The sequence below is a fragment of the Cervus canadensis genome, chromosome 8, assembly GCF_019320065.1.
Source record: "Cervus canadensis isolate Bull #8, Minnesota chromosome 8, ASM1932006v1, whole genome shotgun sequence".
In the NCBI taxonomy this organism is placed as follows: domain Eukaryota; kingdom Metazoa; phylum Chordata; class Mammalia; order Artiodactyla; family Cervidae; genus Cervus; species Cervus canadensis.
In genome coordinates, this window is record NC_057393.1 from 16,907,070 (window position 1) to 16,979,158 (window position 72,089).

The window sequence follows — 72,089 nt, forward strand, 5'->3', positions numbered from 1 at the left end:
GATACTGGGTGAGGATATGAGCAGTGAGTAACTAGACTCTGCAAGAAATATAAAGAACATCCAGTTAAATCATTAGGACAGCTACCACAAGGACAGAAACAATGTGCAACTTCAAAATTCAAGCCAGGGGGTAATTCGAGTATGATAAAGAGAAAACACCAAATAAAATGACCACACCAAGCCCAAGCAACCAAAGTATCAATGATTAAGTCTCAATTAAAAGAGAAAAAGAGAGATAGACCCAGGGAGAAAAATATCCAGATAGATAATATGCACAAAAGACATATATTAAACAAAATATATGGCAAGCTTGAAAATAAAAGGACTATAACATGTGCTATGCAGATAATCAAAATAAAGTTGGTCTGCTAATGATTAATAGCAGTTAAAAGAACCTAAGGTAGAAAATATTCAGATAACGGGAGATATTTTATATTGATAAAAGAAACACTCCCAGGAGAGAGAGCAGCCAGGAATCTCTAACTCACAATGACATCGCCTTGAGATGTATCAATATAAAGTAAAAACTGATTAGAAGAGAAATTCAATCTCCAAAAGGACACAGCAGCTTTAGAAACATACTAGTCAAGGGATAGAAAACAATCAGTGATAAGATGCATTTTACTACCACAGTGAACTTGATCTAGTAGGGACCAATGCAACCAACAATATTCATTTTTTCCAACACTGAGATATAACGGACTATCAAGTCTACTTCATCTACCTCCAAAAGAAACTAGTATCATACAAGCCACGTTCACTCACCACACTATACTAATCTCCACCTCAGATTTTACTTCCCTGAAAATCAGCATGCAAAACCCACAGTGGAAGATGAAGGGTTTGGTTTTAGTTGTTTTTCTTTCCGGTTGCCCCGAGGCATGTGGGATCTTAGTTCCCCAACGAGGGATCAAACTTGTTCCCCTTGCATTGGGAGCAAAAGGTCTTAATCACTGAACTACCAGGGAAATCCCTGTTTTAGTTTAAAAGTAGTAAAATATTACAAAGGAAATGATGGCAAGCCTGACTATAACAACAATTAAAAGCTTACAAAAAACAGTAAAGAGATCAGGAAATAAGTATTAACTCAAAGATGACAAATTGGATACCTTTAAAAAGTGGGATAAACAGTAAAGAAACATGGAGACACTGTGGGTGACTGGCCCAAACACCACCTTTCACCTCTGATTTGCCAGCCTGAGTTAGAGACAGCATTGGCCATCATCAGAGTTCTCCTGAGTTGAGCTTCTCAGGAAGCCCTGTCCTTTTCTGATGAATAGGGACAGATTCGGCTAGCAGCGTCTTTCACTCTTTTCTTCCAGCCACACAGACCTGAGGCCTGAAGATGAACCACCCACATCACAATGAGGAAGCAGTAAGCATAATCAAGCAGCACAACTTCAGGACTCTAGAGTAGAAAATAACCAGTCTGTTGTCCCTGGCAAAGGCTCTGACTCTAGCCCGGATCAGCCTATGCACAGACCTGCTGTGGCATCAGAAAAATAAACCTTTGGGTTTTCCCTTATTTACAGCCCAAAGGATACAGATGCCAATAAAATAAACGCGCAAGAGGCGTGAACGAAACACTTAGAGGATGAAGATTACTTGATTAACATTCGGGGGCGGCGGGGGGGGGACATTCAATCTCACATGTAACAAAAAAATCCAAATGGGAATAACTATGTATTACCTCCTACGCAGCATACATGTAATTAAAACACTCAGTGATGACAGGAATATATAAATGAATATGTTCTGTCTGGGCAATAATTTGGAGATTGATATATGCACTTTGTTCTCTTGCATATATGTGTACATATATATATGCACATATACATACATGAACATATACATAAATATATTCTTAAAAATGTCCATAGCCATGCACCAGACAAGTCTACTTCTAGAAATCATCCCACTGAAATAATTGTAAATATCAAAAAAAATACAGTATGTATAAATATCCACTTAAAATATAAAAACAAAGAAAAAATAAATTAAATAGAAAAAAGAGAAAGTTAACTGTGATGCCTCTACTATTCTAATAGGATCCTACTCTAATAGGATATTACACTCCCATTTGGAATTTTAGTTTTCAGAAACACTGGAAAATACATGTTAGAACAGCAAACAAAAAATCAGAAAAACACTGAGTTATTTAGTATAACAACTGCAAAATAAAAAAGAACAAAACTCCATGTAAAAAAGAAGACTGAAATACATTAAATTTTAAATAACAGTGGTCTGGGGTGGGTAAGTTGACAAGAAAATCTTTTTCACTATTGTTTTCATTTTCCAAATTATATTAAAGGATGAGTTAATTTTATATAAAAAAAGTATTTTAAGGGTTAAAATATCACTGCATGTTCAATTAAACCTTTTTCCTAAAGTGCGGTTAATTTTAAACCAAGTAAAAAAATCACAGTAATACTTAAACCACAAAACTAGGGTACAGACAGCTTTTCAAGACACCACCAGGACCCTCAACACACAGTCTTTAACTCCTAAAACAGCCTTCCTACCTTTCTCTTTATTCGGTAAGGCTGACAGTCCACAACGCCTTACTACCCTGTACAGTTACCTAAAGACAGTTATTTTAAGTTGGTGCTGGAACCATGTCTTACTAAAAAACTAACAACAACAAAAACCCTTCTAATTTCCTATAGCACCTACTGTGGTGTTTGGTATAAAGAGGCATTCAAAAGATACTTGTACGACAAAAACTATCTAGCATGCCCTATTGCACTGTTTTCCTGACAACTTGGACAGGACAGTTAAATTCACTGTCCGAAAATGTCATCTGACCATCCTAAATAGAGAATTACATCATAGTATGAGTTTACTGAAATTTAATAGCAATAATTCATGTCTTAACTCTTCCAAAGTCCAAAAATTAATAAATATTGACTTTAGGAAGGATAACAGAATCAGTCTTAGACCTAATGTAAAGTTTAGTCTGCTTAGTGGAAGTTGCTCAGTCGTGTCCGACTCTTTGCAACCCCATGGACTATACAGTCCATGGAATTCTCCAGGCAAGAATACTGGAGTGGGTAGCCTTTCTCTTCTCCAGGGGATCTTCCCAACCCAGGATCGAACCCAGGTCTTCCACATTGAAGCAGCAAACAAAAAGGATTTAAGCTTAAAAGAAGCTCCACCTATGGTGGAATCTTTAGGTTAGAATTTAGGTTCACTTGCCTCATCCAATTTAGGAATTTTCATTACAACCCCCAGGGCAAACAGACATCTGGACCTGTCCTATAACTAGAGGCTTCTAACATCCTTTAATTTTGGACAGCCAATTGTAATGCACGTGTCTCTTTAAAATGATTCTCTTCTCCAACTGACTACTGACTCCTGTTGCTGCCCTGTGACCCCAACCTTCCAAACATCTGAAATGGGCATCACGTCCACTTTCCTCCAGGTCCTTCACCAGCTGAGGATCGGCCAGACCTCCCACAATTTAGCACTTTCTCTAGTTCATCCACAACCCAAACACAGACAGGACTCTCCTAAAAGCACAGGATTCGAGATGTGGGCTGACAAATGGTCAACAGGAGAATTGTGCTATCCTTGACTCTGTAAACTACTTTCACCCATGCTCTAGTTTTTGGAGGAAGCAGGACTACTGTGAGCACACATACGGAGCCATCTAAAATCTTTTGGAACTCAATTTTTTTTTGTAATGTATAATTATCATACCACGCAACTGCCTTTTTTCTTCTGATTTATAAGTTCTATGAATTTTAACACATATAAAGATTTATGTAACCACCACAACTGGGATACACAACAGGCTTTTAAAGCTGAGTTTCAACATTATGAAACACTGAGAATGTGCATGTGTCTTCACTTGGCTTCATCCTGGTTCAATCACTGGGGCATAACTGAATATGGAGTCAATGGGCTCTATACCATAATGCTGTACTTCCCAACCTTGGGTTGCAAACTTCCAATACATAGAGGTATAGATATTGCTCTGCGGGTCGTAATACCTCGAGGACGGCCTAACCTCACCCAGTTTTAAAGTAAGTAGTTCCTCCATATAAAATCCACTATTTTTTTACACGCTACTGGTGATGAATAAAATGAATTTATAATCATTCTCAAATCCACAATAAATAGTTTTGTTGTTTCCTTAGCCAACACAAGAGGTTAATTAGAAAGATCCCCAAATTTCTTTAAGGATGATGTAAAAACACAGCAGTGGAATGAAAGTAACTAACTTCTGCAGTTCTATAGGCAAACATAAGGCCTTGGTTTTGTGTTGTCCTTTAGCTCTATGCTTCACGAACTGATCTCAGTAAGACTGGACATACCTTCAAGGGTAAAAACTTTCTTTTATTCCCTTAGAATCCAGCAACCCCTCCCCTATGAAGCCAGGAGCATCCCAGGATACACTACAAACGGTGACATGAGGTCTCTCCTCTCTTTTCAGGAGACCATAGCCAAGAGGTGAGAGTAAATTCACAGTGTGCTGTGCTTAATCGCTCAGTCGTTTCCGACCCTTTGCGAACCCATGGACTGCAGCCTGCCAGACTCCTCTGTCCATAGGGATTCTCCAGGCAAGAATACTGGAGTGGGTTGCCATGCCCTCCTCCAGGGGATCTTCCTAACCCAGGGATGGAAGCACTGTGGGCGGATTCTTTAAGGTCTGAGCCATGAGGGAGCTAAATACCCAAAGTGCATGCAGTAGATAACTCATTTTTCCCCTCCTCTGTTTGCTTTTGTCTTCCCGATAACCCCTTGCATTCAGAGAGAATGACTACCCAAAGGAAACATTCAACTTTTCGAGCTCTGAATCTCAACGGTTCCACAGGAACATGAGCTTTAAAGTCTGTCAGATATAAGTCTGAGCAGTTTCATCTTCCTCATTCAGTATGCTAGCTCAGGCAAATCACTTCATCTTTCTAGGATTCAGTGACTGTAAAATCTAGCCAGCAGCAGTAACTTCCTCATAACATCTAATCATGAGGATTAAACGTGAGGCTGTATGTCAACCACCTAGCACCTTGGCAGATGCCTACTAAACCCTTAAGAGGCAGCTGCTATTTTTACTTTACTTCTGTACCACTCCCACACTCAAAGACTTTCTTCCACTCATGTGGAATTAGTTTGCACACTGAAGAGCAAAATAATTTGAGAATTCAAGTAGTCCTATTTCTTTATTCCCACAGAGAAGGAAAGGAGACCTGGGAAGGTTTAGTAACTCTCCAAACCCACAAGGACCAGGGCCCTTACACAATTGAGATGAAAAAATTCAGGTCATGTTCCTAGGCCTTGCAATTGTGCATTCTATACCCGGATGGCTCAACAAGGCAACCAGAGGCATGCTCCTTAATTCCAGAGGCCAAAAAGGCAAGCACATTTATAGCAGGGCCTGAGTACCAAGAGAAGGCTGCACACCGCACACACGCTACAGACACGTGTTAAACGAACCAGGCTTGCCTCACCTATATCTAAGCAAATGCTGCAATGCACCTTCCTACCTTTTACAGGAGGTAGGAAGGGGGCAGGGGGTAAAATCTAAAAAATATTCTTTGCACTCTAGCTTTGAGTTAAATGAAAGCACTGAATCCACAAGTCAGATTCTCCTAGAAGGGGGAAGGGGTACTTGAAGGGGATGCAAGTGGAGGTTTGCACCCTGGAGAGTCATGCCTGGAAGTTATGAACTATTTTCCAAACCGGCTCCAAGTCCCCCTTACGTCCAAAGCTCAACTCTCACATCTCTCGCCCCTCCCCCCAACACGGGATCTTCCCCCACCAAAACCTCCCACCCCAGACGTGCCTTCCCCGGCCAAGCTCCCAGGACCTCTCCAAACCTTCGATACTCTCTCCACCTCCAGGCCCCTGGGACCCGCTCAACGCCCGACCTCAACGCCCGACCCCAACGTCCAGCGCCCAACGTCCGGCCCCCAACGACCGAAGCCCCGCAGCCCTCATGCAGCCCCTTTCGCTCCCCCGTGCGCATGGGAACCCTGACCTGGAAAAAGGCAAAAGGGCTGTGGATCCGATCTGCCTCTGAAGCCTCCTAGGGGTGGCGGCTTCTGCCCGTGTCAGGAGCCCTGCCTCCCAGTTGCGCACCCCGAGCTCACCTCGCTCTGGGTGCCCGGCCGGCCCTCCTGGCGCCAGCGTGGCGCCTGCGCAGTCCGCGCCCAAGTGCTTGCGCTGCGTCCACGTGCACCCTCCGCGTGCATGCGGAGGCGTGCTTCGGCCCTGGTGGTGCAGCTTTGTGAGGGCGGCTACAAAGTCTCAGGGCGATCCTCTGCGGATACATAAGGTACCTATTTTTCCAGCTTCTAGAAAGGAGTCTCTGGAAACTCCAAAGGCAAAGATGCAGACCTTGCCTCCTCAAAGGTCACTTGGGTCATATTAAGCACTTAAAGTCTTAAAAAAGGTTTTTCAAATCAATCCCTGCTTCGGTGAGCTTGCGGAAAGTAGGTACACGTGATCACAGTTTGCCCTGAGAGCACTTCATTATAGTTGATGTTGCTCAAAGAAAAACGCTTGCGAACTTGTTTTTTAAACCATGACTTTAACAAAAAATTCAGAAAAATGTTACTTGTATGTACCCATCACCTAGTTCCAATAGTATCTATTTAAGGTCTGTCTTGTCTGCATCAGTCAGTATCCCACTGATGCAACAATCTCTGGTGATTGAAGCAAATTCCTACTTGTATACTGTTCTCTTTTTAATCAGTTCAGTCAACTCAGTTCTGTCCAACTCTTTGTGACCCCATGAACTGCAGCAGGTCAGGCCTCCTTGTCCATCACCAACTCCTGGAGTCCACCCAAACCCATGTCCATCGAGTGGGTGATGCCATCCAACCATCTCATCCTCTGTTGTCCCCTTATCCTCCTGCCCTCAATCTTTCCCAGCATCAGGGTCTTTTCAAATGAGTCAGCTCTTCGCATCAGCTGGCCAAAGGATTGGAGTTTTGGCTTCAACATCAGTCCTTCCAATAAACACCCAGGACTGATCTCCTTTAGGATGGACTGGTTGGATCTCCTTACAGTCCAAGGGACTCTCAAGAGTCTTCTCCAACACCACAGTTCAAAAGCATCAATTCTTTGGCATTCAGCTTTCCTTATAGTCCAACTTTCGCATCCATACATGACCACTGGAAAAACCATAGCCTTGACTATTTGGACCTTTGCTGGAAAAGTAATGCCTTTGGTATTTAATATGCTGTCTAGGTTGGTCATAACTTTCCTTCCAAGGAGTAAGTGTCTTTTAATTTCATGGCTGCAGTCACCATCTGCAGTGATTTTGGAGCCCAGAAAAATAAAGTCAGTCACTGTTTCCACTGTTTCCCCATCTATTTGCCATGAAGTGATGGGACCAGATGCCATGATCTTACTTTTTGAATGCTGAGCTTTTAGCCAACTTTTTCACTCTCCTCTTTCACTTTCATCAAGAGGCTCTTTAGTTCTTCTCCACTTCCTGTCATAAGGGTGGTGTTATCTGCATATCTGATGTTTTTGATCTTTCTCCCAGCCATGTTGATTCCAGCTTGTGCTTCCTCCAGCCCAGCATTTCTGATGATGTAATCTGCATATAAGTTAAATAAGCAGGGTGACAATATACAGCCTTGACATACTCCTTTTCCTATTTGGAACCGGTCTATTGTTCCATGTCCAGTTCTAACTGTTGCTTCCTGACCTGCATACAGGTTTCTCAAGAGGCAGGTCAGGTGGACTGGTATTCCCATCTCTTTCAGAATTTTCCACAGTTTATTGTGTTCCACACAGTCAAAGGCTTTGGCATAGTCAATAAAGCAGAAATAGATGTTTTTCTGGAACTCTCTTGCTTTTTCGATGATCCAGCAAATGTTGGCAATTTGACCTCTGGTTCCTCTGCTTTTTCTAAAACCAGCTTGAATATCTGGAAGTTCACGGTTCATGTATTGCTGAAGCCTGGCTTGAAGAATTTTGAGCATTACTTTACTAGCGTGTGAGATGAGTGCAATTGTGCAGTAGTTTGAGCATTCTTTGGCATTGCCTTTCTTTGGGATTGGAATGAAAAGTGACCTTTTCCAGTCCTGTGGCCATTGCTGAGTTTTCCAAATTTGCTGGCATATTGAATGCAGCACTTTCACAGTGTCATCTTTCAGGATTTGAAATAGCTCAAGTGGAATTCCATCACCTCCACTAGCTTTGTTCTTAGTGATACTTCCTAAGGCCCAGTTGACTTCACATTCCAGGGTGTCTAGCTCTAGGTGAGTGATCACACCCTCGTGATTATCTGGGTTATGAAGATCTTTTTTGTACAGTTCTTCTGTGTATTCTTGCCACCTCTTCTTAATATCTTCTGCTTCTGTTAGGTCCATACCATTTCTGTCCTTTATTGAGCCCATCTTTGCATGAAATGTTCCCTTCAGTTCAGTTCAGTTCAGTTGCTCAGTCGTGTCCGACTCTTTGAGACCCCGTGAATTGCAGCACACCAGACCTCCCTGTCCGTCACCAACTCCTGGAGTTTACTCAGACTCATGCCCATCGAGTCGATGGTACCATCCAGCCATCTCTGAAATGTTCCCTTGGTATCTCTAATTTTGTTGATGAGATCTCTAGTCTTTCCCATTCTGTTGTTTTCCTCTATTTCTTTGCATTGATCGCTGAGGAAGGCTTTCTTATCTCTCCTTGCTATTCTTTGGAATTCTGCATTCAAATGGGTATATCTTTCCTTTTCTCCTTTGCTTTTCTCTTCCCTTCTTTTCACAGCTATTTGGAAAGCCTCCTCAGACAGCCATGTTGCTTTTTTGCATTCCTTTTTCATGGGGATGGTCTTGATTCCTGTCTCCTGTACAATGTCATGAACCTCCATCCATGGTTCATCAGGCACTCTATCAGTCCCTTAAATCTATCTCTTTTTAATAGATCTTTATTTTTAAAACAGTTTTAGAAGCATAAGTGGATTCAGAAGACTATGGAGAATTCCCACATAAGTTACATTGTTTCCCCTATTATTAACATACTAGTAGAATACATTTGTTACAATTAAGGATCCACTAGGACTTCCCTGGTAGCTCAGAGGGTAAAGAAACTGCCTGCAATGTGGGAGACCTGGGTTCCATCCCTGGGTTGGGAAGATCCCCTGGAGAAGGAAAGTGACAACCCATCCCAGTATTCTGCTGGAGAATCCCATGGACAGAGTAGCCTGGCCAGCTACAGTCCATGGGGTTGCAAAGAGTTTGAGGCAACTAAGCACAAGGATCCAATATTCATGCATTATTAAAGTCCATGGTTTATTGAGAATGTTTAAGTTTTTACCTATTGTCCTTTTTCGCAGCCCGGGTCCCATTCAGGATAACATATATAATTTAGTTGTCTTGTCTTCTCAAGCAGTTTTCAGTCCCTGGTTTTGATGGTCTTCATGGCCTCCAGGGGTATTGGTGAGACATTTTTGTAGGATGGCCCACTGATGGAATTTGTCTGATGTTTTCTGATAATAAGAGGGTAGTTATTAGAATGACTACAGAGGTAAAGTGTTATTTCTATAGCATCACATCAAGCATTCTTTGAACATGACAGTTGCTATTTTTTGTGATCACCTGGCTAGTATTTGTCAGGTTTCTCTACTATAAAGTTATTCTTTTTTCCCGTCCTTTATGTCCTGAACACTTTGGCAGAAGTCATTTTGTGCAGTCTACACCTAAACAAAGGGAATTATGCTCCCCTTCCTTAAAAGTAGAATACCTACAGAAATCATTTGAAATATTTTTGCATGGGAGATTTGTCTCTCCTCTTCAACTTACTAATATATTCAATCATCAGTCAGTTCAGTCACTCAGTCGTGTCCCACTCTTTGTGATTCCATGGACTGCAGCACTCCAGGCTTCCCTGTCCATCACCAACTCCCAGAGCCTACTCAAACTCATGTCCATCGAGTCAGTGATGCCATCCAACCATCTCATCCTCTGTTGTCCCCTTCTCCTCCCGCCTTCATCTTTCCCAGCATCAGGGTCTTTTTTAGTGAGTCAGTTCTTCACATCAGGTGGTCAAAGTATTGGAGTTTCAGCTTCAGCATCAGTCCTTCCAATGAATACTCAGGGTTGATTTTCTTTAGGATGGACTGGTTGGATATCCTTGCAGTCCAAGGGACTCTCAAGAGTCTTCTCCAACACCCCAGTTCAAAAGTATAAATTCTTTGGCGCTCAGCTTGCTTTATAGTCCAACTCTCACATGCATACATGACTACTGGAAAAACCATAGCTTTGACTAGACAGACCTTTGTTGGCAAAGTAATGTCTCTGCTTTTTATTATGCTGTCTAGGTTGATCATAGCTTTCCTTCCAAGGAGCAAGCATCTTTTAATTTCATGGCTGCAGTCACCATCTGCAGTGATTTGGGAGCCCCCAAAAATAAACTCTCTTACTGTTTCCCCATCTATTTGCCATGAAGTGATGGGACTGGATGCCATGATCTTAGTTTTCTGAATGTTGAGTTTTAAGCCAACTTTTCCACTCTCCTCTTTCACTTTCATCAAGAGGCTCTTTAGTTCTTCACTTTCTGCCATAAGGGTGGTGTCATCTGCATATCTAAGGTTATTGATACTTCTCCTGGCAATCTTGATTCCAGCTTGTGCTTCGTTCAGCCCGGCGTTTCTCATGATGTACTCTGCATATAAGTTAAATAAGCAGGGTGACAATGTACAGCCTTGACATACTCCTTTCCCGATTTGGAACCAGTCTGTTGTTCCATGTCCAGTTCTAACTGTTGCTTCTTGACCGGTATACAGATTTTTCAGTAAGCAGGTCAGGTGGTCTGGTATTCCCATCTCTTTAAGAATTTTCCACAGTTTGTTGTGATCCACATAGTCAAAGCCTTGGCATAGTCAATAAAGCAGAAACAGATGATTCAATCATATTCAATCATACATACATCAATAGAGACTCAGATATTCACTTTATGCTCTGGGTTATAATCCAACACTCCTTTATTTCCTTGCTCAAATTGTTCCAACTTTGGCTACTGGCAACTCTTTCAGTTATGTTTTGTTCTTCTTTGACATACCCCCATGAATGTGGGACTGTTTTTATTTTTTGAAGCATGTTCTTTCTTTCTGGTATATTGTATCTTTACATCCATGTATATTTAAGTATGTATCTTTAAAAGATTTTAACTTCTGAAAAACATCACCTAAATTTATCCCATCTTTAAAAATAATTTCATAATATCATAAAGTTAGTATTTAAAATTTCTGAGATAGTCTCGAATGACTTTTAATAGGTATGGTCAAATCAGATCCTATATTTGTATTCAGTGATGTATTTTAAAAAGAGATTTCTCTTTTAATCTTTTCATCTTCTTGCAACTTATATATTGAAGGAATGACAGTTTTCTCACAATTCTGTTGATTACATTCTCTCTGGCAAGAATACCTCCCAGGTATTGTTGTGTTCCTCTGTTGTGTTCCTCTATTGCTTCACTCCGAAGACACTTAATATCTAATCATTTCTCTTCGGGCGATATACACTCTAACGTTTCCAGCCAGCTTTCCATAGGATTCTGGATTCACTGGTGATCATTATCTAGATACATTATTTCATTGGAAGTGGAAGTATTAGTCACTCAGTGTCCCACTCTTTGTGACCCCATGGACCGTAGCCCCCCAGGCTCATCTGCCCATGCAATTTTCCAGGCAAGAACACTAGAATGGGTTGCCATTCCCATCTCCAGGGGATCTTCCTGATCCAGGGATTGAACCCAGGTCTCCTGCATTGCAGGCAGATTCTTTACCCTTTGAGTTACCAGGGAAGTGTTTCCAAAATGATGATAATCTTTTTCTCTGCATTTGTTACCTGAAAGTCCATAAAGAAGAACTTTCTCACATCAACTATTTGAGATTCAGTTTGTAACACAAAAGGCGGATGTTTGATTCTTTTATTAGTTTTCAAAATGTGATGATTTATTGGCATCCTCCAAAGGTGACCAATACCATTAAAAAAAAATCAACACACTCATTAATTTTTAAACTGGTAGATTTGTCTCATTTGCTGTTACCTTTAAATGCTAAAATTGTCTTCTCTCTATGGGGAACACCTTTAAATTGGCTCAAATTTTTTTGACACAACTCCTTTGATCTTTACTTTCTGGTACAACCAAAATATCCTAAATTTTCTTGTACATTTCTTGCCTTGTAGATTTAGCCCTTGAGTTCCAAGAGGAACCTAGGTTACTTTTAGTGGGAAATTACATTTAGAGATGAGTAGACAATAGGGGTGTCCATTGAGTTGATCATTATTCTAGGCCTTTTCAGTAGACAGGCTTTTTTTCTTTTTAACGGAAATGAAATGTATCATGAGTTCATGCCAATATTTCTAATTTCAAATTTAGTAATTCATACTGATGTTTCTAAATTCAAATATGGGATTGCAGTGTTTTTATACTTAATTTCTTTGATTTTTATATTTGTATTTCCTTTCCCCAATACTGAAAATCTTGGTTCCAAGGATTACATATGTGCTTTATACTAATATAGTTCAGAAATAACACTGTCAATATTACTGCCAATAAACATACTGAAAAAGCTTAACGTTTCTTTTATATTTTTCCCCTTGGAATAACATCTCAATAGGAATGCTTGGTGAAACACTCCAGTACTCTTGCTGGGAAATCCCATGGACAGAGAAGCCTGCTGGGCTTGGGCCTCAGTCCATGGGATCACAGAGTTGGACGCGACTGAGTGACTAAACAACAGGAATGTTTGGTAAATTTATTGCTTAAAAGTCAAGTCATTTCTTTACTGTCACACTTTAACTGCATAATGTGTTTTAGCCAGTATCTTCATTTAAGGAGGGAGGTGCCATTTCCTGTTGGAAAGAGGAATAGAGTTACACAGTGTTGAATGTTTTTCAAGTGATACTTTTTGTTTGTTTTGGGGGTTTTGTTCTTTCAGTCATGAGTTTGCAGTAAGAAGCCTTAAATCAAAGAGCAACACCAAAGTGGGCAGAGCAAGTCTGCAATACCTCCAGACTGAAACTGCTCACCTTCTCAGACGCGATTAGGCAACTGTATTCAGTACACATTTCCGCCCCAGTACACTATATATATGTATATACATACAGCTAATTATTGAGCAGCACTGGCGTGCCAAACCCACTTTGCATGCTGGGGTGATGACACTTCCCGTGCTCAAGGCTCACAGTCGGGTACTGGAGAGGAACGCACCCACAGTTTATTATTAAACAATGGCAGTAGGTGCCAAGCGGTGGGCATGAATGCGGTGTTATGGAAACCCCCACAGCCTCTCCCAGAGATGAACTGTCTGAGGGGCAGGTAGGCAGCTCCTGCGGACTCCGCCCACGTCAGGTGCAAGACTAACGCATCAGAGCTGGGAGGTCACAATTTCAAATTCTCTTCATGTCCCTGAGTAAGATGACTAGGGGACAAAGGGTGAAAAAGGATCAGCTCCAACGAGCGCGTCCTACAGGAAGCAATAACCTACCTGGGTCGGGGAGGGGCGTGAGAGGTAGAGCCGGACTAGCGAGGTAGGACCGCCGGCTAGCCAGGGTGGCCAAAGGGTGTGGAGCTCCGAAGAAGAAGCGCCCGGGCCGGACGATCGCCGAGCTGGAGACAGCGGAGCGTCGGCCCCGCCCACTGCAGGCAGGTTCCCTAGGCCCAAGGTGCGTTGCGTCACGACGCCTTCGTCTCTTTGATTGGCTCCTCCGGGGAGCCCCGCCCCCTCATCTGTAGCCGGGCCGGCTTCGGCGTCGCCGCCATCTTTGTTGATGTGTCAGCTCCGCGGCGGCTTGGGGCAGCCGCGGAGGAGGTAGTGTGCTGTTGGCCCTGTTCCCACCGCTGTCCCCACCGCCCCCGCACTTCCAGGTCTGCGGGGCCCCTCTATGAAGAAGTTGATCCTTGAGCGGTAGTTCCAGCGGCTTCTTTAGGGGTGTGGCCTGAGGCTTGGATCAGTGGGGTAAGTACCGTAAAGGGGCGCCTGGGGAGGACCGGGGAGCCACGGTGGCGGCGCGGCGGGCTTCCCACCTCCTGCGCCGTCCTGCACGTCCAGGGGCGGCTCCCCGGCCTGGCTTCTGGAGAGAGTTAGGTGAGCGCTGGAGGAAGGAGTTCCCTCCTCTCTGCCTCCCGGCCGTCAGTCCCGGGCCACCCGGGCAGGAGGCGGCGGAGGGGTCGCCGGGGGCCGCGCCGCCTGAGAGGTCCCTAGAGAGCGGCAGCACTTAGGCCGCCGACCGGGTCTCCCCGTGTGAACAGCAGCTAAGCCCCACTTGCTCGGCCACCGCTCACAGACTCAGTCGCCTCTTTCTCCTTTCCTCTCCAAGTTGACTGTGTTGGTTTTCATGTTTACTGTAGTTACTTTTTAAACCCTCTTCTAAACACTTCCATTACTGTGATTTTAAGTAATTTTAGAGACGATTCTTTGGGATCGTGGTTATGAGCGAAATCCTTCTTGGTATTTATATTGCCCCCCCCACCCCAGGACATCAAGGCATTTGATAAATCTTGGTTGCTAAGGATCAGATTTCAAATTTATGTGTCTGTCAAACCTGTAAAATGGTAAACCCCCTTCTACATGTCCCCTCGTAGCAATCTTGGGAAACAGTGCAGGTATAATTATTGATCGCCTGTTAATAATGGAAGAACTTTAGCTAATTTTTACATCTTGATTTTGTTTGGAGGAAAGAGGCCTGGATTTGAAACATCTGGATTATCTTCGACTTGATAATCTTGTTACCTCGGAGAATTATGTAGTATGGTAATACCGGGCAGCCCCAGGCATTTGGCAGTTTTCTCTGTGTGTACCTGTGTAATCTACCTTTCGTGCCTACCTTTTTAAATTTCTTCTAAAATGATAGGTTGGGAGTTTTTCTGAGGACAATATGTGGCAAATCAGTGAAAGTGTTTCAAGAGGTATGCTGGTAGTCGCTCAAAAACAAACAAAAAAACACACCAAAAAACTGTAAGTGTTTAGGTATGCTTGTTGTGGGTGTAGCCTTCCGTACTGCTAACTACACCTTCATATTTGCAGAGTGTGGGAAAGATTAAGGTGCGAGAGATGTTGATAGTAAAACCGACCATCTGCTTGTGTATCTTCTCTATTCAGCTACTTTCAAATTCTTTATCCATCATTGCACAAATAGAAAACAGTGATGATTGGCTTTTCCTTTTTCTCTTTTTTCCTTCCTTTTTGGTCCTTTCCTATTATTTTAAATTCAGTGGAAGATACTGAGTGATTCACCAACTTAGCAGTAAAAAAAATTAAAACCCCTTGTTACATTGTAATAGCCGGGCATGTTAAATCACTAAAGATTCTACCTGGAAATGCCTGGCTTGCATTTATATTGGTTTTATTCTTTTTAAGACCTTTTCTTATTCATAATACCTGCATATAAACTCAGAGGTTCCTTTTAAACAGTGGAGATTCCATAGAGTATCTTTGGTATTTCACAGTCTTGTTTATTGCTAACTGAAAAGGAGTGGTGGAACACAGTAACCGGCCTTTAACCTTTTAGTCCCTTCAACCATAAACTAAAGAGTTTTTCTTTGATGCTATTCAGTGACAGCGTAGCTAATGAGGATTGCTTAGTATATTCTCCTTAAAACCATCTATTTACAAATACATACTAACTTCCTAGAAGTCTACTCTTTAGAAGAGATGATAGGTTGATGCAGCCTTTATTTAGAGATTTAGAAAAATCATCTTTTCCTTTGAAGAATGACTAATAATCTGTACTAGTTTTTCAAATTCATCTAACAGTTTCACGTTAAAGACTCCTTAACCTGAAGTTATGTTTCTTTCACAAAGTTTAGATTTTTCTTTTACCTCTTAGCTCTAGTTTTAAATAATTAAAGCTGATTCTTGAATTTCTTACAAACATGTTACTGGGCTTACTGTGTTGGGAATATTATGTTCAGTGTCATTTCGGGGCAGCTTTGGGAGTTTCAGTTCAGTTCAGTTGCTCAGTCGTGTCCAACTCCTTGCGACCCCATGAACTGCGGCACCCCAGGCTTCCCTGTCCATCACTAACTACCGGAGCTTACTCAAACTCATGTCCATTGAGTCGGTGATGCCTTCCAACCATGTTGTCCTCTGTCGTCCCCTTCTCCCACCTTCAATCTTTCCCAGCATCAGGGTCTTTGCAAATGAGTAAGTTCTTTGCATCAGGTGGCCAAAGTATTGGAATTTCAGCTTCAGCATCCGTTCTTCCAATGAATATTCAGGACTGATTTCCTTTAGGATGGGAGCATAGATAATTTAAATTTGCAAGTAACCCTGTAATCTTATCATATTATTTCAGAAGCCACCTTTGAACTTTATTTCTCAGCTACTGAGATTTTAAAAATCTTATCTGGGCTAAGAAGTAAACAAAAGAAAAAGTACTGGCATGAAGGGGCAATAGATAGAAAGTACAAATCAGACCCAGCAAAGTATCAATTGGATTGTGAGTATAGTTGCCTGTCATTAAGAAACATGAACTATTCACATACTTCAGAGATGATCATGTCATAGCTAATGAATAATTTAATTTTTTTTATAAACTGCACTGTACCAAATTAACCAAGCGCAGGCCAAAGGTGGCTTCAAAATATAAACATTAACCAGAACTTGTTAATATAAGGCAGACTTAAAACTTATCTTTTTTTTGTTTATGATATTAGCTGGTTCCATTTTGAAAAGGAAACTGTAGGTCAATCCTGCCCTCCTGGTTTTTGGTTTGTTTTTTTTTTTAGATTTTTGTGGGGAAATTAGCTGAAAATACTTTCCATGTTTTTGTAGACTCCTTAAAGTTTGTTTAGTGAGCTCTATACAAGGAACTTCAAAATGAGATTTCTATGCTAATAACTTTTCTGATTTAAAAGTTACTGTAAGAGATATATAAAATTCCATGGATCTAAAATACCAAACTGATAATATGACATATAACTTGTAATGTGATATACGATGTGGCTACTTACCATCTTTTTCCTGAAGTCTTGATGGACCGTAATTTCTCTTGTTACCGTATCACAGGTTTTGGTACTATTTGTGGGGGTGAGTGTCCTGCTGCATCTATTGCCCTGAGTCTTTCCACCGTCTTTTTCTGTGTGTGTTACAGTATACATACTGTAAAATTCTGAATGCCCTGACCCCTGGGTGTAAAGCTAAACAAACCCCTACGGGGATAATTGACCTTGGCCTCATATGATACACTCTTTAAACTAACGGACAAAGAGCTAGTGATGTGTTTCACATAACGGAAACGCAGTGTATTCAAGTTGAATTTTACCCAAAAGCTCGTTTACAGTGTGACTACTTTACAAATAAATCTTCCTTTTGATAGAACTAGTCTAGAGTTCTTTGAAATAACCAGCTCAGGTTTTAATCTTTTAAGAGTAGTATTTGATTCGCCGTGTATAAACGACAGTGTCAGATATTTTCATTACGTGAAACGAAGTTTTTATGTCTCTTGTATGGGTTCTTTTCTGTTCATTATTCTGTGTTTTAAAACTTTATCCAGGAAAGTATTTATATTTTGTAGTTCATATCTATCAAAAGTCAGACACTTGGGGGTTGTGATCAGTTTATGTTGGACTGTGGATGATGATTTTGATTGCTTCTGATTTTAATTGCTTTATTAGAACATTATTAGAACTGATCAGAAAGAGAAGTTATCATTTTGTTTATTCTGCTTTCAAAGTGTATTTGGGGAATACAAAGACCCTTTGATGTACTTACTCTTTTTTCAAAGGACAGTAAACTATTATATTGAAAAACAGGAGTGCCATCACAAGCTCAACTTGCTTATCTTAATGGACATTACTTGAGAAGCTACAGCTGCTATTATTTGAGACTCAAATGGTACAATTTGTAAGTTTAAAATTTGTAGTTTGTTATAGATAACATTTATGCTGAACTGAGTCACATGTTTCTGTTGGAGTTAAACACTCGTATCTTATGTAGCTTCTCATGGAACACTGACTTTCCAGTTAAAATACTGTAAACAAAGAGTAAAAGATTTAACAGATTTTGTGTGTTAGTTCACTACACCAGAAGGTAAACTCCGGAAGAGATGTCTATTTTATTCACTGCTTTGTTCCCAACACATAGGACAATGCTGAACATAATATGTATTCAATACATATGTGGTGAATAAATGAGTTAACATCTAGTTTAGAAATGTATTTCTGGTTTGGCACTTTTGTATGAGGTTTGTATGTTTGATAATCTATTACCAGATGTCTGTGGATTTGAATTAGTTTGTATTTGCATTTATTGAATAAGCTTAAGTTCTTTTGTTTGTTTATACTGCTAATTAACTTTTTTTCCCTTATCAGAAAAAAGAGCTTTTAATCATCTTTAGGTGATGAATATAATATACTAAATAAATGTTACAACAATTAATGTAAAGGTATTACATTTCTTTAAGACAAACTTGATAGATTTTATGCTATCTATAAGAGAAACTTTCAAAACAAAGTGAAACAGGAATTAAAAAGCAAGTGGAATCCAGCAAATCCTTGGTGTGTATCTAAAAGCTGAAAGCAAGAACTAAGACTTGTGTGCCAGTGTTCACAACAGTGGACACTGGGTGGGAACAACCCAAGTGTCCATCAACAGATGAATGAATAAACACCATGTGGTATATAAATACAAAAGAATATTAGCCCTACTGTAAAAAGGAATGAAGTTCTGCTATATGCTACAACATGGATGGGGCTTGAATTCATTATGTTAATTGGAAGAAGCCAGACATGGAAGAACAAACACTGTGTGAGTCCATTTACATGCGTTTCCTAGAATAAACAGATTCATAGAGTCTGGAGGTAGGTTAGAGGCTGGCCAGGAGATTTGGCATTTGGTAGTGCCTTTAAGCTGGTTCCTGTGCCTCCATTATTCTTTGAAATACTTCCTTACTTTCAAGCATGACGATGTTCCAGGCTCATTTGTACTTTCCCTTTCTAAACCCTGGACATTTCTCCAAGGAGTCCTTGTTTCTTTCAGGGGAGGCTAGTATTAAATCAAGCTGTGAGTTCTAGGTGTGCTCATTGCTATAGGAGTGTTGCAGCTCCCACTGCCTTCACTGGAAGTAGGGAATCAGCCTGGCCTCTCCACAGTGGGGTCCCAATGGCTCTCGCTTGGTTGAATGTGCTAGAAAAGGGGGGACATACACCAAAGGAGCTTTTTTCTCAACTTCTCTCTATAAATGGAATAATTCTGACAAAAGCTTCCATTTGAGTCACCCCCCCACCCAGGAGAAGACTAAAACCTCCTAGATCACTGTTGGCTATTGACAATACCACTTACCTATCCTACACCCCTTAAGCTCCATCAGGGGTCTTACACTTGCCTTGCCTAAACTCTTTTCTAGTTGATGTTCACAGAGCTAAGGAACAGCAGGACCCAGGCCTCTTCCCAGAGGGAGTGGGAGGTGGGGCTATACTGCTAATTTCTGGCAAACAAGAAATAGTATTAAAAGTTGTTAAAAACAGAGTTTTTGTTTATAAGGTTCTTATATAGAAATAATTTTGTACAGTTGCTGATTCTATAAGAAATAAAATCTGTGGTGGATAATGATTGGCTTTAAGGCAAGTGAAGAGTGTTTCTTGACCAGTTGCCTACAGCTGATGAGCTCCAGTAAGAGCGAAACCACTTCTCACTCTGCTGAAACAGTTTTGAAGTGCGAATTGGTCCTGTAGTACTGTGTCAGAAACAGAAACAACCCTGGTGGGGGGAAAAAGCCCTTGAATTAAGAGGAATTTTGTGACTTGGCTAAATTTAAATATAGTGTCTTCCCCTAATGAGTAAGAATTGCTAAGAAGTCAGATAACCTGTGCTTTTTCTTACCTCAGCAATAGAGATTGTAATTAGCAATTGTAGTCACTATGTCTATATATGAGTGTGAAATTGATTTATACAAGCACTTCTTAATTAAAGCAATCTTATGTACAAATGTATAGTTTTGCATCCTACCCCTTTAATATACTCTTAGGCTACTCCATCATTGGTAGCTTTAATGATATCTGCTCCTTTACCCCCACCCCCAAGAAAAAGTTTGTACCGCAGCCAGATTGGCCTGCATCAGCATTGCCAGCTGGAGGCCCACAGGCGGACTCAGCTGACTGTTTTTTCCCCTGCTTAGTTGTGAACAGTCAAGCACATGATGGCGGCCCCTCCCTGCATCTTTCTTGTGTAGTTCCTTACTCTTGGTGATGGCTTTTTACATATAGACACACAAATCTTCTTTAATGCCTTTCCTTTTGCCCCCATCAGTATTCATTTGAACATTAAAAAACTGAGTTTGCAGACTAAGTGGTTATCAGATGCCAGTTTATATGGATACTTTTTCCAAAGATCATGGGCATATTTCTGAGAAACAATATAGAAAGTACTTGTCTTTTGACATTGAACTACGTTTGTGTTAGTCGCGTAGTCGTGTCCGACTCTTTGTGACCCCATGTATTGTAGCCTGCCGGGCTCCTCTGTCCATGGAATTCTCCAGGCAAGAATATTGGAGTGGGTTGCTATTTCCTTCTCCAGGGTATCTTCCTGACCCAGGGATTGAACCCAGGTCTCCTGCATTGCAGGCAGATTCTTGACTGTCTGAGCTACAGCCTTCTTTAATATGCAGAAGGATGATATGTAAAACAGAATCTAAGCTGAGGTATTTATAGGGACAGGTGTGTGTTTGTTCATTTATTACCTAGATGAATAACCAGCAGAATGAGACATTTTTATTGTTCTGTGCTGTCTTGCACACAGCAAGTCTTCATACAACCTGGTTTCCACCCTCTAAATGCCTTCAGCACCCCCAGCTCATTATGTAAACTCAGTTCCACCCTCACTGAGAACCATTGAACAGCGTTTGCGAGAATGACTGTAAATGTAGTAGAGAATGTATTTGTTGGATTTGTTTATCTATTTACTATTACTGTTATATTGCTTGAGATTTAAGAAGTTTGATTCAGTTCAGAGTGAGATTCCTCTTCCTTGTGAGTACAGAGATCATTTAAAAGGCTGTTGAGAAATGTCACAAGGAAGGCTATGACTGTGTACCTGATGAGTATAAATACAGTATGTTTTCATTTACATGAGAGGTTATTTTTTGTGCTTGCCATTAGGGAAAATTCGGAGGAGACATGACCTTAGAGTCTGTCCTTTAAGTATAATTAGGGTCTGGATAGGCTGAAGGGAGGCCTTGGTAGCTCAGCAATAAAAAATCTTCCTGCAATGCAGGAGAAGCGATTCAGTCCCTGGGTGGGAAAGATCCCCTGGAGAAGGAAGTAGCAACCGGCTCTAGAACTCTTGCTTGGGGAATCCCATGGACAAAGGAGCTTGGTGGGCTACAGTCCATGGGGTCACAAGAATTGGACACAACTTAGGGACTAAACTGCTGCCACTAGACTGAAGGGCAGACCAGTCTAGAAGAGAGCAAAGCCATGAAAATGTTAATGTGCACATTGTTTGGAGGAATCTAAAGTAGTCTGGGCAAGGGCTGGTAAGGTACTATAGTGAAGTACTAGGATTTTAAGATTGTGTTGAGAGAGAAGATTGGAAAAATAATACAGCTGTAACTCTGAGGTATAAACGTGAAATGCTCACATCCCCTCCACTTCCCTCTGAGGTACAGTCCTTTAATAATGTCTTGCTTTGGTGTCAAAACTCTTCTGCCACTTTTGATGACTAGAAAAAAACTTATTCCAGGAATTAAGACAGGTTTCACTTGCTTACAAAAGCAGGCAACAAAAACATGTTAATCATAAACTCTTTCTTCTCTGTGAAGAAATGTTGAAACTGTTAAGTTCCCAGCTGCTTGGATTAAAGAAGAGATGTAATTTGGCTCTAAAATTTGTCCCCTCTCCTTCTGCTTAACTAGCCCTTTTGGAGCTGGGGGAATACCAGCCAGTGGAGGCAGAGTTCGCACTATCTGAAACTTGGAAGAGGGAAGCAGTAGCTCTGCCTTTACTCTGATTCATCTGGTTGTGTTCGATGGTGATCTCTCTGGAGGTGGGGTGTGTGGTATTTTGGGGAGAAGGGGCCGTTTTGTAACTCCCTTGACCCTGTGCCATTGAGGACTCACTTTGTAGTGCAGCTCCTGTTCTCTGTGGCAGAGCCAACGTGGTGTACACTTAACGCCTTCTCTGGGTGGGATGACGCTTACCTGGTGCTGTCTCAGGTCATCCGCCCTTATATCAGCCTCCTTGCTCCTTGACTTGGAGTTTCAGGAAGGAGAACTGGAGGGAGGATGGAGTGAGACTGAGAAGCCAACAACTCAAATGTTCCAGGTAGGAAGTTATCAGGCCTGGGTTGAGTTGCAGGTAGGGGACAGTGACAGTGGAAATGAGGGTGTAACTGCAGGAAACATGAAATCAGTAAGAGAATATGAGGCTAAAGGAAAGAAAGAGTTAGACTAGGAAAAATGGTAGCAGTGACAGAAATAGAAGATTAGGGGTTCTCAATCTTGGAAGCTGCTGTTGTGATTCTAGATTTAGCCATTTTTTTAATTGACCCATTGGAAATGCCACTATTCATTTGAGATTATTATAGATATAGAGTGAAAACAAAGAGATAATTTGTTATCTATAATTCAAGAGCACAGGAACGAAAACAAAGTGGGCATCAACTATGAGTTTGTGGTTTCAGTAATCATATTGGATGAATTCTAGGAGGGAAAATAAAGTTGTGGACTGAACCCTGGGGAATGTGAAAGCTGGATAAGAAGATAACCATTGTTTGCATAATGCTTTTCTGTTGACAAAGCATGGCACGCAGACAAGAGCCATAGAGTTATCAAATGAAAGTTTCTTCTGGTCAATCTATGCTGGAGAGTCACAATGCCTTCATAGACTCATTCTCTTTTAAATAGATTCTTTATCTTTGTCCATTACATTTGGTCAGCTCTGAGTTCGACTTCAATAGATATCACATAACATTGACTAGTTGTGACTAGTTATGATGTTTGAAAGCACTTTTTAGATTGATTTCCAAATTAAGATTTCAAATTCAGCAGCAACACATTTGTAAGTTATATCTTAAAATTAATTATTTTGAGGAAGGTAGTGGCTTCCTTTCAAATGAGGAAGCCACATAATACTAATGTCCCTGTTTGAGAATTATTTTACTTTGTCCTTGATTTGTAATACACCTTACTCATAAGGCTTTTTATTAACTTACTGCATTTATTTATATTGCCTAAACCAAACCTTTATTGCTAGTGTGGACTTTGTCTTAGTTGTAACATACATGCAGCGAGATAATAATGATAATTTGTTTGGTTGTTTGGAAGTATGTTGTACAAGTAGGTAATTTATAGTGTTAAGGCTAATGTCTAATTACTTGATGCCAGGATATTTAACAGGCAGTTTCATCTTCTTTTCCTTTCTTAGAATTCTTCATTAAGATTGTTGGGATGTTCTGTATTTTTCTGTCTCAGGATAAGTTGAAGTTGACTAATTTTCAGAAAATAGCTAGCTTAGTAACCCTCATAAACAGCTTAAAAACTGTTTAAACAGCTTAAAAACTGTTAAACAGCTTAAAAACTTAAGCTAACATTGTTGAATTAGGTTTGTAAATGTTTCTTTAATGAGCGATGCAGTGCATGTGGGGTCCATTTGAGTTGTGCTGAACATTATGTGTTCTTGATGAGAATGTTTGGAAATCACTATGATACTTCTTGTATCCCAGCGTGAAACATGAATTCCTGTCAGGAATCCTTTACACCTTGACTTCTTTCAGCTCAGCTATATGTGTCTAGGCATGTAGGTAGCTGTGTTTTATTGTCTAGTTTTCCTTTTGCAGTAAATATCATTGTTAATGTACATTGTTTTATTACCTTGATTTGTAATTTCTTGCCTAGTGTTTTCATTGCTGTCTGATTTCTGCAATAGTTTGTTATGAGTTCTTTACATAGTCTTTTTTTCCCCTTGTGGAGCTGAAGGAATTCTATTAATAATTCTTGGGCACTAATCTCATTATTAGTTTCATTCTGTACCCAACATCTTATGAGGTCAAACTGCAGCTGAAGTGAAGTGATAGGATCGAAGGAGAAGAGAGTGAACCTGTGTGCTACCTGACCTGTGGTGACTCATTTGGATCAGCTGTTTTATTCTTTTTTTTTTTTCCCCTCCAAGGAAGGAATTTTTAAAGAATTAAAATGTGTAACCTTAGTTTTTCCACATCATGAAATGTATGCAACTATATATGGGGTCTTGGTTTTAAAAAACCTTTTTTAAAATGTGTGTTTTGACTTTCTTAGATGTAAAACGAAGATCAGGAACGGATTTGAAGTACACAGTGAATCGGTGCCAGTCAGCATGTCAGAGACAGAGCACATAGCCTCCATTTCCTCTGATCAAGATATTGAGAAAACATCGGAAACAAAGGAAGACTCATGCAACTCCTTTTCTGGTGATGAAAGCAGCAGCTTAGAAAATGAGTCCAAACTGTTGTCATTAAACTTTGATAAAACTTTATGTCAGCCTAATGAACACAGTAATCAAATTGAAACACAGGAAAATTATATTCCAGATCATGGTGGGGGTAAGGATTCCTGTGCTAAAACAGACACAGGCCCAGAAAATTCTGAACAAATAACTAGTTTTCCTGGTGGAGATTTTACACAGCAAGTTTTGAAAACAAGTGAAGCAGAACAAGCAGTGACACAAATATTGGCGGAATTAAGGTCATCTACATTTATAGAAGCAGGTAATCAAAAGACTTATTCAGAAAGTCCTTATGATACAGACTGCACCAAGAAACTTATTTCAAAAATAAAGAATGTTTCAACATCAGAGGATTTGTTGGAAGAAATAGAATCTGAGCTCTTATCTACTGAGTTTGCAAAAGATCACCGAGTACCAAATGGAATGAATAAGGGAGAAAATGCATTAATTATGTTTGAAAAGTGTGTGCAAGATAAGTATTTGCAACAGGAGCACACCATAAAAAAGTAAGTTTTTTATTCTTCCAGGTTATTTTTTTACATGAGGATTAAAGATTAAATTCTTTAAAGTATCATTTTATTTACTTTTATTTCCACAGTAGAGCCATGCACATAAGTAAAGTTACTGAGCAAATGTCAAGTTTGCCTAGTTAATATGTAACTTTTTTTTTAGGATGTGATATTTTCATTATTTTAGAAATAATAGGTAAATAGTGTTTTTATGAGTGTTATATATAATATACCTATGTTAAATATGTTAGCATATATAGAAATATATATATCTATAAAGGCACTGTTTTGAATATGATTCAAAATTTGTTTTACATAGAAGTCTTTATTATGTTAAGTTAAAGAAAATAAATATTTTATTAAAGTGTAAGTTCATTAAAGATCTAGAAATGTTTGTAAAGACAGCTCAAATTTTTCAGTTTTAAGAGAATGTAAAGCATTACATTGTCAGAACTAAGATAAATTCAAAAGGAATGAGATGTCATGAAATTAAAAAATTTTTCTTAAAATCCCCACTGTAAATTTATTGGTTTAAAAAATTAAAATTTAGAGAACAGAAGAATTGGTGTATTATCATTCAGTAAATAAGAATATAGTTAATTTTTGACTTTTCTTCAATTTGTGGAGTTAATTTCTATTTTAATAACTGTATTATCATTCAGTAAATAAGAATATAGTTAATTTTTGACTTCTCTTCAATTTGTGGAGTTAATTTCTATTTCTATTTTAATTAATTTCTAAATAATAATTTAATAGTTAATTTCTATTTCTATTTTAAATTTCATTTTATCTTTTCCTGGTGTTATAGCACCCCGTGTTTTTATTTTATATTTATATGTGTAAGTGGTGCGTATATTTAGATACTCTTATAACCCTTATAAAGGACAATAAAACTTGCTAGCCTTCATTAATATCGACTGATTCTCTTTTTTAAAAAGTGACACTTTAAAAGTTTTTTGGAATGGGAGGGGCATGTGTAGAGAAAGGGGAGGAGGCAATTGGTTTATCCAGTGAATTTTAATACCAGCATCCAGAGCCTTTTTTTCCTATTTTTCATTTTTAAATTGTGATAAAATACACATAACATTTGCCACCTTAACCATTTTTAAATGTGCAGTTTGGTAGTATTAAATATATTCACAGAGTATGCAACCAGCACCATAGCTTTTCATTTTACTGATTTGAAGCTCTCTATATCCATCAAACAACTCCCTATTTCCCCCGCCCTAGACCCTGGTGACCACCACTATTGTGCTTTCTGTTTCTAAGAGTTTGACTGCTCTTGATGCTTCAAGTAAATGAAATTGTACAGTATTTGCCTTTTTGTGACCGGCTTGTTTCACTTAGCGAATGTCCTCAAGGTTCATCCAAACTGTAGTATGTGATAGAGTTTCTTTCCTTTTTAGGGTTGAATAATATTCCACTGTAGGTATGTTGTTTATTGTTTATCTGTTCGTCCATCAGTGGACGTTTGGGTTGCTTCTACCTTTTGACTGTCATGAATAATGCTGCTGTGAACCTGAGTGTACAAATATCTGCTGAGACTCCAGATATCTCTTGATACTTTCTTAACACTGCCTGAAAACTAATGGCAGCTACTGCTGCTGATAACTTGACTGGAATGCTGCTGTTATGAAAAAAACTATGATTTTATGCTTGGACCTTCAGTTTTTCTGCCATTCTTGCCTTTCTGGGTAACTTCCTTATTTCCTGCTATCTATACTTTAATCTTTTAAACCTTCCCTTTGAGATTATTCCTGATACTTCTTTCTACTTTCCTTAGATTTTGAGTCTTGACCACTTTCATGTTTCTTTTGTAAATGATAAGATGTTATAGATTTGATAATAATAGCCAGAAGACTTTGTGTGCCTGGCACTTTCCATGTATTAATGCATGGAATCCTCACAAAACAACCCTATGCGGTATGAACAGTTATTATTCCCATCTTACAGATAAGGTACCTGAAGCACAGAGAAATTAAGTAACTAACTTGCTCAGGGTCACAAGTTACTAAGTGACAAAGTTAAAATCTGAACCCATTTAGTCTGGCTTAAGTGGATTTTTTTTTAATGTGCTTATCAGAAATGAACAGGTTACATGTTATTAAATTTATCTAAAAACATTGGGAATACAGTAGAAAGTTAACTTCTTTTGTGCTGTATCATGTCAGGACAGGGGCAGCGTGGTAGACTGGGGTATAATGAGAAAGTTGGAAGGTCCCCACTGCCACTTGCAGGCTTTGTTTCCTTAATTAAATCAACGTCTCTGAGACAGATTTTTCATCTGTATGAAGGGGACAATACTTACCTGATAGGATTGTTTTGAGCACATTAAAGGGTTAAAATATTATTATTTTAAATCCCAAGTTTTTATTGTGCAGGTAATATTTAAAATTTCAAGTAAAATGCTTTTAGTTAGCTCTAAAATAACTTGTCTTTTTTTCTTTCACTTTCATTCAATTTCCTGTAAAGAAAACTACCTTTTAGTTGCTTTGACTTAAATTTTCATGAATGCATCTATTTGCAAATGTCTTTGTTTAATACATCCATTCGCCCCCCTTTTTTTTCATTTCCCTGTTTTCTAACATCAGTATTATTATCCAATGTCCCAACCAGATTTTTAATTAGGAACAATTATTTGTGTATAGGATGTGCACTTGGCATATAAGAATAATAATTTCAGGGCTTGCTGTTCTTCTCTCTCCCTAAAATGTTTACTTTATAAACTATAGTCAGGATTCTCATGTTTCTAGTTGTTTCCTGCAACAAATTGAGTGTTCATCTTTATCATATAATCTGAGTTAAATCACTGTGCCATAAAAGGCTTGAAGAAGCTTGTATGCTACACAGTCTTCTGTTCCCAAACATTTTCACAATGTACCTGCTCACTGCATTCCTGTACTATCAGAGAGGTCTGTCCTGATTACCTGAAGTATAGTCATAGTTCAAGTCATTTTCCCTGTCCTCTTGTCCTTTTTTAGTTTTCTTAATAGAACTTAACCACAACTTGACATTTCATTATACATCTATTTATTGTTTAATTTCTCTCTTAGAATGTGAGCATCACGAGTTCAAAGACAGTTCACTGACGTACCCCCAACATATAGACTAGTATAGATACATAGTAGGTACTCAGTCAACATTTGTTGAGTAACTGAGGGATCTTCAAAGTAGAAGATGGCAAGGAATTAGACCTAGGTCCAAATCTAATCTTCACCCACTTACTAACTATGTGTTTAGTTGCTCAGTCGTGTCCGACTCTTTGCGAGCCTATGGACTGCAGCACTCCAGGCTTCTCTGTCCATCACCGGCTCCTGGAGCTTGCTCAAACTCATGTCCATCAACTTGATGATGCCATCCAACCATCTCATCCTCTGTTGCCCCCTTCTCCTCCTGCCCTCAGTCATTCCTAGCATCAGGGTCTTTTCCGGTGAGTTGGCTCTTCACATCAGGTGGCCAAAGTATTAGAGCTTCAACATTAGTCCTTCCAGTGAATATTCAGGGTTGATTTCCTTTAGGATTGATTGGTTTAATCTCCTTGCTCTCCAAGGGACTGTCAAGAGTCTTCTCCAGCACAGTTTGAGAGCATCAATTTTTTGGTTCTCAGCCTTCTTTATGGCCCAACTCTCACAACCATACATGACTACTGGAAAAACCATAGCTTTGAGTATATGGACCTTTGTCGGCAAAGTGATATCTTTGCTTTTTAATAGGCTGTCTAGGTTTGTCATAGCTTTTCTTCCAAGGAGCAAGTGTCTTAAATTTCTTGGCTGTAGTCACCATCTGCAGTGATTTTGGAGTCCAAGAAAAGTAGACTATATCATTACAAAAGAATTACTTGGAAATATTTGTTTATTAATCATAAGTGTCTCCACCTCAGTCTGCAAACAGATTATTTTCCACATTTTTAATTATGTTTTATTTATACTGGCCTTTTTATATTTAGGTTAATTAAAGAAAATAAGAAGCATCAGGAACTCATCTTAGACATTTGTTCAGAAAAAGACAATTTAAGAGAAGAACTTAAAAAAAGAACCGAAACAGAGAAGCAGCATATGAACACAATTAAACAGGTAAAAAGACAAAGATCTTGGAAGTCTGTTCTTAAATACATCCCTGAAAATTTGTATATAAGTTGAAGTTCTGTAAATTACATCATACTTTAAATGCATAAGATTGCTTGGTATATGAAGCATTCTCTTTTATGAAATGGGAATCCTAGCCTTATCTTTATGTTTTGTGTAAATTAATATTTTTATATGATATGTGTGGCAGTATTCTACGTATAATAGATATCTGAGAAGGAAAGACAGTTTGTTTGGCAGTCAAATAGATTGTTTGAGAAGAAGCAGTATATACCTAAACATTTGTATCTGGCTTTAGAAGGCTTTACAGCTTATGCGTACATGCGTGCTAAGTTGCTTCAGTTGTGTCCCACTCTGTGTGACTCCATATAGTATAGCCCACCAGGCTCCGCTGTCCATGGGATTCTTGAGGCAAGAATACTGGAGTGGGTTGCCATTTCCTCCTCCAGTGGATCTTCCCAACACAGAGATCGAATCTGCGTCTCTTGTATCTCCCGCATTGGCAAGCAAATTCTTTACCACTAGTGCCACCTGGGAAGCCCTTTTAAATTTATAGTTTAATGCAGTTCTGTTCTTAGTATTTTGTAAACTATACTGAAGGCTGACTCTTTTATTTCAGATTTTATCTGGTTAGCTAGTTTCTCCAAGCCTTTCCTTTCCTTTCTTTTTTAAAAATGTGCTATGATGCTTGGATCAGCAAGGTGCATATTCTAGACTGGTAGCTCAGCTGCTCTTTATCTTTTTGAGCTGCTTTTTTTTTTTTTATTTCCCTAGTAGCTCAGCTGGTAAAGAATTGTTTGCAATGAAGGAGACCCCAGTTCAATTTCTGGGTTAGGAAGATCTGTTGGGGAAGGGATAGGCCACCTACTCCAGTATTCTTGGGCTTCCCTTGTTGCTCAGCTGGTAAAGAATCTGTCTGCATTGTGGGAGACCTGGATTCAATCCCTGGGTTGGGAAGATCCTCTGGAGAAGGGAAAGGCTACAACTCCAGTACTCTGGCCAGGAGAATTCCATGGACTGTAGTCCATGGGGTTGCAAAGAGTCAGACATGACTGAGCGACTTTCACTTTCATTTTTCTTCCATGGAAAAGGTTAGAAACATGGTAGCCTTAAAAGTCTTTGTTTTTGCCTCATCTTTCACAGAAAGCTGTATAATGAAAATAAAAGTAAACAGCTGGTAATACTGCAATGAAACGTTAAACCAAGTTTCACTTACTTATACTTTGTTATACTTAATGAAATTATACTTTATCAGGAAAGTTTAATCCTGATTTGTATGTGTGTGTGTGGTCTACCACATGTAGACCAAACTTAGAATTTTAAAGTGAAGGTGCCTTAATTTTAAAGTGTGGGGCTGAATATGAATTTTGGTAGACAGATCACTGCTGATGACCAGAAACTTCAGAATAAACAGATGGAGGCTAACCAGAGCTGTTCTTTTCCTGAGATTGTTAGTGGTTGTGCCCTGTCAAAGGAGAAAATTTGATTCACCTTTCTTTTGCTAGCCAGTATAGCAGAGTTTTCTTTCCTAATTTTATCTTTGAATCTGTACCGCTTAATATGGCTGCCACTGACCATCGTGATATTGGGCATGTAAAAGGTGGCTAGTCCAAATTAAGAGGTGATGTAAGTGTGAAATATGCCCTTTAAAGACTTAGTACAAAAAGGGGTAAAATGGCTCAGTTTTTTAATGTTGACTACATGTTGAAATGATATTCTATATACATTGGGTTTAATAAAACATTTATTTCACCTGTTTCTTTTTACTTTTTAAAATGTTGCTACCAAAAAATTGGGCTTGTATTGCTGTTGGACAGTGTTGTCATACGGAAAATTAGTACATGTGTACTATATGTAAGCTAACTAGTAGGGTTTTTATAGCAGTTTCATTGATGTATAATTCACATACCACATAATTCACTCATTTTAGTATACAGTTTGGTGATTTTTAGTTGTACATTTTGTCACAATTTTAGAAATTTTTATCACATGAAAAAACTACAAGCCCATTAATAGTCACCCCTCATTTCCCTCCAGCCCCTGTCGGTTGTCTTCCCTCAGCCCTAGGGGACAACTAGTCTACTTTCTGTCTCTCTCTGTATTTGCCAGTTCTGAATATTTCATATTAATGGAATCATATATGTTTCCTTTTCCTTCATATAAGTAGAATCATGTAATATCTAGCTTCTAAGTGTAATTTTTTCAAGATTTCTATCAAGATGTAGCTTTTACAGTGTTAAGATTAGGGTTGTGGGTTAGGTTTATAGATTTATGTCTACCATTTTTGAGTATTTTATGTCTACAGTTTCTTTATGTCTTTTCTGCTGTGTTCCTATTTTGTTTCCCTATTCCTCACTTACTGCCTTATATTGCATTAAGTAAATATGTAACATTTAAATTTTTTTCATGATATTTTAACTATTTTTTGAGTTATTTCATTGATAATTACTTTAGAGCTTACCATCTGTCTTCTCAGAGTCTGCTTCAGATTTATACTGACTTAATTCTAATGATATATTGGAACATCATTAATGTTTACTTGTTATATCTATGGCTGAAGTATAGTCTTGAATTCTTTATGCTCATATATATATAATTTATATTTATTTGAAATGTTAGTGGTCTGTTTGTTATAGCTATAAAAATAATCTGGAAATAATTTTCTTTACAGTTAGAAACAAGAATAGAGGAACTTAATAAAGAAGTTCAGGCTTCTAAAGATAAAGTATTAGCTCAAGACATTGCAGCCAAAAATGCAATTCAGCAATTACACAAAGAGATGGCCCATCGGATGGAACAGGTATTTTTCAGATCATCATTATTATTAACTTTCTGTTGACTTTTTGTTTACTTAACCCTGTTAGATAATTTTAGACATTAGTGTGTATTAGGAATAGGATTTTTAAAATGCTAAAGCATTACATAAATGTATGTTAACTACAAAAAACTTCAACTTTTATTTCTGTGATTCTTTACAATATGCTGACCCTGAGCAGCAAGAATGTTACATGCTTAACGCTTATACTATCAGTTCTCAAACTTTTATACTAATTAAAGAGAAATATAGAGGATAAGACATTAAGAAGAAGATAGCTTTAGTGAACCCCCAAACATAGTTTCATTAAAATAACTATTAGAATTACGATTATATTTTAAAATAAAAACAGAATGATAATAAATGGTACACAATAACAATTCAAACTGTAAAACATGTCTTCTTCCAAACCTTTTCTTTATATGAGGACAAAGAAACTTGTTAATATGGTCCCTGATGGTCATTTTCCCAGAGCACAGGTGAGGCTAGGAAAGAGTGGAAAAGTGATCTGAAGGCATAAACAGAATATAGCATCTGTATTAGCTAAAGGAAAAGAAATAGGAAAGGGAAGAAGCAAATGTTAGTGATATGAATTTGTTCATTGTATCACTTCTTTTTTTATGATTTCATGACACAGGTCCCCAAAATGTGCAAAAATCAAAAAATAAATTGGTGATATTTTGGGAAAATATTATTTATTTTAGTTTATTTTTACTTTAAAAAACATGTTTTATTAACGCTAGATACTTTTTTCAAAGGCCAACAAGAAATGTGAAGAGGCACGCCAGGAAAAAGAAGCAATGGTAATGAAGTATGTAAGAGGTGAGAAGGAATCTTTAGACCTTCGAAAGGAAAAAGAGATACTTGAAAAAAAACTTAGAGATGCAAATAAAGAATGTGAGAAAAACGCTAACAAAATTAAGCAACTTTCTCAGGAGAAAGGACGATTACACCAGCTGTATGAAGCAAAGGTATCACTTTTGATATTGTACCTTACCTGAAGCTTATTCTCTTTGCTTTTCCTTATTTAATTAAATAATCATAAATTAACATGGTTCAACCACTGTTAAATATAAAGCTGTTTTTGTTAGTTTACCTTTGAAGAAGGTGAATGTTTTAATAATTCCAGTATGTTGTTAGCTAGCTGCAAAATGTTTTTCCTGTGAAAATACGAGAAACTGACACATGTTGTTTATTAGATCTTTTTTAAAACTTTCTTTTAAAATCTACATTCTGTAGAAATGACTTTGTGCTTCAAAGGAAGATTTTATTTTTGTAAAAGATACACATGAAAGTGAAAGTCACTCAGTCATGTTCGACTCTTTGCGACCCCATGGACTGTACAGTACATGGACTCCTCTAGGCCAGAAGACTAGAGTAGGTAGCTGTTCCCTTCTCCAGGGGATCTTCCCATCCCAGGGATCGACCCCAGGTCTCCCTCGTTGCTGCGGATTCTTTACCAACTGAGCCACCAGGGGAGCCCAGGAATACTGGAGTGGGTAGCCTGTCCCTTCTCCAGGGGATCTTCCCAACCCAGGAGTCGAACTGGGGTCTCCTGCATTGCAGGCAGATTTCTTTAACAGCTGAGCTACCAGGGAAGCCTAGTTTTTGAGCTAGAGGTATAATTTGACCAGAATTTTAATGTAACGCTCATAGAATAGGATTTATATTTTTCCTGCAGAAGAACATGTTTTTAGATGCTGTTTAAAGAGATTTAATTACTGAGCTATTCAGAGTCCTTGCTTTTAACTAACAACCTCATGGCATAGTTTTGTGTCCAGCAGGTTATCATTTCCTGATAATCAGTGTTATTTTCTACTAAGTTTTAGTTCAGAAATGTCATTGTTCTCAGGAATTCTGGCAAAACCAATTTAATTTATATTTCACCTTATGTCAGCCATTTGGGAAGCACCAGAGGTATGTTTATACTCACAAAACATAATAGTTGGTTAAAGTATAAATGTTAATCATCTTATATCTGTTCATTGGTTTTAGGATTTTACTTTCCTCTTGTGATTTAAACTTTAAATTAGTTTTATCGCTTGTAAGCCATAACGTGCTGGCCCCTGGATTGCATTGATTATCTTGAGGTATGAAAGACACACAAATGATTGTTGATTGTTTAAGTGAAAAATATGACCCAGTGATATTGTTTTAGGAAGGTGAAGCTACTAGACTCATCAGAGAAATAGACAAATTAAAGGAAGATATCAGCTCTCACATCATTAAAGTAAAATGGGCACAAAACAAATTAAAAGCAGAAATGGATTCACATAAGGTAAGTACCGTCACACAGTGGAAAACTATTAGAATCAGTTTTAAGAACAAACAGAGTAATAGTTATTAATCAGGCATAGAGCTTATTTTAGGGACTCCTGTAGGATAGCTTGAGCCAAAATATTTGGTGATTCAGTTCAGTTCAGTTGCTCAGTTGGTGTCCAACTCTTCGTGAGCCCATGAACCGCAGCACGCCAGGCCTCCCTGTCCATCACCAATTACCGGAGCCTACCTAAACTCATGTCCATTGAGTCGGTGATGCCATCCAACCTTCTCATCCTCTGCTGTACCCTGCTCCTTCTGCCCTCAATCTTTCCTAGCATCAGGGTCTTTTCAAATGAGTCAGCTCTTCGCATCAGCTGGCCAAAGGATTGGAGTTTTGGCTTCAACATCAGTTCTTCCAGTGAACACCCAGGACTGATCTCCTTTAGGATGGACTGGTTGGATCTCCTTGCAGTCCAAGGGACTCTCAAGAGTCTTCTCCAATGCCACAGTTCAAAAGCATCAATTCTTTGGCATTCAGCTTTCCTTATAGTCCAACTTTCGCATCCATACATGACCACTGGAAAAACCATAGCCTTGACTAGACGGACTTTTGTTGACAAAGTAATGTCTCTGCTTTTTATTATGCTGTCTAGGTTGGTCATAACTTTCCTTCCAAGGAGTAAGCATCTTTTAATTTCATGGCTGCAGTCACCATCTTCAGTGATTTTGGAGCCCCCCAAAATAAAAGTCTCTCACTGTTTCCCCATCTATTTGCCATGAAGTGATGGGACCGGATGCCATGATCTTACTTTTCTGAATATTGAGCTTTAAGCCAACTTTTTCACTCTCCTCTTTCACTTTCATCAAGAGGCTCTTTAGTTCTTCCACACTTTCTGCCATAAGGGTGGTGTCATCTGCATGTCTGAGGTTACTGATATTTCTCCCAGCCATCTTGATTCCAGCTTGTGCTTCTTCCAGCCCAGCGTTTCTCATGATGTAATCTGCATATAAATTAAATAAGCAGGGTGACAATATACAGCCTTGACGTACTCCTTTTTCTATTTGGAATCAATCTGTTGTTCCATGTCCAGTTCTAACTGTTGCTTCCTGACCTGCATACAGGTTTCTCAAGAGGCAAGTCAGGTGGTCTGGTATTCCCATCTCTTTCAGAATTTTCCACAGTTTCTTGTGATCTACACAGTCAAAGGCTTTGGCATAGTCAATAAAGCAGAAATAGGTGTTTTTCTGGAACTCTCTTGCCTTTTCGATGATCCAGCGGATGTTAGCAGTTTGATCTCTGGTTCCTCTGCCTCTTCTAATTCCAACTTGAACATCTGGAAGTTCACGGTTCACATATTGCTGAAGCCTGGCTTGAAGAATTTTGAGCATTACTTTACTAGCGTGTGAGATGAGTGCAATTGTGCAGTAGTTTGAGCATTCTTTGGCATTGCCTTTCTTAGGGATTGGAATGAAAAGTGACCTTTTCCAGTCCTGTGGCCATTGCTGAGTTTTCCAAATTTGCTGGCATATTGAGTGCAGCACTTTTCATAGCATCATCTTTTAGGATTTGAAATAGCTCAACTGGAATTCTGTCACCTCCACTAGCTTCGTTCATAGTGATGGTTCCTAAGGCTCGCTTGACTTCACACTCCAGGATGTCTGGCTCTAGGTGAGTGATCACACCATCATGGTTATCTGGGTCATTAAGATCTTTTTATAGAGCTTCTCCATTTTTGGTTGCAAAGAATATAATCAATCTGTTTTCAATATTGACCATCTGGTGAGGTCCACATGTAGAGTCTTCTTTTGTGTTATTGGCAGAGGGTGTTTGTTATGGCCAGTGCGTTCTCTTGGCAGAACTCTTATTAGCCTTTGCCCTGCTTCATTCTGTACTCCAAGGCCAAATTTGCCTGTTACTCCAGGTATGTCTTGACTTCCTACTTCTGCAATTCCAGTCCCCTATCATGAAAAGGACATCTTTTTTGGGTGTTGGTTCTAGAAGATCTTGTAGGTCTTCAGAGAACCGTTCAACTTCAACTTCTTCAGCGTTACTGGTCAGGGCATAGATTTGGATTACTGTGATGCTGAATCGTTTGCCTTGGAAACAAACAGAAATCATTGTGTCGTTTTTGAGATTGCATCCAAGTACTCCATTTCGGACTCTCTTGTTGACTGTGAGGGCTACTCCATTTCTTCTAAGGGATTCTGCCCACAGTAGTAAATACAATGGTCATCTGAGTTAAATTCACCCATTCCAGTCCATTTTAGTTCTCTGATTCCTAAAATGTCAATGTTCACTCTTGCCATCTCCTGTTTGACCACTTCCAATTTACCTTGATTCATGGCCCTAACATTCCAGGTTCCTATGCAGTATTGCTCTTTTTAGCATCAGACTTGACTTCTATCACCAATCACATCCACAACTGGGTGGTGTTTTTGCTTTGGCTTCACCCGTTCATTCTTTCTGGACTTATTTCTCCACTGATCTCCAGTAACATATTAGGTACCTAGCAACCTGGGGAGTTCATCTTCCAATGTCCTATCTTTTTGCCTTTTCATACTGTTCATGGGGTTCTCACGGCAAGAATACTGATGTGGTTTGCCATTCCCTTCTCCCGTGGACCACGTTTTGTCAGGACTCGCCAGCATGACCCTTCCATCTTGGGTGTCTGTGTTGACAGTGGTCAAAGGTTAGAGAGTGGTGGGTTTCTGAGCTAATTGCTGATCAGCAGATGAGTGTTAGGGAACTGTTGATAACTGCCAGGAGTAGGAGCAGGAATCCTTAGGGTTCACACCGGGCTATAAACCGTTTAAAATTGTATTTGACACATTGGAATGTCTCGGTTGCTGTGTTCTGAATGAATGGAGTGAGTACCTCTATGTGTCAAGCTCTGGTATAGTTATTGATGATATAGGAAGTGTGTGTGGGGAGTGGGTACAGATAAAGTTCCTTTATCTCTCCATATTCTTGTTGAGCTGATATTCTCATATTTTAAAAAACAGTATATTAAAAAACCTTCAAATGTTTATATTTTAAAAGTCACTATTTTAATATAAGCCAAATTATTATTAAAAGACCTGCAACTGAAAGTATGTAACTAGACACTTAATTGGGTAGTAAATTTATCTAAAAACAAAGTGACATATAAGAAGTGGTATCTGAAGTGTAGATGGAATTTATATCAAGAGATGAAGAGGAAAAAAAAAAGAGAGATGAAGGGAAAGGCATTCCAAGTGGAGGAACAACAAGATAAGGAGAAAAGGGAGATTTGGTGTTTGGGAAAACCAGCCTAACTAGAACAGAAGATTCATGTTAGTTATTCCTTCATTAATTCAACATTTATTGCATGAACAGTTCATATGTGAATACTGAGCTAGGTGTTACCCAGAAGCTGTCTTCTCAATAGGGAAGCATGTAATAAGCTACAGTACAAAGTACCATTTGTTACAGTGTCAGGGTTCCCTGGATTCTCTCTGTGGGAAGGCAGAATAGCAGCTTCTATCCCTTTCTGAAGGGAACCTACTAGGAGAAGATGATACCTAAATTTTCATTTGAAATCCACATGATAGCACAAATTATGGCACTGTATGGGTGATCTGAAGGAGAATGTTGAAGCTGAAGGGTAGGACTGTACTTGGACAATCAACACAGGAAGTCTAGCGAGTTAAGAAGACAGAGAAGGCAAGAAGTGGGGAAAAAAAAGAGAAATATACTGCCTTATAGACAGAGGAAGGCTATTAAAAGAAAGAGTCAGGAGTGATCAGAACTGGAATAGGTACATCAGGAATAAGAAATTAGAAAAGGCAGTTGGATCTGATGAGAAAGTCTTCCATGGAAACCATCAGAATGGCTGTTCTAATAGAGTGGTTAGGAAGAGAAACCAAATTGCAGCATGAATCTGTAATAAAAGTTTTGAATGGATACCTTGGCCATAAAACAAAAAATCGTCTTTCATGTGGGTCTCAAAGAACTGCTTAAACATTTTGCATTTTTGTCTTTTCAGGTCAGTAACTTCTAGTGATTTGCTGAAAACTATCAAATTTAACTTTATTTAATGACTTGATCAATCACCTGTGTAGGCCACATTAGTTTTTTGTCAGAAGCACAAAGTGTGATTACTGGAATTGTTTCTGGCTCCAGTAGCAGTGCTAAGACAAGAACTTTCTCTACTCTGGTCACTGTTGTCACCATTCATAACATCACTGTGCCAGCCTTGTTGCTAGTCTGTAAATTGAAAAAAAAAAAAGTTTTCCTCCAGCATAGGGAAAAATCCAGTTCTCCCCTCCTGTGTGTTTCTTCTTGTGCGTCCCCTTTACTTTTATACAAAACACTTCACTGCTGACTCATCTGGTTACCAGTGTGTGGAAGCTTTCCCCCACAACAAGCAGTTGTGTGTGACACCAGCCGAGTGGCCTACAGTTGAACTCACTTTGACACTGTCCATCCAGAGACAGTGTCAGTCCCACGAAACTTCCCAACCTGTCACTTCAGATGCCAGGCCCGGGCCCAGGCTGTGAGGGGTTTCAGGAGCTCTGTTAGGAACTGGGGGCAGAGACCAATATATATTTTCTATTATCTCACACTGTCTTTTTGTCACTGCAGGAAACCAAAGATAAACTCAAAGAAACAACAACAAAATTAACTCAAGCAAAGGAAGAAGCAGATCAGATTAGGAAAAATTGTCAAGATATGATAAAAACATATCAGGTATGCTAAAGTTTTGAATAGATTTCTTTATAACAAGTTAGAACAAGTTTTACCAAATGTTAATACTCTTTTGTTTCATAAATTTTTGTATCTCTAGTATTTGAAGTGTGGAGTAGATTTTCTAGGGCAACTAAATTAAATGCAGGCTATTTCCTATGTTAAAATACTTGCAGCTTAAATAGAAATCTTATTAGAAAAGTTTTTAGACAAATAAATACACTATAAAACTTTAGAAGAAAGACGAGTACAAAGAAATGTATAACTTAGGAAAAAAAAAAAAGCCTGCTGTGTATAATATGTATATTAAATGTGCTCTTCTCTTGGTGCAAAATTGATACATTTAAAATTTTTGAATTCAGTCATCAATTTTAGATGCATGAGCTATGTATTTTATGATTAGTAAACTTAATTGCAAAAGCCATCTTGACATTTCAAAGCATGAAACTTTAAAACTTGCCATACTTTTGTCGTTTCTTTTCCCTTAGGAGTCAGAAGAAATTAAATCAAATGAGCTTGATGCCAAGCTTAGAGTCACAAAAGGAGAACTTGAAAAACAAATGCAGGAAAAATCTGACCAGTTAGAAGTGAGTAGCTCTGTATTTGTATACCTTAGATGGTGTACTATTGAAGGAGAGAGACAAGTGCTTATTGCCATCTACTTTTAAGGTCTTTTAGAAGGAGCAGGCAATAAATGTTAGATCTGGGTTAGCATATAATGATTTGTGGTTTCTTTTAAACTTTTAAAAAGATGCATCATGCCAAAATAAAGGAACTAGAAGATCTGAAGAGGACATTTAAGGAGGGCATGGATGAGCTAAGGACACTGAGAACAAAGGTAATTCAGTCTTTAGTCGTGACTCTAGAGGACGGGTAAACAACTTTAATTTAGTACTCATTCTGATTTTTAAATGTTGGGGAAAGGATATTTATATAGAAATAATCTAAAATCAAAAAGTAGTGTGTCAATTCCCTAGCAACAAAATTGACTCTTAGAGAAATAAAAATGTCTTCCATTTCAGTCCCTTTAAAGTGTTTGCCAAACATTCCTGTTTCACAGCACATTTGCTCTATCTGTAACTTATCCTTGGACCTCTGATCTAAAGGCAGTCTTACTAGCAAATTAATTGGGAAGATACGTGGGCTTTAGAACTGTGTCAGAAAATACTAGAAAGACTGTACATTTCTCTTGAATATATCTAATAATCTTGTATACAGGTTTAATTTTTAACAGTCTCCTATATCTTTTCCAGTGTTTAGGGTCCTTATATTACAAGAATAATATCCCTTTTAATATAAGTGTCAAATATGTTATCATTGTGTATCTTTCATTTACTTAGAAATAGGCTTTTAGGTAACCATCTTGAATTTATGATCACTTAATTTTTAAAGTGTCTTTCATGTGCCCTTCTACTTTTTCTTTATGCCAGTACTTTGAGGTAGGTAGGGAAGGTATATCCTCTTCAGATGAGAAATGGAGGTAAAACAGAAAGCTAAAACTGCCATGACTAAATCATGAGAAATCTGAGACTGAAACACAGGAGTGTTAACTTCTTGCTGTGTTTTCTTCATGTTAATTAATACTGCTTCACAATTCAGCTTAGATTATTAACACATAACCACTATCTGAAATGGCTAATAAGGAATAAGAAAATATCGTTTTGTAGTTTAACTTGCATATGATTATTTGATAGGTAAAATGTCTAGAAGATGAACGATTGAGGACAGAAGATGAATTATCAAAATATAAAGAGATTATTAATCGCCAAAAAGCTGAAATTCAGAGTTTGTTGGACAAAGTGAAAGTTGCAGATCAGATACAGGAGCAGCATCAAAGGTATAAAATGAGCAACTTCTGTTTGTGCTAATCAACAGGCTTTTTGATTCTATCTAAGTTGCTGTTTTTAAATGCAGTCATTACAATAAATAAGAATAATCTTATATTTTACTAGGCAAAAAAAAATTTTTTAATTCCTATCTTCATTTGAACTGTTTCAGGTTATTTTTGAGGTTCCCAACACTGCTTCTAAAAATCAAAGTTTATATTCATACGTAAACATTGGCAGTAGTTATTTATAAGACAGAATGGATTGTGGGTTTTTTTGATCCATTCCTTACCTTTCAAATTCTGTTACTTACACACAGTAGTTTTTCTTCTAAAAGGTAGATTTGTATCTCTATCTTTGCATGTGTGTAGCTTGCAATCAGGAGGTAACATTATTCCTTGGCTTCTTTTAACACTAGTTAACTGAGTTCTACTTAGGACTTTACCTGACAGAGCCTAGATTCAGACTGGATCCAAGTATCTTCTTTTTTATACCCTACCAACACCCAGGCTGCTGAGTGCTGCTGAAGAGATCTTCACTGTCATCCAGATTGATGCTGCTATAGATTCATGGTTAGCAACCTCAGCTGGGACTGTTACTGCACCCTGAGTCCTACCATATGTCCTTAGAATCTTCTCCCCCATCTTCTTAGCATGTCCTAAACCACACCGCTTTCACAGTGATCTTTCCTCTCTCCTCGCGCTTCACTCTTGGCAGAAGAAAGGGGGCTGTCGGGTGACAGTTCTCTCCACCTCTTGCTGTCAGTCCTGTGAACTTGCATCTGCACTCATTTTTCTTTTGCTTCTGGTTTTGTGAAGGAAATGTTCCTATTTCTGAACCAAATTGTGGTCTCTACTTCTACTGTGGATCCCATGCTCTTCTGCCTTCTCAGGGTCTTTCTTGATTCCTTCTTTTTCTTTTTTTTTTTTTTTCCTTCTTTTCCCTTTATCTCTTACCTCGTCCTTTTTACTGACTCCCTCTTCTGTCTGCATTTAAATGTTACTACATCTTAAAAACTTCAAAAACCCTATGATCACCCTTGTCCTTTTATTTACAGAATAAAAGATGATTTATAGAATCATCTGCAGCCCTCCTCCATTTCTTTGCATCCTTTGCTCTTCTATTTCTCTCCATTTTATTCAAGCTTCCCCAACGTACCATTGCAGACTGCTAATGCATCCTTAAATATAGTAGATACTTCCCAGATTAAGCCATGCTTGAGTTTCCAGTATGCACACACTAAGCCCCTTACTTTCTTGAAGTGCTCCATTCCTTTGGCTTCATTTCATTGTGCTGTCCTGGTGTTCCTCCCCAACTTTCTGGCCAGTCTTTTTTGTGTGTGCTCTGCAGCCTTCTCTTTCTGTCATAAAGCGGTCTTTTATTCTTATTTTATTATACCCCTGGGTGATCCTAACTCTTCCTGTAATGTGTTGCAGAACCTTCAAGTTATTGTCTTTAACCCTTTTTGCTGAGCTCCAGACATGCAAGTGTCAAAGACATCTTAAACTTTTAAACATGTCCTAAACTGGTTCATCTGTCTTGCCTGCAAATACGTTTCTCTGATGTTGCTGAGATGAGTGATGAGTGTGACATCCAAGCGATTTTCCAATCCAGGAACCTGGGGGTTACCCTTGGCTCTTCTATCCTTTCCCTCACACGTCACCAGTCACAAAATATTTTTGATGCTAACTCATTAATATCTTTCAAGATATTACTTTTTACACCCCCATTGCTACTACCATCATCTAAGCCATTATCCGCTCTCATCTAGAAAACTGCCATGGCTTCTAAACTGTTTGCTGTTGTTGTTGTTGTTTACCTACTTCCCTTTTAGTCAGTTTACTACAGTGTAGTTAACATAATCTTTTTTAAAAAGGAAGTCTCAGACCTTTCAGTGATTTCCCATTACCTCAAGGATTGCCTAGTGAGTTCAGATGCCTTAACATGGCTTGGATGATCGTTAGTAACATTGCTTCTCCTTCTGTGCATTCTCCTTTTTCATGCTGTATTTCAGCAGTAGTTGGTTAACAAGCGTTGATTAACTGTTTTCCTAGCTGTGGAGCCCTATGTAAGTGCTATGATATAGTACAGTCTTTATCCTCATCAGTATTTAATATCTGTCTGTTAGTATCAACAAGATGTCATTCTCTCGTTCCCTTCCCAGCGTTGCACATACTGTTTCCTTGGCCTGGACTGTGTTGTCTTCTCCTGCTCACTCCTACTTCTGCTCTTACCCAGGAATCTGCACTCTGTGACCCACAAGGCAATTCCAGCTCACTGCCTCTTTTTGTAGAGAAACTTTTTTTTGGATACACAGCCACTCTCATTCCTTTATGTATTGTGTGGCTGCTTTCACACTACAGTGGCTTAGTTAAAACAGTTGCAACAAAGGCCATGTGCCCCAGAAACCTATATTGTTTACTCTCGGGGTCTTTTATAGGTAAGGTTTGCTAACCCTTTAAGTATTATTTTAATCACTTACACTCTGTGGTTTCATCATCAAAAATGTTTTTTTCACAGTGCTTGATTAAAAGCTCTTCGAAAGCAGGAGTTGGATCAGTCTTGCTTATAGCTCTTAGTGAGCTCTTAGTTCCTAGCGTATATTAGGCGTTCGTGGTGATCCAAATAAGTATTTGGATGAATGAATAAAAGTACCTTTATAAAGCATTTCAGTCAATGAAAATTCTCAAACCCTTAATGTCCTTTAATAGTTAATTTTTTTTTTCTTAAATATAAACTTTGTTTTTTAGAGGTAAACAAGAAATTGAAAATTTGAAGGAAGAAGTGGAAAGTCTTAATTCTTTGATTAATGACCTACAAAAAGACATCGAAGGCAGTAGGAAAAGAGAATCTGAGCTACTACTGTTTACAGAAAAGCTCACTAGTAAGAATGCACAGCTTCAATCTGAATCCAATTCTTTGCAATCACAGTTTGATAAACTTTCCTGTAGTGAAAGTCAGTTACAAAGCCAATGTGAACACATGAAACAGACAAATATGAATTTGGTAAGTATTAGTGTACATTCAACTTTTAAGGCAACACAGCAAGAAGCACAAATTAAGTTTCCCTAAAGATGTAAACCTAATGGTAGATGATTAAGCTTTTTTTGGTGGGACGAGCACAGACTTTCTGATAAATTCAAATGCTATGAGAAATGTCAGTTTTTCCTTTCAACTTACGTATTTTTTAATAAAATTTCTCCCTAACATTGTTATGAAGAAATATTTCACACTTGAAAGTAAGAAAACCAGGATTTTTGTCATTCCTAACTGGAATTACCATGTATTTCTTAAAAGGACTTTAAATTTCTGTATTTTTATAGCTTAAAAATGGTTTAATATTTCCACGTTGTGAGGAGGACTTAAGTTAAGACTTTAGTCCAAAACTACAGAGACCTGTATCGCATGTTGTTTTGCTTGTGTGGGGTGGCAGATGCATTAATATATCACTCCTCCCCTTCTCCCCCAACCCCACTTTATTGCATAAGAAATTTGAGGAACACAATAAACAACCTGGTAAGGAGTGATGATAGAAGAATTTACTACCAAAGACCTTGTATTTTTAAGGTTTTAAACTCTGAGCAATAATTAAAACATAAAAATCAGTATTTTTATCTTATTTTAATATTTAGGAAAGTAGATTGTTAAAAGAAGAAGAACTGCGAAAAGAGGAAGTCCAGGCTCTGCAAGCTGAACTCACTTGTAGACAAACTGAAGTTAAAGCACTGAGTACCCAGGTTGAAGAATTAAAAGATGAATTAGTGACTCAAAGACGTAAACATGCCTCTAGTGTCAAGGATCTTACCAAACAACTTCAGCAAGGTATAAAATTCTTCTGCACTTAGATCTTGAATGTTCTTGTTTGTTTTTGTTGAAGGATTTATAGAAAAAATATATTTTACATTAGTTTCTCCCACACTGGGTAGAGCTGTAGGTTCTTTTTAATGTTCATAAACCAAGTGACTGACCTTGTTATTTCATAAATAGTTTAAAGCATGTTCTATTCTAAAATACATTTATTCACAGAATCACAGAATATAAGAATTGGGAAAGTGCCTTTCTAGGACAGCAATGTCTAGACTTTGTTAATCACATATTACTGTCAATGAAAAGTGTTTAAGTATTTGTTCTCCAATTTGTAAATTGTAAGCATGTATTACTCTATTTTATGCACATTAGAAAAACATGAAAAATCTAAATTTAAGAAGATCAGATTAAATATAAGTAGAGTGCTAGTATTTTCTGCCTACACTTGTCTATGAATTGTTACGTACAGCATCTAGGGTACCTGCACCCACCTTGATGACCTCTAACTTAGAGATTGTTGAATCCTAACCCTTAATTTTAGGGGAAACTGAGATCCAGAAAAGCTATAAATTTCCCAAACACAACAATTGACAGCTAGAACTAGAACTCAGATTTCTGTCATTTAAAAATTTAGGCAGTTATTGGAGTCTGCTGTGTGATTGGGTATGCAGATGAATAAGAGATATTCTGACATCCTGTTCTCTACTACTCCCCACTGTTTTATTTGTATTAAAATAGGGTGACATACAGTAATATGATGAAAGAGACTTAGCATTTACTTAATAGAAATATATTCAGATACTTGCCAGAAGAATTTAGTTTTCATAGATGTAATTGAAGGGAAATTTGGGGTGATTTTCTGGTACTGTGGAACTCTTTTAAATCTTTCAGGACTCCAGAAGTTAGGTTCTGTGTGCCTAAATGATGTCAGTATCAGTTGTCATAATGTTATTTCCATGTATTTTGTATTTGACCTGTGCATTTCTAGATGTCATTTTATGTCAGTGAACCTACAGACCTCCTGTTGTATGTATTCAAGAAATTTCTTTTGTTGCCTATGCCATTTTGGCCTAAGTGATTTTTAGGCCAAATTAAAGTCAGAGATAGTGGGGGCAGATGGTCATGATCGTTGTCACAAGTAATCCATTTCTTTTCCTGCAGCACGAAGAAAGTTAGAACAGGTTGAGAATGGAAGCTGTGATAAAGAAGTCAGCAGCATGGGAAGTCGTTCTAGTTCATCAGGTAAAAAAACTAATGCTTTTATAGTTGTTTTTCAGTGATCGAGAATAAAAAGAAATAGCATTTTTTGTTTTACAAGGTATCGATATGTTTTTCTATAATTTTGAATTATGAAAGGCAGAGGTCATACACAATTACATTGTAAAAAATATTTCCAGTTAAAACGTTTTTACACAGGATTTTAAGTTTGTCATGGGGTTCTATACCATCCGTCTTCTTACCTCCTTTTCCTTATCTGCTTTTTCATTCTATGCAACAATTTCTTCTTCCATTTTTCAGTTCAGATTTGTATCCATCTCTATAGAGAGATATGGTATAGCATGTCTTCCATTTTCTTTTAATTTTATATTGCTTTTAACACCTGAGACCTAATGAGATGGGGTCATCATTATATTTCAGATTATATATACATATATATGTATGTATTTCTAAATCTTTTTGCTTTTTCATGGTAAATATGCCTCTTGTTGTTGAGTCGCTCAGTCGTGTCCAACTCTTTTTGCAACCCCATGGACTGCAGCCCCTCCAGTCTGTCTATGGGATTCTCAAGGCAAGAATACTGGATTTTCCAGGCAAGAATACTGGAGTGGGTTGCCATTTGTTTTTCCACAATATGCCTCTAGTTTAAAGCAAAAATTAATAGTTTATAAAATTGATTGATGGCATTGTGAAAATGATAATTAGCAAAATATCAGCATATTTATTTTATTTGGAATGCTAGGAACCATGCTGAATGCTTTAAACATATTATCTACTCACAGAATAGTCATGTGAGGTAAGTGTTGTAATTCCCATTTTATAAATGGGGAAACTTAAAATTCAGAGTGGTTCCATTGGTTCAGTTCAGTCACTCAGTTGTGTCCGACTCTTTGCAACCCCATGGACTACAGCACACCAGGCCTCCCTGTCCATCACCAACTCCCAGAATTTACTCAGACTCATGTCCATTGAGTCGGTGATGCCATGCAGTCATCTCATCTCTGTTGTCCCCTTCTCCTCCCATCTTTACTCTTTCCCAGCTTCAGGGTCTTTTCCAATGAGTCAGTTCTTTGCATCAGGTGGCCAAAGTATTGGAGTTTCAGCTTCAGCATCAGTCCTTCCAGTGAATACTCAGGACTGATTTCCTTTAGGATGGACTGGTTGACTGCAGCCATGAAATTAAAAGACATTTGCTCCTTGGAAGAAAAGTTAATGACCAGCTTAGACAGCATATTAAAAAGCAGAGACATTACTTTGCCAACAAAGGTCTGTCTAGTCAAAGCTATGGTTTTTCCAGTAGTCATGTATGAATGTGAGATTTAGACTATAAAGGAAGCTGAGCGCCGAAGAATTGATGCTTTTGAACTGTGGTGTTGGAGAAGACTCTTGAGAGTCCCTTGGACTGCAAGGAGAGATCCAACCAGTCCATCCTAAAGGAGATCAGTCCTGACTTTCACCAAATCCACAGTGACAGAACTCAGACTGTAGAAGCTGCATGCCATGACATTTTCACTGCCTCCCAGGAGTTGCACAGTAGGGAAAAAACATCATCAACTCTTACAATAGTGGAAAAATTGTATAGTAGAAAGAAATGGGTTTGAAATTACACATAGGTATTTAGATCCCAGTTCTACCATTTACTAGTGTATAACCTTGGATAAGATAATATTACTTAACTTAAATCTACAAAATGGGATTTGAAAAAAATATGTCTTTGTAGGATTAAAAAAGATTAGAAATTCTTCTCAACGGATATTGGTAAAATAATAGCTACCATTTACTTATTGCTTACTGTATGCTGCTCTAAGCTCTTCGGACATATTAACTCATTTAAATGAGGATAGCAGTCCACCGGGGAAAATCATATTATGGTTCCCAGTTTTAAATGATGTGACTGTGATACAGAGTCCAAAGTCACAAAGCTACTAGGAGGACTAGCTCCAGAGCTTAACCTACTGGTTATATTCTGTCTTGTGACTTTTTTCTCTTTCTGTGTGTCTCCGTTTAATTTTGGTATCTTGAGTTTCTCATTTCTCTATTGCCACTTCCCATTTCTGTTTTTTAGAAACATACTAGACCCTTTTTTCTATCATCAGTCTATTCAAAAACAAGAACTCAGGTCAGATATGACTTGAGTTCTGTGCCCAACTGTTAGATTGAATATTTGAAAATGATAGTAGAAGAAATAATGCCTGAGATTAGAGTTGACTCCAGACTAAGTACAATAAGTTAAATTTTTTTTTTTTTTTTTTTTTTATCTTAAGGGTCCCTCAATGCTCGAAGCAGTGCCGAAGATCGATCTCCGGAAAATACTGGGTCGTCAGTAGCTGTAGATAACTTCCCAGAAGTAGACAAGGCCATGCTGATTGAGAGGATAGTAAGGCTGCAAAAGGCACATGCCCGGAAAAATGAGAAGATAGAATTTATGGAGGATCACATCAAACAGCTGGTGGAAGAAATCAGGAAGAAAACAAAGTGTGTGTCTTTTGCATTCTTGTTTGCTTGTGGCTGTGCTGGGTTTATTGCTGTGTGCCAGCTCCCTCTCGTTGTGGTGAGCCGCGGCTGCTCTGGCTGTGGCCCTTTGGCTTCTCATTGCGGGCGCTTCTCTCGTTGCAGACCACAGGCTCTAGGGCGCGCAGGCCTCAGTATTGTGGCACATGGGCTTAGTTGCCCCTTGGCACGTGAAATCCTCTCAGACCAGGGATTGAACCTAGGTCCTCTATAATTGGCAGGAGGATTCTTAACCACTGAACCACCAGGGAAGTCCCAAAGTGTGTATTATTATGGTACTGGGATCCGTGTTCAAAATACCATTATTCATACAACAAAAAGTTCCTGAGTTCAAAATTAATTGTATCAAGAGCCTTTCTTTTAAAATTTTTTTTTAAAACTATGATCATATAGTTCTCAATCTTTTATTGGTCACTTATTTTTGTTCTAGGTTTTGGGAATACAGAAATGAAAGAAAGCATAGGTTTTTCCTTTTAAGGTGATATAGAGTTCAGTAGGTGTTAATTTTTTTGATACTAGAATAACTTTGAACTTAAAAATAGATTGAGCTCTGCTTAGCTTCTTATTTTCAAGATGGTGGTTCTAAGAGATGATGGGGTTGTGGATTATCGTTCCTGTTGAGCAGATTTAGGGAAAAATTTGCTCATGACTTTTATTTAAAAAAATTTTTTTTAAGTTACCAAAGCCATTCTTCTTTTTTTTACCACACATTTATTTTTATTTATTTATGTTTTTCTGTGCTGGGTTTCTGTTGCAGTGTGTGGGATCTAGTTTACCTACCAAGGATTGAACCTGTGTCCCCTACATTGGGAGCATTGAATCTTAGCCATTGGACCACCAGGGACATCCTTGCCCATGACTTTTAAAAGAAAAAGAGGACAACACAAGTTTTAAGTTTAGTGGCAAGAAAATAGAAAATGTTAACTGAAACTGGAACAATAAATTGTTCACATATTTTGATTTACATAAGGAAAAAAATAGAGCCATGTTTATATATCTTAAATCTAAATACCATGTTATAACAAAAATGGGATCATTTGAGAAGCCATCTGAATAAGAAAAATTCCCTTATTTTCTAATACTTGCTAAGTTGCTTCAGTCATGTCCGACTCTGTGACCCTATAGACTGTATGTAGCCTGCCAGGCTCCTCTGTCCATAGGATTCTCTAGGCAAGAATACTGGAGTGGGTTGCCATGCCCTTCTCCAGAGGATCTTCCCAACGCAGGGAATGAACCTGAGTCTTTTATGTCTCATTGGCAGGCTGGTTCTTTACCACTAGTGCCACCTGAGGCCCCTATGTTCTAATATAGTTCTTTTTTTTTTTTGTCCCCTATGTTCTAATATAGTTCTGTTATTAACCTAATATGTAATTATTTTATGCATCATCTTTACACTTAGGATTAGTTCACTCTTGAAAATTGCAGTATTTGTAAATTCTGCAGGGACGTAACTGTCATAGTGCTTTATTTTACAGAATAATTCAGAGCTACATTTTACGAGAAGAATCAGGCACACTTTCTTCAGAGGCATCTGATTTTAACAAAGTGCATTTAAGTAGGCGCGGTGGCATCATGGCATCTTTGTACACGTCCCATCCAGCCGATAGTGGGTTAACATTGGAACTCTCTTTGGAGATCAACCGGAAACTACAGGCTGTTTTGGAGGATACATTGCTGAAAAATATTACTTTGAAGGTATTTATATTTCTCATTCACTTACCAACCAAGAAACATGGCAGAAATGGTATACCTCTCTTATTCAGTCTAACACATGGATGGACTATTTCTGTAATGAAGGGTAACCATTGTTTCCATAGATGAAATTTTATGTTTTTCTCTTTTTGAAAAATGTAATTTTTAAAATTAACAAGGAAAGAAAGAAATAGCAAAAAAAAAAAAAAAATTAGTATAACTATTGGATAGACTCCCTAAATGAGAGGTTTACTTTGCCATGGAAAGTCTTTGACATATATTACAATAGTTATAATTGATTACTGAGGCATTAAGATTGAGGTATTTATTTTCTAATGTATTTTCCAGCTATATTTTATTTTTTGCAGCTGTTATCTGACCCAGCTATTCTGTTTGTGCTGTTTGGGCCTTAATGGTTAGTAATGGGTTTAAGAAATAATTTTTTTAATCTGATAATACTTTTATGCACTAAAATTTGCTATAGCTTCAGTGAAAAGATTTAAGTATGACTCTGAAGTACACAGGATTGCTACACTGAAAACATCCATGTGCAAAGTTTATCTCACATGGCAGATATGACTGTTTATCACTCTTTAGTTCAAAATTTAGGGAAAAATAGTTCAAATCGAATCTTTTTACTTATTACACTTAGTAGTTCTGTTTTCTTTTCCCCCTTTTTCCAACTGCTAAAGGAAAATCTGCAAACACTTGGAATAGAAATAGAACGTCTGATTAAACACCAGCATGAACTAGAACAGAGGATGAAGAAAACCCAACACAAAGCTCTTCCTCAGTGAACAGACAAAAGCCACACAAGGAGCAGGTGCCGCTGCCCAGGACTGTCGGAAACTTCTCCCTGCTTTGTGTGGCAGCTAGTACAAAGTTTGTTTTGCTTCATGTGTATAAAAAAGTACCTTTTTACAACACAAATGCATTGCTGTGTATACTGTAAGAATGTAAGCGCTGAGGAAACTTGTTCTTGTACAGTGACAGCCTGTCATTGAATCTGAACAACAGAATTTAATTTGCTGGTAGTCATATGAAGTGCTGAACATTACAACAAGGGCTTTTGAAAACTTCTTCTCCATATTTCTTCCCTTTAAAATATATAATGTAAAAAAAAATGATTTCACTTTCCAAAATTATGCATGAAAGAACAGGTGTTAATCATTCAGTAATATGCTATTTCTCCAACATGAATAAAACTAAAGAAATGAGAAAAACTTTTGTTTTGACATTCTGATATAACATCTGCTTGTGTGTTAGGGACACCAATGAGTTCTTAAACCCTTTGATCTTCATGGAAGCTAATAGGAAAGCTAGCTGTTGGTACCTAGCAGTGATTGGGCACTGTATGCTTCTATCAGGCTTCCTTATTTGTGCTAGGAACAATTTTTTCAGATTTGAGTTAATTATTAAGTTTTTTAAAATCTCTAGTTACATAAACTATGATTTGAAATAATTTGCTCATTTAGAAAATTCCTGTGGACTTAAGTTGTATTTTAAAATGTGAAGTGCATTAGTCATTAGAACCAAGAGATGAATAATGAATTCTTTGAAACAGAAATACTTTAGTTTTACTGACATCAAGTATAAAGATAAATATAAAATACTTACGAAGAACCAGTTCCCAAGAGAATCCAGCATAGGGCACTGTTAACCATTTTATCTGTGTACCATTCTTTACTGTTAGTTTAATTATATGTTATAGTGGTGTGATCTTACAGTCCCTAAATGTGCTGTGTTTCAGTATATTTATTTAAAACACAAAATAATTATATCTCTGTAACCAAAGGAGTTTTAGAGCCAAATTTATGTGTCCAGTTGGATTCTTAAAATATTTATTGAAGATACGCACTCAAGTGTTGCTGGTCACAGTATCGGTATTTCTGTCACTGAATTTTTTTCTCGGCTCTTGTAATTTCTCACTGTGATTTTCTACATTTCGTTATATTCAGATCATTTCTGTAACGATACCTTGGCACATACACAGATGTTGCAGCAAGCTTCATTTTTATTTCGAATTTTTGCGTCCTTCTTTTCCTCTCAAGAGAAGTAAGTATTGAGGTGATGAATGAAAAGCCTTTAAAGAATTGTATGGCTTTACCAGTTGGGCTGGGCTTTTGATGGCAATGTCCCTTTAATGTCTTTTAATTTTTTTTTAATCAACTTACCATTGTGTAAAAAGATCATTTACTAAAGGTTAGATGATTCATTGTAGCATCTTATTTTTTTCTATATATTGAGTTAATAGGTTTCATCCAAAAACAAAATCTTTTCACTTCAAAATGGAAATATAAGTTCAGAAACGCTTTATATTTAAAATAACTGTAAAAGTTTTGGTCTTACCATAATGTGTCTTGCTCTCCTTTACCAGTAATAATTTATTAAAATAAAGAAATGAGGGTAAGTGCAATCACATCTGAAGTATTTTCCTAGTTGTTTTTGATAATAGTATTGATGCTCCCAAAGACTATTTAGTTAATGTAACTAAATTTTTACAGCTTCTTATGTGATATAGGTTCATACACTACAGTATTTGTTTTTTCCTTCCAAGACATAAAATATGTTAATGGAGACCAAATAGTGGTCAGATCTACAGTATTCTATGTCTGTACACTTTTAAAATATATATGTACATACACGCACAGATTTTTGCGTACATATATTGCATATGAAAATGAAGCATTCCAATATTGACATTTGTGCCAGCATTCATTTAAAGACGTTTAATGGTTAAACAGTTTTAGAAGAATGCAATTATAAACCATATATTGACTTACTATTGTTCCCCCCATAAATGTAAGGAACTGTGGGAATTTTGAAAAAAATGATTTATTTTCCTTTTGTTCTTTAGTTTCTGCTATATCCTTTTGTATATAGATCATGACTGAGCAAAAGTGTGTACGGCAATGTGCATTTATCAGATCTCTCTCTAGACTGACCCAAAGATCCTGATTAAGCATTTAGAGGGCAATATATGGAAAGAAGAATGGGGTGTCCAGAAAAGGAAAATGGTGTGGATAAACGATAAACTTGACTTCTGGGAGAAATTTTGGTTTGTCTATTTATTATTAATTAAACACATCAAAGGCTGTTTTTGTTAGCACTATTTTGATTTCTTTGAGGAGAAAATTATTTTTGTGTGTATGTATACATACATATGCACTTTACTAGGTTTTAATTTTAAAGTGAATACTTACTGTGACTGCCTTTTTCCCATACCACTTCAGACTTTAGCCTGTTAAGCTCTAAGGATTGAAAATGGTGGATTTGAACAGTAGAATGAGTTTAAACTTTACTTTGTTTGTTTGTTTTTTAAGCTTTCTATCCATACCATTTAAAGCAATTTATCTTGAAATTAAACTTTGCCAGGCTACCAACAAATGTTATTTAAATAAACACATTTATTGAAAACCCCTTTATTGCCAGGCACCATACAGGGTGTCAACATTATACTGTAGACAGACTAGACAGAGCAATTCGTGTCCGCATGGAGCTTATGGTCTAGTGAAAACCGCTGGGAAGCAGTAGGAGCTGCTCTTTGAGTCTCTACAGCCCCCAACCAGCCCTTGTCAGTAGAAGGTTAATGCACTTGTGCAAGTAGGTGATCCAGAAGTCTCACTCGCATGAAGCTTTAGGAAACGAATCCTTGCTTAGGTACATTGAGAGCAGATTGTTGTTTTTGTGGTGGTTCTGCACATTTCCTAACTTTTTTCACAGTTTGATGTTTAATTATTGTTTTAAGAAGGGGGAAAAAAAATCCAAAGACCATAAAATGGCACTTAATTTTTGCCATTTTAGTAAATTATTAATGTCCACTTGATGCTCATAAAGATGAATCTAATCATGGTGTCATGTTTGTTTCTAAATTGTTTTGCAGTATATTATTTTCTAAAGATTTTTACATATAATTTCAGACCAGAATTTTCCAGTGGAAGAAAAAAAGCACTAGAAACCATTAATACTGTAAATGTTATGTATATGTTCCCCAATGAAAATATTTTTATGTTTATCAATCATGTTATTCCATATGGTTAATTTGCCTTATGAATGCTGGATTCAGTGGTCTGTCTTCCAATAACCTTTTTAAAACAAAAGATTTCTTTCTTGACACTAAGATTGTTCATGTTTAATACCGGTTGGTGGCACTAGAAACCTGAAAATTTTCAAGATTGAACATGAGAAGATAATCAAAAGAGAATCCAAATAGAATTTTTCAGGAAAATAAATGAAAAATATAATTGTATATTAAAGATGTATTTTTCTTCGGAAATGAAATTCTTTTTTAAAATGCATATGGCTATCCATTTTGACTATGATGAAACTTGTTTATCTTCCAAAGTTCATATATATATATATGTGTGCATTGTACAGATAATCTTTAGTTTGATTACACTGTTCATTTTGTAAATATCTTTCTGTATAAAATGAAGCTTTTCAAGAGAATTTTATGTATATATTGTACTTATTAAATAGGAAATGCCTGTTTACCAAGTTGTGTTTTACTGGCATCCTTGATTATTTACACACACCACTACTAACAGACTGATTCTCCAGACTTCACAAGACTGATTCAAATTGCTTGAATGTTCTTTTTTAAACCATATTAATAAGAATTTTTGCTTTCTATTTTTGTCTTTGTTCTACTAATTACAAGTCAGTGAACAATAGTAAACAAATTGAATGCCACGTTGTATTTTAAATTTTTATCTAAATTACTGATAGCAAAATCTGGCCTTTTGTAAATGGCTGCCTATGTGAAAATTTCTTGTTGAACTTGACAAGGCAGTAATAAATTCAGATTTTCCACAAAACTATGGAACTTACTTGCCCAAATTATCTAGGTTTAATAATAAAGATCTAATAGGTTCAATAAAAAGATACTGAAATGGCATTAGCTTCATGCAGGTAACCTGTATGATGGATATTTCACATACAGTGTGTTGTTTTCCATTTCTCATAACAGTTCAGGTACACACAGATTATGCCACTTTCCTTAGAGAGTTCAGTATTGGAAGGAATCCCCTGAAATCAGGATCCTTAAAATAAAGGTACAATTAATAGGATTGAGGAAGCTTTGCTGACTTACTTCGTAATCTGTTTTCAGCAGCTTATACATTTTTTTTGCAAGAGAAAGGAGTATATAAAAAGAGTTGAGTTTTTGGAAGAGACTAGCTTATGGTTCTTAACTGGTCAGTGTGACCTGCAGTTATGAAAGGCCCTTCCAATGAACTTAAATCCAAGACTGCTTTTTTTTTTTTTTTTTAAATGATTTCTTTTTAAAAAATTTATATTTTGGCTGCACAGGTCCTCATTGCTGCATGCGGGCCTTCTCTAGTTGCAGTGAGCAGGGCCTCCTCTTCACTGCGGTGCGCGGCCTCGCGGTGGCGGCTTCTCGCTGCAGAGCGCCGGCTCTGGCAGTTGCGGTATGCTGGCTTAGCTCTGGTGCACCGGCTTAGTTGCTTCTCCGCCTGTGGCATCTTCCCGGACCGGGGATGGAACGTGTGTCCTCTGCGCTAGCAGGCGAATCCTTATCCACTGTGCCACCAGGGAAGTCCTGCTTTTTCTTAATAAATTCTGCTTCAGTCCGTGAGTGTACGACGAGGGCACACTTCTTCAAGAGGACCAGCAACTTGGGAGGATGCCTCTGGCTGACCAGGGCTAATGCTGAGAACAGTGTGACCAGACTCAGATGTCCCTGCCCTTGCAGAGATGCACTATTAATTCCTAAATTACAGTTAGGAGACTTGATTATAATTTTTTAAAAGAAGCACCCACTTAAGTCATACTCTATTTCTGAGGGATTTTCAGCCTTTTAAATTGTTCAAAGGCCATGCTGCTAGCCAGTCAGATGGTCTACCCATAATTGCACTTCAGGAAAAAAGGGGGAGAGGTAGGATGTTGTATCTGAAAGAGGAGTCTCTGCCATTTAACCCAGTGCAAAAAGAGTTCATTGAAATTTTAGCATTCACTGAAATAAAGAGTTACCTGTTGATAGTCAACTTCTAGTTACATTTACTTGGAAACTAAATACTGGAATGGCTTTCCATATCATCCATTTCACTGTGTTTTTATTTTTAATAATTAAAGACCCAAGGGCAAGATGTGTTCTCAGCATCCTTACATGTTTCTTGTCCCAAAGCAGTTAAGCCTGCCATGGTATTTCTTAGACAGGTTATTTTTTATGAAGTCTGACCAAACACCCACTACCCCTGCTGCCGTTGATCTAGTCTGCCCGCCAACTCGACAGAAACTTTGAGCTCTTCCCACCAGAGCTCCCAATAGATCCCAACTCCCCCCGCCCCGCCCCCCCCCAACTCCACCGCCAAAACCCAACTCCCTAGGAGTTCATGCTAAAGAAGGCTGTTGCTTTGGACTCTGAACCAGTTTCTCCCTGAATTTTATGTTTTTGTGTTATTTGGGGCAAGCCTGGAAAGACTGGAGGGAAAACCTGCTTGGGACTGGCAGGTCAAGAAGAGTCTCTTGCTTCCTAATTGGAATCCAGAATCCACTTTCTTATAGAAATGGTTATTTTGAAACAGTGACTAACTCTCATCAAAATTTATGGGCAAGAAGTCTTTGTGTGTTTGTTACTACATTTTTTCTTTACTTTTATGTGGTTAAATGCTTTCTAAGCTCCAAGGCACCAACTTTCTTTTTTTTTTTTTTTCATTTATTTTTATTAGTTGGAGGCTAATTACTTCACAACACTGCAGTGGGTTTTGTCATACACTGACATGATTCAGCCATGGAGTTACACGTATTCCCCATCCCGATCCCCCCTCCCACCTCCCTCTCCACCCGATTCCTCTGGGTCTTCCCAGTGCACCAGGCCCGAGCACTTGTCTCATGCATCCCACCTGGGCTGGTGATCTGTTTCCCTATAGATAATATACATGCTGTTCTCTCGAAACATCCCACCCTCGCCTTCTCCCACAGAGTCCAAAAGTCTGTTCTGTACATCTGTGTCTCCTTTTCTGTTTTGTGTATAGGGTTATCATTACCATCTTTCTAAATTCCATATATATGTGTTAGTATGCTGTAATGATCTTTATCTTTCTGGCTTACTTCACTCTGCATAATAGGCTCCAGTTTCATCCATCTCATTAGAACTGATTCAAATGAATTCTTTTCAACAGCTGAGTAATATTCCATGGTGTATATGTACCACAGCTTCCTTATCCATTCGTCTGCTGATGGGCATCTAGGTTGCTTCCATGTCCTGGCTATTATAAACAGTGCTGCGATGAACATTGGGGTGCACGTGTCTCTTTCAGGTCTGGTTTCCTCAGTGTGTATGCCCAGGAGTGGGATTGCTGGGTCATATGGCAGTTCTATTTCCAGTTTTTTAAGAAATCTCCACACTGTTCTCCATAGCGGCTGTACTAGTTTGCATTCCCACCAACAGTGTAAGAGGGTTCCCTTTTCTCCACACCCTCTCCAGCATTTATTGCTTGTAGACTTTTGGATAGCAGCCATCCTGACTGGTGTGTAATGGTACCTCGTTGTGGTTTTGATTTGCATTTCTCTGATAATGAGTGATGTTGAGCATCTTTTCATGTGTTTGTTAGCCATCTGTATGTCTTCTTTGGAGAAATGTCTGTTTAGTTCTTTGTCCAAGGCACAAACTTTCAAAAAAAAAAGTTAAAGCAGTTGCTTGGAAGCTTCAAGGCAGAATGGTGCTCCACACACTCAAGCCGCAGATACCTCCTGAGAAATTCGATGACCCAAATTTACAGTCTCACGAAGGTGTCCTAAAGTCTCAGAAGTCAGTCTGAGTCACTTGTTTGCAAAGTCCGTCCTCTAAAGCGCAAATGTTGCTGATGATTTTTAAAGATGGCACTCTACAGGCATAATGTAGTTTCATTTCAGTAACAACTTTAGGATAAAGCAGAAGAGAATTTTTCCTTTTTTCTCTGTCCACACTCCCATCTCCCACACACACAACTTAACACACACCCAAAACAACAACCCGAACACTACCTGCCCAGAGCTGGTTTGGCTGTCTCTTGAGTTTCCAACCTTCATCACTTCCTTCAAATTCTGCTTGGGTAGGCTTTTTTTACAAGTCAGTCAAGTGAGGAAGAGATGAAAGGGAAAAACGAGAAAGTTCAGCAAGATTCCTTGTCACATTCAATTCCTTGTCAAATTACTATTTTGATGGTGGAAGTGCTCTGTACCATACATAGGTTTGCCTGTGCTATGGATGGTATGCCACAGGAAGCAGAGCCCATATAATGTGGCTGTTTATAGAGGATGTTCCATAGTGATTCCTGATGTCATTTTGTACATTTTTGTAATTGTAAGTTCAACCAGAGATGTACAGCTTAACATACATGTATTATTTTTTAAAAGGAGAGAATTTCCAGAGAGTTAACACACTGAATAGAAAACACTAAACACTAGAAGAAATCACTTTGTCTGATTGTGTGTTGAGGGGGGATGAAGGAGAGGGTGCCAGGTTTAAGGACTGTTCCAGTTTTTTAATGGATGAAAGTGAAAGTCTGTCGTGTCTGACTCTTTGAGACCCCTTCGATGTCCATGGAGTTCTCTAAGCCAGAATACTGGAGTGGGTAGCCTTTCCCTTCTCCAGGGGATCTTCCAACCCAGCGATCAAACTCAGGTCTCCCGCATCGCAGGTGGACTCTTGACCAGCTGTGCCACAAGGGAAGCCCAAGAATGCAGGCATGGGTAGCCTACCATTTCTCCAGCAAATCTTCCTGACCCAGGAATCAGACTGGGATCTCCCGCATTGCAGGTGGATTCTTTACCAATGGAGCTATCAGGGAAGCCCTTTTTAAAAGGATAAATTCATGTATTATATAATTTAAAGTTGATTCTATTAAAACTTCCCCTCTAAAAAAAAAAAGCCAGTCAATCCTAAGAAAGAATTACTCAGAGTATACTGAAATGTTTTTCTAGATTAATTTCTGCCTTAAATGCTCATTAACAGATCAATAGGTGTCATAGAGTGGTGGGAATGAGAAGCAGAGACCTTATCAGGTTTGGGGGTGGGTAGGGTAGAGGTAAGGACCAAATTCAAGTGAAGGTGAGATCTGCAAGAGGTGGCTTGAGGGCCCTAAGTCTCACATTCTGATACAGCTGGTTGCATGATCCCTCCCACAATGAAGTTAAAAACCCCTCTGATTGGTTCTGGACACTTGTCAGCATAAGAAAAGTAGTTTCCTATATGAGCATGGTTTGTCCCGTGAGGTGCTCTTAAGTGTTCTAGGGGTTTACCCAATGCTGAACTTACTTAGCCCAATAGCATTTAGGACCTAGTGTCTCTGGTCAGAAATAAATATGATGTACTATACTGCTTTTGCATGTTAAGAATGTGTGTTTTCCTTTTGAAATGATAAGGAACACAGTTAAAGCACAAATACATCCATGAGTGGGTTGAAGTCATAATTAGACTCTTTTTCTTTGTATTAATATGGTTTAAACAAAAAGACCAATCAACTGTTACAGAAGATGGATGTGCAAGCTCGGGTGATTTAGCAGACTCTTAGCTGGAGACTTGGCGCCCCTCTTTTCTTCCTCTTTCTGATTGTCTTTTGACTAAGCTCTTCCTCTAACTGCAATCAGAGAAGTAAAAAATCAGTCATTTTGTTCTCTGTAATCTCAGTAATGGTTTTGCAGAGGACTCAATTAATGGATGATACTATAATCTTTTCAACACTTTGGGTTCCTTAAGCTTCTGAATTACCTATGGGTATATCTTTTCTTGCTGCCTTGTTGGTGACTGTAATGGAGCCTCCCTTTCCAGCCCCATGTTCATCTAAGGCAGCTGGAGAACGCTGAGGGCTGTAAAATGATGTGGACATGGACTTGCATGACCCTGCCCTGCCACTGATTGTGAAACCTTAAACACATAACTTAACCTCTTTGAGCTTCAGTTTTCTCACCTGTAAAATGGGGATGATAAAACGCACTTTGCAGAGCTGTTCTGAGGATTAAATTTGGCACTGAATGCGGAAGAACTGTGTAAACTGTGAAGCTCTGAGATGTGGACAGATAAGCTAAATCTTTAAAAAGAAAGGGGCAATTCCTGTTTTTGCAAATACTATTATTAAAATGTTGAAGGGTGCATATGTAAGTGTATTATAAAGATCGTTGATTTAATAGAATAGCCTTTACCACAGAGTGAAAAAGCACTGTTAAATATACAACTGTGTGTATGTAAAGGCAAAGTTCTGATTAGATGCATAGACTCAACAGTGGCTTCCCCTGAGGCGTGCTACATTTTCTTTTAAAAAGATTTTTTAATGTAAGTGCTTCCCTGAGATTGCCATGTACACACTGCTGTATTATTTATTTGTTTATTTGTGCGTGTGCTGGGTCTCCATTGCTGTATGTGGGCTTTCTCTAGTTTCAGAGAGTGGGGGCTACTCTCTAGTTGGAGTGCACGGGTTTCTTATAGAGGTGGCTTCCTTGTTGGGGAGCATGGCTTTAAGCACATGGGCTCCAGTAATTGCAGCACAGGGGCTCATTAGTTGTGACTCCCCAGATCTAGAGCCATGCAGCCTTCAGAAGGCATGTAGAACCTTCCTGGACCAGGGATCGAGCCCATGTCTCCTGCATTGACAGGTGGATTCTTATCCACTGGACATGGACTGCATGTATACCACCAGGGAAGTCCCCAGTATACTTTGATATTTCACTTTAAATTCTTGTTTCCAAGATATTTTTCATTGAGTGTGTGCTCTTTTGCTATCAGTTCAGTTCAGTTCAGTTGCTCAGTCATATCCAACTCTTTGCAACCCCATGAATCGCAGCATGCCAGGCCTCCCTGTCCATCACCAATTCCAGGAGTTTACTCAAACTCATGTCCATCAAGTCAGTGATGCCATCCAGCCATCTCATCCTCTGTCGTCTCCTTCTCCTCTTGCCCCCAATCCCTCCCAGCATCAGGGTCTTTTCCAATGAGTCAACTCTTCGCATGAGGTGGCCAAAGTACTGGAGTTTCAGCTTCAGCATCAGTCCTTCCAATGAACACCCAGGACTGATCTCCTTTAGGATGGACTGGTTGGATCTCCTTGCAGTCCAAGGGACTCTCAAGAGCCTTCAACACCACAGTTCAAAAGCATCAGTTCTTTGGCGCTCAGCTTTCTTCACAGTCCAACTCTCACATCCATACATGACTACTGGAAAAACCATAGCTTTGACTAGATGGACCTTTGTTGGCAAAGTAATGTCTCTGCTTTTTAATATGCTATCTAGGTTGGTCATAACTTTCCTTCCAAGGAGTAAGTGTCTTTTAATTTCATGGCTGCAATCACCATCTGCAGTGATTTTGGAGCCCCCCAAAATAAAGTCAGCCACTGTTTCCCCATCTATTTGCCATGAAGTGATGGGACCAGATGCCATGATCTTAATTTTCTGAATGTTGAGCTTTAAACCAACTTTTTCACTCTCTTTCACTTTCATTGAGGCTTTTTAGTTCCTCTTCACTTTCTGCCATAAGGGTGGTGTCATCTGCATATCTGAGGTTATTGATATTTCTCCCGGCAATTTTGATTCCAGCTTATGCTTCTTCCAGCCCAGCTTTTCTCATGATGTACTCTGCATATAAGTTAAATAAGCAGGGTGACAATATACAGCCTTGACGTACTCCTTTTCCTATTTGGAATCAGTCTGTTGTTCCATGTCCAGTTCTAACTCTTGCTTCCTGACCTGCATACAGGTTTCTCAAGAGGCAAGTCAGGTGGTCTGGTATTCCCATCTCTTTCAGAATTTTCCACAGTTTCTTGTGATCTACACAGTCAAAGGCTTTGGCATAGTCAATAAAGCAGAAATAGATGTTTTTCTGGAACTCTCTTGCTTTTTCGATGATCCAGCGAATGTTGGCAATTTGATCTCTGGTTCCTCTGTCTTTTCTAAAACCAGCCTGAACATCTGGAAGTTCACGGTTCACCTTCTGTTGTAGCCTGGCTTGGAGAATTTTGAGCATTTCTTTACTAGCGTGTGAGATGAGTGCAATTGTGCAGTAGTTTGAGCATTCTTTGGCATTGCCTTTCTTAGGGACTGGAATGAAAAGTGACCTTTTCCAGTCCTGTGGCCACTGCTGAGTTTTCCAAATTTGCTGGCATATTGAGTGCAGCACTTTCACAGCATCATCTCTCAGGATTTGAAATAGCTCAAGTGGAATTCCATCACCTCCACTAGCTTTGTTCGTAGTGATGCTTCCTAAGGCCCACTTGACTTCACATTCCAGGATGTCTGGCTGTAGGTGAGTGATCACACCATCATGATTATCTGGGTCTTGAAGATCATTTTGTACAGTTCTTCTGTGTATTCTTGCCACCTCTTCTTAATATCTTCTGCTTCTGTTAGGTCCCTACCATTTCTATCATTTATCGAACCCATCTTTGCATGAAATGTTCCCTTGGTATCTCGAATTTTCTTGTTGAGATCTCTAGTCTTTCCCATTCTGTTGTTTTCCTCTATTTCTTTGCATTGATCGCTGAGGAAGGCTTTCTTATCTCTCCTTGCTATTCTTTGGAACTCTGCATTCAAATGGGAATATCTTTCCTTTTCTCCTTTGCTTTTCGCTTCTCTTCTTTTCACAGGTATTTGTAAGGCCTCCTCAGATAGCCATTTTGCTTTACATTTGTTTTCCATAGGGATGGTCTTGATCCCTGTCTCCTGTACAATGTCACAAACCTCCCCCATCCATAGTTCATCAGGCACTCTATCAGATCTAGTCCCTTAAATCTATTTCTCACTTCCACTTTATAATCATAAGGGATTTGATTTAGGTCATACCTGAATGGTCTAGTGGTTTTCCCTACTTTCTTCAATTTAAGACTGAATTTGGCAATAAGGAGTTCATGATCTGAGCCATAGTCAGCTCCTGGTCTTGTTTTTGCTGACTGTATAGAGCTTCTCCATCTTTGGCTGCAAAGAATATAATCAATTTGATTTTGGTGTTGACCATCTGGTGATGTCCATGTATAGAGTCTTCTCTTATGTTGTTGGAAGAGGGCGTTTGCTATGACCAGTGCTTTCTCTTGGCAAACCTCTATTAGCCTTTGCCCTGCTTCATTCCATACTCCAAGGCCAAATTTTCTTTTGACCAATCTTTTGCTATAGGTGGCTTTTAAAATTGTATTCTAAGAATCATATCACATGCCAGGCACCATAGGAGGAAGGGGGCAGGAGTGGAGATTATATACATACACACGCATACTTATTATCTAGAAAGATCCTATTGTTCAATTTTCTAATTCTCCTGAAGGAGATTGTTCAGCTTTCTCATATAGTTGGAAAGAGGTAAGAGAAGGTGATGTATTGCCCGTGTTCATTTGAATAGCACTCTCTGAGAAGATCTAGAATTCAAGTCTAGATTCAGACCTCATGCTACCTGGAGATACCTGCAGCCTGATGCCATTTCTGAAGATGGGACGGCAGGTGCAGTGGCTGCAGGATGAGAATAAATAATGAGAAGGATGCAGGTGCCTTTGCACTTATTCATTTTCCAGCCAACCCCATCCTCTCATGCACAGCCACTGAGGTGTCCACAGAGAGAGTGTTTAGATGGCTGGACCTTTAAAATTAAGATGTGTTTGACATGGTCACACAGACTCTGTGCTAAGGGCCAGGTTCTACTGTGGACGTCCTGTGGGTGTTTCACCTTTGCTAGGAAAAAGGAAGAAAAGGGAGAAAAGCACCACAGGGCTTGGGATTTTACTAATACCAGCCAAAGGAAGGTGTTGGCAACACTTGCCTCCTTTAGTCCTTGGGTCAGGGGGTTTAACCAGGGCAATGGTGTGCTGTTGAGGACAGGAAGGCAGACAGGTGCTGGCAACTAACCACGTGTCCCCCCTGACACAAGGTTGGCACTCATTCTCCAAGTTTAAGAAAGCTCCATCATCAATATTTCATTTAGGTGCTGTAGTGCTTTTCAAAGCAATGTAGATAACTCAAGCACTGCTCCTGACTCAGGGTGTATATGTTTAAACATTTTCCATTTTATTTTTAAATTAATATTTAGGCTGTGCTGGGTCTTTGTTGCAGAGTGAGGGCTTTTCCTTTTCTCTGGTTGTCAGGCTTCGTAGTTGCTGCTCACAGGCTTGGCTGGGAAGTGGGATCTTAGTTCCTTGACCAGGGATGGAAACTGTGTCTCCTGCAAGGTGAATGCTTAACCACTGGACCACCAGGGAAGTCCCTCAATGTGTATTTTGATAGAACTCGGGCTGTGTTTGCAGCCACTAAGATTCAATCCTTAAGCTAAGCCAGATGCACATGTAAAATAAATTCTCCATCCTTTTCTAGATTTTCTGCCTGCCTTTGGATTATTTTGTATGATTCAATTATATCTCCATTATTGGCTCGGGCGTTAATCCTCTTTGTAAAATGTCTTAGTGGTTGCCCTGGGGTTTACAAAATATCTTAAAAATATGAAATGCTTTACTTATTCGTGAGTCATCACTGTGTAGGGGCCACATGAATTCTGTGATGGACCCAAATTTATTACACGTGCTGCTGGAGCAAACACCTTTTCTAGATTTTCTTCTGCCCATTTTAGAGTTGGATGATGGGAAGCAAAGACCACAGGGCCATGTGGACCACAGCTCTCAGAGATGGAGGACGGCTTGAGAGAGCATCTAGGCCCAGGATGAACAGACTTTCAGGTCCCACAGGCTAATAACATTTCAGAAACAAAATTCTGAGCTTGCAAACTTTTATGCTGCTAAGCGAGGATCAAAAAGAATTGCCATTTATTACCATAATTTCATGAAACAGGAAGCATTAACACTTTTTAAAAGAGGCTGAAAGATTTAACTTTTACATTGCATGAGTTTAGTTTTGTGAAAAGCTCTATTTATTTTTCTCCCCTCAGTGGGGTCTGGTCTTTGAAAACCACAGATCCACTCTAGCCATATAAGATGAGGGGAAAGGCCCATGGAAGGAAGTGATCTGCCTGAGGTCACACCTTGCCAGGCTTTTCCTGGCCCTGGAGGCACTGAAGACCCTGATAGTGCCTGAGTCACAGTTAGTAGCAATAACTAATGGCTCTACATATTCGGTTCCGAGCCCCGAATGAGCTAAGGAAGCTCTGAAGATGGAAAGTATGTGGGTTATTGAATTATTGCCTCTCAGGTCCAAATGTGCTGTGAAATATCTGCCCTGTGACCAACAGGAGAATTCCTTTAACCATGCCTCCTTCAAAGTGAGCATGGTGTTAAGCTTCCTTAGCAGAGGGCAACGGAAGCACATTACAGGAGGAAGAAACTTCTAGAAATTGCTGGAAGGTGCTGAGTATCAGCCTCGTGAGTGAGAGGACATCTAGTGAGCCTGCCCCAGCCATCCCTCTGCAACTCTGCAGCACCTGATGACCTTTCCATAGCCTTCTCAGCATAGCAGGCAAAGCCCCTGTGGGGCTACACACAGTTACATGCGGTCCAGAGAGTCGCAAACACCTCTGCTGCGCAGTGGGCTGGACCACACCTTCTGCAAAGAGGTCTGAACCCTGCCGAGTTTGTGTTTTCTTGGGTTCTCTACATCAGCCAAAGGTACCATATCGAATTTCCTCATATCTTATAGTAACTCTTTTCTCGTAGTTAGTCATTCTTTGTATTTAAATTTTGCTTAACCTACTGCATTGTTTCTCGCTCCTGACTAGACCCAGACTACTGCTGAAAGTGAGAGTGAAGTATGTCAGATGACCTGAAAAGGATTTCCTTCTTTTTTTTTTTATTTTTTTAATTTACTTAAGCTTTTTATTTTGTATTGGCATATAGCCGATTAACAATGTTGTGATAATTTCAGGTGAACAACAAAAGGATTTTTAATGCTGAATAATACTCCATCGAATATAAATGCTACATTTTTAAATCCATTCATCTGTTGACGGATATTTAGGTTACTTCCATATCTCGGCTTTGTGAATAATGCTGCAGTGAACATGGAATGCCGATTTCATTTCCATTGGCTATGGACCTGGAAATGAGATTGCTGGATCCTATGGTAAGTCTACTTTTAATTTTTTAAGGAACCTCCATGCTGTTTTCCATAGTAGCTGCACCAATTTACATGCTCACCAACAGTGTAAAATGGGTCCCTTTCATGCAGTACCTCCTTGCCAACACTTCTCCTTTTCATAAAAGCCCTTCTAACAGGTGTGAGTTGATAGCTCATTGTTGTTTTGATTTGCATTTCCCCGATGATCAGTGAGGTTGAGCACCTTTTCATGTACCCACTGGCCATTTGTATGGCTCCTCAAAGCTGTGATGTTCTTTCCTCATGCCTGACTCCTAAAAGTCTGGAGGAGGAACCTAACACCCAATGTGCGTACTCAGTCACTACAGTTCTGTCCGACTCTTTGTGACCCAATGGACCATAACCCTCCAGGCTCCTCTGTCCATGGGATTCTCCAGGCAAGAATACTGGAGTGGGTTGCCATGCCTTCCTCCAGGGGATCTTCCCCACCCTGGACTCTATCCCGCATCTCCTGCATTGCAGGCGGAATCTTTACCACTGAGACACCAGGGAAGCCCAACACCCAATGTAGGCTTTAGATAATAGACATTTCATTTGGAAAAATAAGTCTGGAAATTATTATAAATTACTTTTCGGGAAACTGGTGGTATTCAGACCACATGACTGTAGAATTTTTGCTCTCAGCAAGGACACCAGAGTCCTAGTTGCCAGAATCCTCAGCCCTAGCATAGCCCAGCACTGAAAGAATGCAGTTACCACTTAACAAATAAGTGAATGAATTATAAATTATTCAGTGTTCTCTTAACTACTATTTATCCAAGCAGTTGCAAAACCAAATTACACAATGTCAAAGAAAAATTAATACAGGCATATAAACAAGATCTCAATAGGCCTCTGTACTGGTCACATTTTCCTTGGATAATTCAGATTAATTTGTGGAGCCCAAGGTACAATTTGCTCTGCAGGTCATTGAGAAAGAGTATGGCATTCTTGGATTGTTATAATTTACAAAAATGGCATGTATTTCTTGCCAATGGGGTAGTATATCTAGGAAAGGTACACAGTCTTTGCCAACTTTCTCTAGCAGGATATGCAAGAAGACACTGACTTCAGGAAAGACAAAGCAGTGTCTGACTGTGGACTGCCTTTGGTATCTGGCCACATTTTAGTTGAAAGGAAGCAGAGCTTTGTCACTGCATTTTAATATGTAGTAGAAAACAACACTGTCTTGGGACTGCTTCAAATTATACATATATTTGGCCATGCTGCATGGCTTGTGGGATCTTAGTTTTACAACCAGGAATGGAACCTGGCAGTGAAAGCCTGAGTCCTACCCACTGAATTGCCAGGGAATCCCTCACCTTTTATTTTAAAATATATCTTCTACTTATAAATATGTATTTATATTCTAAAAATATTTATTTTCTGTACTGAAAAGTTTCCTTGCCAGACAGACATTTTGCTAAAAATCCAACAATGTATTAAAAATTTTTTTTGTGTTAACTACTTTGGTTGATTGATTTGCCAACAGCCAAGGTAAAAACAGTTGGAGTTCAGCGTTATTGGATGGGAAAGGGTTTCAATATGTAAAATTGTATCATATGTTGTAAAATAAAGATATGGACCAAACAGACCCAAGATTTCAAGGCCAAGTACAGCTGGGTGCCCGTTTCTGACTTACTGACATGTCTTTACTCTCTTTTTCTGTGTTTTGGGCTTGTAGCTTGCAGGATCTTAGTTCCCCACCCAGGGATTGAGCCTAGGTCCCAGCAGTGAAAGCACGGAGTCCTAACCACTGGATTCCCTTATTGACATTTCTTATATTAATTAATATATTATTACTCATCAATTATTATTTAAATATTAAATTAAACTTAAATTTAATTTAATAAAAATGTTCTTAAATTTAATTAAAATAATTAATATCATTATTATTAATTAATATAAGATATTAACAAGATTATTAATTAATCTTATAATTGGCATGAATCAAATGCCTGTTGTAATAGACGCAGAGAAGGTAGAAATACACAAGTAGAGATAGACAGAATTAATCATATGGGTGCAATCAATTACTGCCCTGTACACCATTGTTCAAAAGGCAAATTGAAAAAAAAAACTTTAAACAACCTCGAATGACATGACTGTCAGTTTTTCTGGAGTCTGTTCCCTTTAATATTACTAATTCTGACCCTTCGCATTGCTCTATCCTCAGCAGAGTGCCCTTTCTCTAAATGAAAACTAGTTTTGAAAGATCTAGGAGAGCCCTGAGGTGACAAGGCCATCTAACAGAGTTAGCAACGCTTGGCCTTAAAACCTCAAGTGGCTTTAAAAATTGAAAAGCCCAAGACTGACTGAATGATTTCATTCATGTCAAAGCACTAAAAGACATCTATGCTTGCCTGAAAGTGTGTAAACAGAAGCATGTTTTTTTCTGCTGTCACATTTTCTTTGAGATTTTAAATTTCAATGTTTATTTTCCTTTTTAGCTTTGTCAAAAGAATGATTTTTAGCGATTGATGAACATAGGTTCTGAATTCATTTGACTGCATAAGAGGCCTCGGTGTCTGACTTTGGATCTGGGCTCATTTCATTCCTTCACATCATCTACAAGGTCTTCCTTTGAAATGGCTCTGGGAAATCTTCCCTGAGATTTGCTAGTCTGAAATATGCTACAAATCTTTCACATGCTAGGCCTCTGCTTCAGTGCTAAGAAGTCCTTGATACAATGTGATATGCATTGCCAATACAGCACCCACCTCCTGGAATCAGGCTGTGGTTTTTTATGCCACATACTAAGTAGCTTCAGTCGTGTCCAACTCCTTGTGATCAAATGGATCATAGCCCTCCAGGCTCCTCTGTCCATGAGATTCTCCAGGCAAGAGTACTGGAGTGGGTTGCCATGCCCTCCTCTAGGGGATCTTCCTGACCCAGGGATCGAACCTAGGTCTCTCATGTCTCCTGCTGAGACCTTATATTTGTGCACAGTGATGAGCTTGGACTATTAATCAAGCAATTTGATTAATTTGAAAAATTCTATGTTTCATATCATCGAAAAGCCCAACAGTGGAGATATGATAGGAACATGAAGGCAGTTTTGCCAAAATAGCAAAAGAATGTACATTTTGGAATCTGACCACATGGGTTGGATCAGTTGGTCAAACCTCTATATCATTTTTTAGCAATTTATTTATTTTTAAATTGAAGGATAATTGCTTTACAGAATTTTTTTGTTTTATGTCAAACAACCTCTATACCTTTTCATGCTTCAGTTTCCTCGTAGGTACAATGATGGTGAGGGTAGGTACCTTCTTTACAGCATTACTGTGAGATTAAATGAGATGACGAGTCTGCACTATGTACTCTGTCACACAGTGTGAGCACTGAATAAACGCTAGCCATTGCATTGGTTAGGAGTTCAGAACACCAGAAGTGGACATGGCTCTTCCAGGCTTAGAACAGTGTAAGGTCATAGGCACCAGGCAAAGACTGCAGGCATGTAGATGGCATGATGTCATTAAAGATTGGCCTGATCCTTATAAAAGAATCCCCAACGCAATACACATGCTAGAGGCTCCTGCTGCCGCCAAGTTGCTTGAGTCTGAAGCGACTTAGCAGCAGCAGCAGGAGCCTCTACCATATGTATTGCTTTGGGGATTCTTTTAAAAGGCTAGTCAAGGAATTATGGTGGACCTCCTGGTCTCTAGTGATGAAGAGAGCAAGGATTGTGTGTGTGTGTGTGTGTGTATGTGTGTGCATGTGTGCGTGCATGCACGTGTGTATGTAGCTTTTGTGCTGTGGATCACATTATTATGATGGAAAAAGCTGTCACTTGCTACAAGTTCTCAGGCAAAGGGTCCACACGGTAAAGTGGTCATCACCCCACATGGCAACATAGACCCAAAGTCAATTCTCATTGATCGCCTCTCTGATAAGCCCCAGGAAGGCTGTTTTGAAAACTGAGTAAAACATAAAGTTAATTCATAAAAGTCTTGCGGATAATCCTCCCTGACATGGGAATCCCTAGAAAGTTCTGTGGAATTTACATGTAGACTCTGCCACTAGGTGGCAGAGGAACGTTATGAAACCAGCCGATCATCACAGACTAGGAAAAGCACGTGTCTCTCTTTCCTGGTCACCTGGAGGGAGCCCTGTCTGGAGAAACCTGAGAGACCTTTCCTGTAACTTGGACTTTTAGTCCCTGTGGTTCCACCTAGTCACCTCCCAGAGGAGTCTGTGGCCCTGGATGGCTGGTACTAGCATAACATAGTGTGTGTGTGTTGCCCAGATCCCTAAAAAGAAAATACCAAAAGTTTTCCAACCTTTGAAAAATTGTCGAGTCTCCGAGAGCTGGACATTTGGAAGAAAAGCAACATTCCTGCAGCACTCTGCAGACACTTGTTAGAGAGAATGAGCCCAACACACTGCCCAGCTGTCTCGCTCCCTTCCTGTGGTCAGATCCACTTCTCAACCTGCCCACTCCCAGGAGGAGCCAACAACACTACCGCTATGAAAACCTTTAACTTCCTAATCTCAGAAATCATTCATTTTGGCTACTGAGCATAGTTTCTAACACTCCAACGTTTGAGAGGCTAATTCAGTTTCAACTTGAATGGTTCATCAATGGGTCTTCTCTTTTTTAAAATTTTCTTTCTTTTCTTTTTCTTCCTTTAAAAATAAGGTTCTCAGTCTGAGCTAGAAAGCACTGTTTTTATTTCTGAGTGCTGGCTCAATTATATTCTATCTGGAGAGAGTTCAGGATGGGGTTGATCAAGCAGCATTGTAAGCAGAGAAGAAATGCCCTCTTGGAGAACCTGCAGCTTTAATGTCACGTCACCACCCCATGAAGAAAAAATCCAGCGGGCTCTGCTTTATGACTCAGAATTTTATTATATTCAACATAGATTGCTAAGAGTAATGAAACTTTCTCCTATCATAACCGTTCAATTAATTGTTCCAATGTCTGGAGAAAAATCAAAGGTAGCTAGCTGAGGACCTTGGCTTAAGAATCAAGTCCTCCTCTTCTATTTCTACATGACAGATGTGACTGGGGATTGGCACCGGGCTAGCTGAGATGGCAGCAGACCATGTGATAGAGAGATAGGACGGAGACCTCATCGTGTGAAAGGACACCTCATCCAGGTGACGGGAGCTGGACTGGAGATGGCTCCTGAGAGTGTCCTCTGGTGCAGCCCACTCTCCTCTGTCTGTGCCCCACTTGTGCTACGTGGACTGCTTCTGCCGTGTCCGACCCTGCGACCCCATGGACTGTAGCCCACCAGGCTCCTCTGTCCATGGGATTCTCTAGGCAAGAATACTGCAGTGGATAGCCATTCCCTTCTCCAGGGGATCGTCCCCACCCAGGGATCAAACCCACGACTCTCACATCCCCTGCATTGGCAGGCGGGTTCTCTAGCACTAGCACCACCTGGGAAGCCCACCTGTGCCCTAAGCCACCATCAATTAAAGCCCAAGTCTGGGATCTGTTCAGGGCCTCCACCTCCCGCTTAGGTGGTGCTTTCTTGCTGAGGAGCTCCTAGCTTCTGGTGTCTGCTGAGATGTCACCAGAGCATTTTTTCTACCCATTGAGCCCTTCCTCCTAAGAGTGATGGCCGCAGTGGCCATAGGCTCCCTCTGGGGCTGGAGCTTTCCAGCAAAAGGATTTGTTTCTCGGCTTTGGGAAGAAAGTAGGGGAGAAATACAGCTTTCAAATTAAGGACACATGAAGTTCAGGGGCTTCCAAGTTAAGTCAAGACAATCATTCCCTTCTTTGAAGGAAGCCTACTGCCCTTGCCCACTTGGGCCAAGCCGGGGGCTGGAGGTTCCCCTCCTCTCGCTGTCTATCAAGGGTTATTGAGAGCGCAGCCATCTGTGAATCGAAGGAAGCCCAGGGCGGGAGCAGAGCACCCGCCCATGGTCAGGGGCGGCTGGAGGTGGAGAGGAAGGCTTTGTAGAGGGGAGACGCCTCGGGCAGCCTCATTTCTAAGCTGGCTCTTCTGTTGGCGGATGTCTGGACAGGGCTTTGAAAGATGCCCTGGGGGTGGGGAGCGAGCTGGAAACTGCCCCCCTTAGGGGCTTCCGAACACTTTGCTCACCGCTGCGAGTCCCCGTTCACTCCCCAATCCTCCTCACTTGAGGATTTCCCACTGCTGGAACCTTGGCCCAGGCCTTCTTTTCTTTCCAGAGCCCCAGCCCCACCTCCAGCAGTGCCCGCGCGCCCAGCCCCACCCCCCAATCTGGGGAGTAAGGCCGGTTTCTCCTCCTTTTGCATGGGGTCCCTCGCAGCCCACGGGGAGGCTGATCCCTGCTGCCAGTAACCTTCTCAGTGGTTTTCAC

At 39.1% G+C, this 72,089-nt stretch overlaps 2 protein-coding genes across 4 annotated transcripts in view; one reads left to right on the forward strand and one right to left on the reverse strand.

The window, feature by feature from the left end:
• TDRD1 (tudor domain containing 1) overlaps window positions 1-6,117 on the reverse strand; it is a 51,060-nt gene extending 44,943 nt beyond the window's left edge. For 2 of the 3 annotated variants that reach the window (XM_043475807.1, XM_043475809.1), the window contains exon 1: window positions 5,981-6,116. The gene's annotated coding sequence lies outside the window, so the exon portion shown is untranslated. Of the gene's footprint in view, window positions 1-5,980 lie in introns of all 3 variants that reach the window. The other variant, XM_043475808.1, reaches the window with a different exon arrangement.
• A 7,589-nt stretch (window positions 6,118-13,706) lies between these two features.
• CCDC186 (coiled-coil domain containing 186) lies at window positions 13,707-54,302 on the forward strand. Its single transcript, XM_043475387.1, has 16 exons — window positions 13,707-13,915; window positions 24,189-24,881; window positions 28,831-28,957; window positions 31,641-31,769; window positions 32,543-32,755; window positions 33,943-34,062; window positions 38,650-38,754; window positions 39,240-39,338; window positions 39,503-39,589; window positions 40,446-40,588; window positions 43,328-43,583; window positions 44,210-44,399; window positions 45,546-45,626; window positions 47,867-48,077; window positions 49,589-49,808; window positions 50,498-54,302. Exons 2-16 carry the CDS (start codon window positions 24,247-24,249, stop codon window positions 50,600-50,602), a joined length of 2,721 nt encoding a protein of 906 aa, XP_043331322.1. The 5' UTR covers window positions 13,707-13,915; window positions 24,189-24,246; the 3' UTR covers window positions 50,603-54,302.
• The last annotated feature ends 17,787 nt before the right edge of the window (window positions 54,303-72,089 follow it).

Coding starts and splice junctions, on each gene's coding strand:
- CCDC186 (XM_043475387.1), top strand. CDS start 24,247: ATGTCAGAGACAGAGCACATAGCCTCCATTTCCTCTGATCAAGATATT. Junction 39,590..40,445: donor TAAGGACACTGAGAACAAAG/GTAATTCAGTCT, acceptor ATTATTTGATAG/GTAAAATGTCTAGAAGATGA. Junction 49,809..50,497: donor TGAAAAATATTACTTTGAAG/GTATTTATATTT, acceptor CAACTGCTAAAG/GAAAATCTGCAAACACTTGG.